The sequence below is a fragment of the Juglans regia genome, chromosome 11 (assembly GCF_001411555.2).
Source record: "Juglans regia cultivar Chandler chromosome 11, Walnut 2.0, whole genome shotgun sequence".
In the NCBI taxonomy this organism is placed as follows: domain Eukaryota; kingdom Viridiplantae; phylum Streptophyta; class Magnoliopsida; order Fagales; family Juglandaceae; genus Juglans; species Juglans regia.
Window position 1 is genome coordinate 6,961,773 of NC_049911.1, and position 72,089 is coordinate 7,033,861.

General features: G+C 34.4%; 4 protein-coding genes and 1 pseudogene across 4 annotated transcripts in view; 3 read left to right on the forward strand and 2 right to left on the reverse strand.

The window, feature by feature from the left end:
- Positions 1–8,769: 8,769 nt before the first annotated feature.
- On the forward strand, positions 8,770–9,459 carry LOC108993540 (heavy metal-associated isoprenylated plant protein 43-like). The gene is made up of 2 exons (XM_018968502.2): positions 8,770–8,946; positions 9,063–9,459. Exons 1-2 carry the CDS (start codon positions 8,862–8,864, stop codon positions 9,404–9,406), a joined length of 429 nt encoding a protein of 142 aa, XP_018824047.1. The 5' UTR covers positions 8,770–8,861; the 3' UTR covers positions 9,407–9,459.
- A 17,960-nt stretch (positions 9,460–27,419) lies between these two features.
- LOC108993542 (toMV susceptible protein tm-1(GCR26)) lies at positions 27,420–35,977 on the forward strand. The gene is made up of 10 exons (XM_018968503.2): positions 27,420–27,622; positions 28,798–29,442; positions 30,065–30,271; positions 30,396–30,611; positions 30,872–31,094; positions 32,768–33,015; positions 33,305–33,483; positions 33,574–33,827; positions 34,310–34,467; positions 35,671–35,977. The coding sequence occupies exons 1-9, from the start codon at positions 27,482–27,484 to the stop codon at positions 34,459–34,461; spliced, it is 2,265 nt and encodes a 754-aa protein (XP_018824048.1). The 5' UTR covers positions 27,420–27,481; the 3' UTR covers positions 34,462–34,467; positions 35,671–35,977.
- A 182-nt stretch (positions 35,978–36,159) lies between these two features.
- On the reverse strand, positions 36,160–39,795 carry LOC108993545 (abscisic acid 8'-hydroxylase 3-like). Its single transcript, XM_018968505.2, has 9 exons — positions 39,457–39,795; positions 38,797–39,118; positions 38,533–38,682; positions 38,178–38,429; positions 37,566–37,652; positions 37,288–37,366; positions 36,844–36,950; positions 36,617–36,735; positions 36,160–36,523 (listed from the first exon to the last, which is right to left on the reverse strand). The coding sequence occupies exons 1-9, from the start codon at positions 39,708–39,710 to the stop codon at positions 36,418–36,420; spliced, it is 1,476 nt and encodes a 491-aa protein (XP_018824050.1). The 5' UTR covers positions 39,711–39,795; the 3' UTR covers positions 36,160–36,417.
- An 8,127-nt stretch (positions 39,796–47,922) lies between these two features.
- On the reverse strand, positions 47,923–52,656 carry LOC108993544 (annotated as a pseudogene).
- A 15,573-nt stretch (positions 52,657–68,229) lies between these two features.
- The window catches only part of LOC108993509 (AAA-ATPase At3g50940-like), a 15,966-nt gene continuing 12,106 nt past the window's right edge, over positions 68,230–72,089 (forward strand). Inside the window, exon 1 of the mRNA XM_018968463.2 lies at positions 68,230–69,417. Within this exon, the coding sequence (XP_018824008.1) occupies positions 68,395–69,417 (1,023 nt within the window). The 5' untranslated portion in view covers positions 68,230–68,394. The remainder of the gene's footprint in view (positions 69,418–72,089) is intronic.

Below are 72,089 nucleotides of genomic sequence, written 5' to 3' on the forward strand. Positions count from 1 at the left end.
TCTTATATTACATGGGTAGATTTAAATTCAGGTGTTAATATAGAGTGTTTAGTCCCACGCCGAATATTTACTATGTAATATGATGTCTCGTTAATTATTCTAGAAAGTAGAAATTAATAGAAATGATAGGTTTACAAAGAAATCTTATAAAAATAAAATTTATAAATTGATGTAATTTAAAATTGTGCAATTTGTAAATTTTGCTCTCATTAATGATATTTCTAGAAAGTTTAAATAAATTTAATTGTAACATTGAGAAGTCGTGGAAAATCAGGTTAAAGAGGAAAAATTAGTCTAGGTCACAGGAACACAAAAATGAAAAGAAACTTTTAGGTGAGGAAAAACTAGGTACGTTTGGTCAACCAAACACAAAAAATGAAAAGAAAGCATAAATCATCTCTCCGTGTAAGACACGTCAAGCATGAAATGTTGAAGAACGAACGGTCCTAATTGACTTGCTGCCCAAATATTCTCATTTCCCACATCACATGCTATTACCTTTTGCTTAGGGGTGTGCTGCGAGGGCTCGCACTCATCCGCCTCACCCCCACATGGGCGATCGGGCTATCCTGCAAGGCACAGGTGAGGGCGAGGGCCCCCGCCTTGCATGAAAAACCTGGGGTCCCGCCCTCCACTCTCCCAAATTTATAATAAAAGTATATTATTATTTATATTTATATAAATATATATTATATATAAATATATACAACTTATTAAAAACTTGAATTCAACTTAATAGATTGCCTTGGTCTTTTTAGGCCAACTTTTGTATAGGAGACTAAGGCAATACAATAATCATTCTTAAGTAAATTAGAGTTGTATTTTGAATTGTCTTGACCTCTTAAATCAACTTTTATATAGGAGACCAAGGCAATACAATAGTCATTCTTAAAGAATTTGGAACTTAACAGTAAGCTTAATATTATAATGTTGGGTGATTTTTGTTTTTATTTTTTTATTCATGCTAAATTAATTGAATTATTCTACTCATCATTCATATTTCACATACTTTTTAAAGAAAAAAAATCATATATATAATATGTGGTGTAGAAATTATGAGTATAATTTTTTTTTCTTCTATTTATTTACAAAAAGAAATAATATTGTGTTCCTCTACGATATTTTCAGTTGTTAATTAGCATAAAATTGGTGCAATATTACCCAAAATCACCATTTAAAAAAAATATTATTTTTTATTTTAAATTTTATCATCTATTTAAGATAATTTCACATGTTTATATTTAAATCGACAATCATTTAAAAAATGCACCACAACCATAAATACAAACTAGGTTGACAACATTAAAATTGATTAACAGTAATATAACTCTTAAAGGAAATCGTAACTTGCACAAAAGGCTTGCAGTTGGCCCAAGCAGCCGCCAGAGAGAAAGAAAAACCCCCTAACTCGTCCAAAACCTCAAGATCTGCTGAAAAGGGGTGGGAGCTTCGGCTCCTCGCCCCCTCCCCTTGCTCTCTCCCTCTTCTCTGTCTAGTTTTAACCTCTGTGTAGTGTTTTTATTTCTTTTTGTGTTCTTAGGCTGAATAAGGGAGGATCGCCATTCGAGCCCTTCCGGCCACCAGTTCTCTACACACGCCCCATCGGTGTGACGCCCAGCCGCCGATCTTCAAAACCTCCAAATTCGGCGTCCATCGGAGTGGCGCGTAAACCGCACGCGCGGGACGAAAATCCGGACAGCGTTGGCGCGTGGCCCTCACGCGCCACCGAGGAACCCTCTACCGACACCACGCTCGGTTGCTGTGGAACCGCTGGCTCCAGGTCTTCCAAGTCTGACCGTCGGCTTTCCTCCCAGCGTGAACAGTTCTGTACGAAATATTGCCGATCAATGTGTACTGTTCATCCGTTTTGTTTTTTTGTACTGTCTTTTGTTTCGTTTCTTTGTTGTTGTCCGTTTCAGTTTTTTGTAGTTTGTCTTGTTTCTTATGTTGGTGTTGCTTTTGTTCGACCCAAGTGAGGTTTGGCCCTTTAGATCGAACGTAATCCGGGGCAAGGCTTTCGAGAGTGTTGGGCGATGCTACGGCCGGTGGTTATACGGCCGGGCTGTTGTGGTCTGTATGTACGCTGGGTGCTCGTTCCACCAGAGCTCGAAATGACGATACTTGCGGTGGGTGTGTCGTCTGAGGTCTCATCAGAGCTTGTGGTCTTGTAGTTGTAAATGTGATTTTTTGATAGTTGTTTGTTAGTTTAGTTATAATAAAATAGGAATAGGCTTTGGATTTGATGTCCATAGCAGTGTCCCGTACTCTTCTTCCCTGGGAGGATAGAGAGGACCTTTAAGTTCTGTTTTTACAGAGCGCTTTCTCTGTTTCGAGAAAGTTTGTTTAGAAGTTAAGACAATGTCCACCGCAAATGTATTTGTGTGAGGGGAAGCTACAGATCTGTTGAGTTAATTGGCTTATAACTGGATTTTCTGTGTATTGAAATTTCTTGTATCGTTAAGTCACATTTGTAAGTTCGTTTATTAATGAGATGAGTATGTTCCATTCAAAAAAAAAAAAAAAGCTTGCAGTTATACTGTAGTGGAGTACGGCTGTACGTGTGGAATAAAAAGACACCAGCAAAGTCAAGTCAAGACGGCCCAAGATCCAATTCTGCAACTAGGTGGTTCCATGGAGATTCTGTTTGTATTTTATTTGAGTAGTATAATTATAAAGAGAGTATATAAAAATAATTTTATAAATTGACATAATTTTATGTGATTTGTTATATTTATTTTATAATAAAAATAATTTTATAAGTTGATAAATTATGATAAATCACATTAATTTATAAGATTACTTTATATAATCATTTTATAATTAAATTATTTCTCATTTTATTTTCTTGAAACCTAGAAAATAAATGATGTATAAAAGACAACCCTAGTAGGACAAGGTCTTGAAAAAATGTATCCAGGAGGTTCAACTACACAATAGGGCTATACAAGAAACTGTAAAATCAGTTGGAACCGACTCAGATTGGCCACTAGAGCTCAGAACTAGCCAAAATTGACGTAGAACTGGTCGGCTGGCAGTTGAATTTGGCCAGAACCAATGTCCAGCGGTTCGGTCCCGATTTGAGCCTAGACCGGACCACTGAACAGACCGATACTTGAAATGTTTTTTTTTTAAAATTATACATATATGAAACGACGTTGTTTCACTTAAGTGAATGAAAATGTGTCGTTTAGAGACTTAGTATTGGAAAAAAAATATAAAGGAAACGGCGCCGTTTAGCTTAAACTAAAGCCAAACGGCGCCGTTTCACTCTGGGTTTAAACACACCCACTCACCCTTCTTCTTCCTCGTTTCTTTCTTCTCCTTTCTAATTTCACACTTCAGTAGTTTAGTTCACAGCGCCGCCCCGCCTTTCTCTCAATCTCTATCTCTCTCTCACGGTGCACAACGCACGCAACCGTCTCTCTCTCTCAGTGTCTCACTACGCACCTAGTCGCAGCCACCTCTGTCGCCATCTCTCTCTCTCTCTCTCTCTCTCTCTCTCTCTCTCTCTCTCTCTCTCTCTCTCTCTCTCTCTCTCTCTCTCTCTTGCTCTCTCTCAATTCGCATATTGCAGCTCGCAGCGTCATCTCTCTCAAATTGCAGCCACCTTTGTCGCCACCGAAGACGCTGACGAATCGACCGGAGTTATGCTGAGACTGATGTAGACGGTTTTCTCTCCATTCATCGGCCAGTTTCGGTCGAGATTCACATCATTTCAAGATATCGGTGCAAGTATTGGTTTTGGACCGAAACTGAACCTTCAGTTTTCACTCCTATTACCCAACACTATTCGTTATGCTAGTACTACTTCTGTTTCTAATCTTTTTTTTTTTATATAGATGAGATTAAATGAAATGAATTGAAATTAAAGTTAAAAATTAAATAAAATATTATTAGAATATATTTTTTAATATTATTTTTATTTTAAATTTTGAAAAAATTAATTTTTTTATTTTATTTTATATGAAAATTAAATAAATTGAAAAGTTGCTTTAAATAAGGGAAGGGTAAATTTGATCAAAGAAGGCGGCGTTTAGCTAGCTAGGTTTTATCGTCTTGGAAAAAGAGGGAGGGAGTTCTTCCATCATGGTGCAGAGAACAGTGCTGAAGGTTGATATTAACTGCCTAAAATGCAAGCAGCAGCTCCTGAAAGCTGTCTGTGCACTGCAAGGTATGATGTCAGAATACTTTTCTCTGGGAGCTAATCAAGATCGAGAGCTTCCATCTATACGTCTGTTCAGGTACAGTTTTTTCTTTGTTTGATCCAAATTTACTTACTTTACTGCGGGTGTTGAAAAAGTAGAAGTCGATGGAGCAAAGGGACTTTTAACAGTTATATGCGACTTATGGCAGAATTGGGATACAAAATAAAATATAAAATTTTATCTTATTGTTATATTTTTTTAAAATTTTTATATAAAATATAATAAATAATTTAATTTTTTTAAATTTTAATACATCTTTATCAAATTTTAAAATAATAATAATATTAAAATATATTATTTTAAACTTCAAAATAAAATATAAAATTCTCATCTAATTCAAACTTACTTTACCCACTTTACCCATATGAAATAATTGTCCGTACAAGAAAAACTGGAAAATTTGCTGAAGTGGTTAGCATCGGACCTCCACCTGCTCCCCCAAAGCCTGCAGATACGAACAAGCCCGACCAGAAGCCTGTAGTTCTGCGTATACCCATACCCTATTTATATATATAATTATATTTTATAAATTATGTATATATAAATAAATACAAATTAATTTTTTAGATTTATTCATAAATTATAAATTATAAAAATTACATAAATTTTAAATTAGAATCATATTTAATTTAAATTTATAATTAATATTAAATGTTGACTTCAAAACATTTAACATTTGTATATAAGTAACCAAAATATTTAAATATATACGTAATGTTCGGACGTAAAAATAAAATATCATTTATCTTTTGTAACGTCACAAAAAATTATGTTGCAGTGAACAATTATAAAAAGAATCCGGACAAAAGGTACAAAGGCATAATTTATTGTACCAATCTGGACATCAGGTACAAAGGGAAAAACTAACAGCTTGATCTACCACAACAGCATTGGATAATCACACGAATTGAGTCATCGATCATATGATTAAATTAATGACCATGATTCGACCAGATACTTAAATAATCTCTTAGTTTAAGAAAAATGTTAAATCTTATATTAGGCTACATTTGAATATTAAATTAAGTTGAATTAAATTAAATTGAGATAATAAAATATTGTTAGAATATTATTTTTTAATATTATTATTATTTTAAAATTTGAAAAAGTTAAATTATTTATTATATTTTATATTAAAATTTGAAAAAGTTGTAATGATAAGTTGAAATATGTTTAATAATCAAACAAAGCTAAGTGGGTGCGTGGATTGTGATGGTAATATCCCAATTAAGTTGTAAAAAATTTAGTAATTGATCTTGAGTAATGCTATATCAAATTGTAGAATGCGTAAGTATCGCACAATCATTTAGAAAAATAGTGAGATTCACTATTAAAAAAAAAATGTATGTGAATCTCATATTTACTAATTTTTTATAAAATGATTGCGTGGCACTTACGCACGCACATGCCATGATGACAAATATCATTTCTCATTAATCTTATATTACATGAGTAGATTGTAAATTAAGGTGTTAATTAATATAGAGTGTTTAGTCCCATGCCGAAAATTTACTACGTAATATGATGTCTCGTTAATGATTCTAAAAAGTTTAAATTGATAAAAATGATACATTCACAAACAAATCATGCAAAAATAAAATTTATAAATTGAAGTAATTTAAAATAGTGCATTGCATTTACTTTGTAATTAAAAGAAATATACAATTCAACGTATTACATTAAATTATAACAATTTTATCTAAATTTTTCTCTCATATATATAATGTCTCATTATGGATTCTAGAAAGTTTAAATTAATTGTAACATTGAGAAGTCGTGGAAAATTAGGTTAAAGAGGAAAAATTAGTCTATGTCGCCGAAACACAAAAATGAAAAGAAACTTTTAGGTGAGGAAAAACGAGGTTTGGTGACTGGTCAACCAAACACAACAAATCAAAAGAAAGGAGAACAGGCCGAGATCATCATCTTCTCCGTGAAAGACCCGGTCAGCACAAAATGTTGAAGAACGATCGAACGGTCCTAATTGACTTGCTGCCCAAATATTCTCACTCCCCACGTCACACTCCATGACGTTTTGCCTACGAACGATGAAGGGCATGAAAAATTAATGTCTCTCGAGGGCTTTTGAACTTCATGGATATATTTCGTACAAATTATACTAATTAAATTAAAATATTTTTGAGAATTATCTTCTGTCAGACCACCTAATCAATTTTTTTTTAAAAATTTATTAAAGTAAAAATAATAATAATAATTTTCGAAACTATAAAGTTTGGATTTTTTACTAATTAAAGATATGATAGTTAATTTTTGTAAAATTTATTAGGAAATTATAAAATGCACATGATTCTTATGATTAATGTACATGTACGAGGGGCTTATTTCACGAGACACGAGTGGATTCTCTCACACGAACAGTATGTGAGAGAGCCCGTACGTGTACTGCACCTTGTGAAATAATCTTATACAAAAAAATAAATAATCTTATACGAAAAAATAAATATTTATGATGGATTATTTATTATGATAATAATTATTTAAAATAAAAATAAATTTATTTTAATAAAAAAATAAATATTTTTATTAAAAATAATTCATCATAAATAAATAATTTTCTTATAACAGTAGATGTAAATCTTTTTGTGATGTTTTGTTACCAAATTTTTCTGCGGCTCTAGTCGCTGAGGGTGTGTACGTAACTGGCCTGAGTCCATGACCCCAAAAACATGTGGGGGAAAAAAATTAAAGCTTAATATTATAACGTTGGGCGATTTTTGTTTTTATTTTTTATTTATATTAAACTAATTGAATTCTTCTATCAATCATCCATATATTACATATTTGTTAAAGAAAAAAAAAACATGTATATAGTATAAGTAGAATATTTCAATCCATTTATTTACAAAAAAAAAATAATATCGTGTTCCTATACGATATTTTCAGTTGTTAATTGGCAAAAAATTGGTGCAATATCCAAAATCACCGTTTTAGAAAAAATATTATTTTTATTTTAAATTGTATCATCTCAAATATCACACATATTTGTACGCCATATTTAAGATAATTTCATATGTCTATATTTAAATGGAGAATCACTTATAAAATGCACCACAACCATAAAATATAAATACAAATTAGGTTGATAACTCTAAAATTGATTAACATTAAGAATATATTTTTTTAATATTATTTTTGTTTTGATATTTAAAATAAATAAATTATTTATTTTATTTTTTGTAAAAATTAAAAAAATTATAGTAATTAAATAAAATGAGTTTATTGAAATTATGAAACGAAGTAGTAAAATCGTAACTTGCACTAAATTAGGACTGCAGTTATAGTACTACTGTAGTGGACGGCTTTACGTGTCGAATTAAAAGACACTAATAAAGTCAAGTCAAGACGGCCTAAGATCCAATTCTGTTAACTAGGTGGTTCCATGGAGATTTTGCTTGTATTTTATTTAGGAAAATGCTACATGCCCCGCTGGGGGCTCCCGCTGGGAGCTCCCGCTGGGGCTGTAGCATTTTTTTATATATATATTTTAAATTTGTTTTTATAGATATTTTTAATAATTTTAAATATTTTAAAAAATAAAATAAAAATTATAATATTATTTAAAAATATTTTCTTAATTATAAAGTAGAATAAAAATTAATATTTAATGATTTATATTTTACTTTCTGATTAAGGAAGTGTTTTTTTTTTTACTTTCTGATTAAGGAAGTATTTTTTAATGATTTGTTTTTTACTTTCTGATTAAGGAAGTGTTTTTTACTTTTTTTTTTACTTTCTGATTAAGGAAGTGTTTTTTAATGATTTTTTTTTTACTTTCTGATTAAGGAAGTGTTTTTTAATATATTTTTTTTTTACTTTCTGATTAAGGAAGTGTTTTTTAATATATTTTTTTTTTACTTTCTGATTAAGGAAGTGTTTTTTAATGATATTTTAAATTTATTTTATTTTTTAAAAATATTTATAAGTGTAAAAAAAATTACATATAAAAAAGTACATGTTAAGCTCAACGGGAGCCCCAACGAGGGCTGTAATATGACTATTTTAAATATTTTTAAAAAAATCATAATATTATTAAAAAATATTTTCTTAATCACGAAGTAAAATAAAAAATTATAAAAAAATATTTTTTTATAATTTTTTATTTTACTTCGTGATTAAGAAAATATTTTTTAATATATATTTTTTACTTTTGAATTAAAAAAACATTTTCTTAATATATTTTTATTTTATTTTATTTTTTTAAAATATTAAAAAATCAATATAAAAATTATTTAAATAAAATATATATTAAATAATACTACATCCCCCAGCGGTAGCTCCCAGCGGGAGCCCCCAGCGGGGGCTGTAGCACTGCCCTTTTATTTAAGTAATGTTGATGTTATAAAGAGATTATATAAAAATAATTTTATAAATTGATATAATTTTATATAATTCGTCATATTTATTTTATAATAAAAATAATTTTATAATTTCGTAAATCACGTTAATTTATAAAAAATAATCATAGTAGGATAAGGTATTGAAAAAATGTACATATGAGGTTCAAAATATTACCTATTATTGTTCGGCACGCCATTACTACTTCTGCTCCTCAAAGTAGTAGTCTTCCTTTAAATAAGGTGTTTAGCTAGAGCTAGATTTTATCATCTTGAGAAAAGAGGGAGGAGTTCTTCCATCATGGTGCAGATAACAAAGCTGAAGGTTATTATTAACTGCCTAAAATGCAAGCAAGAGCTCCTCCAAGCTGTGTCTCCACTGCAAGGTATGATATCAGAATATATATATAACTAATCAAGATCGAGAGCTTCCATTTATGCGTCTGTTCAAGTACTGTTTTTTCTTTGTTTGATCCAAATTTACTTGCTGTACTGTATGCAGGTGTTGACAAAGTAGAAGTTGATGAAGCAAAGGGAACTTTGACAGTTACAGGCAACGCAGACCCATATGAAATAATTCTCCGTACAAAAAAAACAGGGAAATATGTTGACGTGGTTAGCATCGGACCTCCACCTGCTCCCCCAAAGCAGGATAAAGATCAGAAGAAGCCTGCAGCCGATAAAGATCAGAAGAAGCCCGACGACCAGAAGCCTGTAGTTCAGTACATACCCATGATGCCCTATTGCTATACGCCCCACCACAACTGTCCTGTCTGTGACCCAACGTCGACTGTTTTCTATGACGGCCGGTGGGAGGATCCTAATCCATCATGCTCCATACAATGACAAATTCAATGTCATTAATGAGTGAAAATAAAGAAGGGAAATATATATATTTATATTTACGCGAGCAAAAGGATCAGGGAGCCTCGTCGATCTGAATTTTTCGGTCGAGTTGATGGAAGATCTGAATTTCTTTAGTAGTTTTGATAGATTTAGTAAGAGAAATTAATGATATTGACACATATATATATATATATATATATATAGTATCCCGCGCGATGCATGTGTGAAAAATCAGATATGTAATGATGCCTTTAAATATATGATCTCTCTCGTATGATAAGTTTTCAATACGATCGAGTAATCTATCATGCCATTCTACACGAAATTAAAAAGGGTCAATGGAAAAATTGAGAAAATTATATTTTATTCCTTAAATTACATTATTTAATTTCGTCATTATTGTTGATACCGTATTTCGCACACCAATTACCTTGACTCTAACCTGAAGCAAGAAAGAATTAGAAAAACGACTGTGGTGGCGGTGATCAACTGATCCTTCGATGCCTAGGAAATGAATTGTGGTTTGAAAACAAAAAAACTGTATAGAAATTTAAACAACTCTTATTTAATAAATTTAATTACAGGTTAATTTGTGTTTAAACAATACACAACTTGCCCTTGGGTTATATCGGTAAAAAGAGATTTTAAAGCATATTTTTTATTTCTACTAACTGATATGCTAAATTTTCACATCAATGACTGTTTAATGTGTAAATTAAATTAACTTTTACTGCAGAAAATTTTGAATTGCTGATAATTAAAATAAGCTTGGCATGCCAATTCAAACAATATTTTTAGGGTACAAATCATTTTTAAGATTATTTTTTATTCATTCCATATATTAGTAATATTGAAATGAGTATCTCACACTAATGAGAAAAATATAGTGTGAATGGGGAATCTAGCTCATAGGATCGGCTTAATAGATTTTGAGGTCTAAGGCGAGAAGTTAAAATGTAATATTTTTCTTGTATCAAAATATATTTTTATTTAAAGATTATTATTCTTGCATTTTGAGATGTAAAATTGCTAATTAAATTTTATATTTAAGTTCTAATATTTCATTCTCAATTGATAATATGGCTAGAATATTCTTATTATCTTTATGAATATTTTAGAATAAAATAAATATTAACATAAATCAATAAAACTTGGTTTAGCAAATGGGCTTCACTTTTATATAATAGATGAGCACCATTTTTATATAAAATTATTAATCTGTATAATAAAATAAAGTATATTAATATTAATATTCAAAATCAATAAATAAATTATACATTATTGAAGTTGAGAAAAAAACAAAATCTGACAAAAAAGTCAAGGAAAATGTGGCCCATTGGCCATGTGAATTTAATTGTAAAACCTTTCATCAGGCATGGTCGGTTGAAGTCTTGAAGAAGAGACAATAAAGAAGGAATAAAAAGGACGTTCTAGAGACTAGAAGATAAGTCATGTGACTGTTTTATTGATTTATTCTACAAAATTTTACTGTATATGTAACACAAATTTTTCAACTTTACCTTTATCTTCGTCGACCATAGCATAACATGTTGACCGATTCTTGCTCATGAAGACATGAGTGAGTGAGAGTCTATCATCTTAAGAGTATTTTAAGTGGTCAAACACTCCTACATCAATTTAAATTGATCTTATGAAAATAGGATCACGTGGGACACGTAAACCCGAAATTTGATGGGAATTTCGGCTACAAATACATGTGTTTGGTCCCCAAACTCACTCACTCAATTCCCTTCGGTAATACATCATCTAAATAGAGTAGAGAAGAGTTTGGAAGAGCCAAACACAGTGAAAACCGAAACTTTTACAGTGAATTGCATCAATGGCTGGAGGTAAGATTTCTTGACATTAAACCCTTTAATTCTCATTTTAAAGTGTTATTCCGCATTAGAGAATTTTATTTAAATCTAACAGTTGGTATCAGAGCATTAAAATCCTCTGTCTTGATGTTTAAATTCAAAAACTCGAGTTCCTCTGTTTTTGGCCGTGACTTGGAAATTTTTTTTTGGGTTTTGATTTTTGGACGTTTTTTATTTGAAAGAAGTTTAGAAATCATAAAGATATATTTTTTCTAAGCTTTCTGTGATTAAAAACATGTTTTTTGACGTGAAAAACACTGTAAAAATACGAAAATCGCACTGCGTCTGGAAGTTGAAGACGACGCGAACGACATGTCGTTTTCAGGCTTGTTGAAAACGACATGTCGTTTACAGCAGTTTTTGTTTCATTCGGTTCTGCTAAACGACAGGTCGTTTTCAACTTTGATGAAAACGACATGTCGTTTAGCATAAGGTTCTCTATTCCCGTATAATACTAAACGACACGTCGTTTTCAACTTAATGAAAATGACATGTCGTTTTGTTTCGGAGCCCGTTCAGTATGTAATGACAAAAAAGACACGTCGTTTTTCAATTGATGAAAACGACATGTCGTTTTATTCGGTAGTCGTTTATCAAGCCTGAAGGTAAACGACATGTCATTTTGAGTTTCAGTAAAACGACATATCGTTTAGAGGCTGTCTGTGTTTTTAGAAATGGGCAAAACGACACGTCGTTTTTTCTTCTAGAAAAACGACATGTCATTTACATGGTGCAGAAAAAAAAAAAAAAAAAAAAATCCCTTTTTAAATGTCTTGAATAGTGGATTTTTGGGTCTAAGGACCATTGTGCTTATAATTTTTTATTTTTAATTATATGCAATGAGGATATTTGTTTATTATGCTTATATTTAGTTTGCATGAATTGATTAATTTTTTTTTTTGCTTTTTACATGTAATTTTTGATGAGTATATAGTTTAGAGCATGAGATTAAATGTTATGCATAATATTATAATCTAGATTGTGCAATATTTATGCTTATATATTATGAATCTTTTGTGCATAGTTATAACATGTGAGTATTAGTTAAAATTATGTAATTCATAATATTAAGCTAGTCTTATGCAATTTAAATGTCTAGTGATCCATATAGTTTTATGTTAATTAGAGAATAGCCACAGCATCTTTAATTAAGTAAAATTATAATGATTGATTAGGATCACATAAGGAATATTAGACATTAATTGTAATTAATTATACATAAATATAATAAATTTTATCCCACAGGAATTTTTATTATATTTATATTATTAATTAGGATAAAATATCAAGTTATTCATAAATTACCCACAGGAATTATGAATGAAATAAATAATTTGATAGTTTTATCATAAAAGTCTATGATAGAATACATCTCAAATTCATAATATACCCTTTAGAATTATGAATTAAGTAATTATATTGATAAAATTCTATCATATAGATTAATTGGATCTACCGGTATTAAAAATTTAGCCCACAGGCAATTTTATGTCATTAGATTCAATTTTTAGGCATGATTTACATTGGTAAAACATGAATATTTATTTAGGCCTCAATTTTAACATAAACATGTAATCTATATGCAGTTTCACAACCTACAAATTTCTCTGATATTCGTTATGATATCCCTGAACTTAAGGGAGATAACTATAAGGTCTGGAAGGAGATAATTCTTCTTCATTTAGGGTGGATGGACATAGATTATGCTATTAGGAAAGACGAACCACCAGCTGTAACTGATACCAGTAATGCAGCAGACATCGCACTTTATGAGCGATGGGAGCGATCTAATCGCCTAAGCATGATGTTCATTAAGACTAGAATATCAGCTGGTATTCGTGGTTTTGTCGATCAGCATGAAAAGGTCCAAGACTTGCTAAAAGACATTGATGAACAATTTGTCACTTCAGACAAGGTTCTAGCAAGCACCCTAATTATGAAGTTCTCATCCCTGAGTCTCACCAGTGTGAAAGGTGTGCATGAGCACATCATGCAAATGAGGGACAATGTGGCTCAATTGAAGAAACTCGAGATTGAAATGTCGGAGTCCTTCCTAGTGCACTACATCCTGAACACACTCCCGCATCAATATGGACCCTTCAAAATCTCTTACAACACACATAAGGATAAATGGTCAATTAATGAACTCATGACCATGTGTGTTCAAGAGGAAGGGAGACTGATGATGGAACATGGTGAAAGTGCAATGCTGGCAACGCATGGAAAGGGCAAATATTAAGCCAAACTGAAGGGAAAAGGCAAAATACCTCCCCAATGTGGTATTAAGAAAGATTCCAAGTGTTTCTTCTGTAAAAAGAAGGGACACATGAAGAAGGAATGCGCCAAATTCCAGAAATGGCTTGCAGACAAAGGTAATTCGACCTCACTTGTTTGTTATGAATCTAATATGGTTAATGTCAATATTAACACATTGTGGATTGATTCTGGATCAACAATCCACATTTCGAATTACTTGCAGGGTTTGCAAAACCTAAGGAAACCAGTGGGAAGTGAGCGAAGCATCTTATCAGGAAACAAGATGGGCTCGCATGTGGAAGCTGTTGGAACTTGCTATTTAATTTTATCTAGTGGTTTTGTTTTAAAGTTGGAGAAGACCTTTTATGTTCCAAGTTTTTCTAGAAACTTGATTTCAATTTCAAGACTAGTACCTTTTGAATATTCCTTTAATTTTTCAAATTCATCATTCAGTTTATTTTATAAATCTGATTGTGTTGGGAATGGTACTTTGTCTGATGGTCTTTACTGCATTAATTTACAAAACAATATCACTTATGATTCAATGCATGTTCACACTGGCACTAAAAGATGTGTTATTAATGAGAATTCCTCTAAATTATGACATCGGAGATTAGGCCATATCTCCATAGATAGGATTAAAAGATTAGTAAATGAAGGGGTACTTAATACTCTGGATTTTACTGATTTTGAGACTTGTGTGGACTGCATAAAGGGAAAGCAGACCAACAAGTCAAAGAAAGGTGCCAATAGGAGTTTAGACATATTAGAGATCATACATACTGATATATGTAGTCCAGACATGGACTCATATGGTCAGAAATACTTCATCTCTTTTATAGATGATTACTCACGATATATGTATCTCTACATGCTTCATAACAAGAACGAAGCATTAGATGTCTTTAAAATCTTTAAGGCTGAAGTAAAGAAACAATGCGGTAAACAAATTAAGATCGTGAGATCAGATAGAGGTGGAGAATATTATGGTAGATACACTGAGAATGGACAAGCACCTGGGCCATTTGCAAAGTTTCTTCAAGAGCATGGGATTGTTGCCCAATACACCATGCCTAGTTCACCGGACCAGAATGGTGTAGCAGAAAGAAGAAACCGAACATTATTGGACATGATGCGGAGTATGCTTAGCAGCTCCAATCTTCCTAAATCATTGTGGGCTGAAACACTTAAGACGGCAATGTATATATTAAACCGAGTTCCAACCAAGGCTGTTTCTAAAACGCCATTTGAATTATGGAAAGGTTGGAAACCGAGTTTGCGACATATGCGCGTTTGGGGATGCCCGTCTGAGGTGAGAATTTATAATCCACAAGAGAAGAAACTAGACCCAAGGACCATTAGTGGGTATTTCATTGGATATGCTGAAAGGTCTAAAGGTTATAGATTTTATTGTCCATCTCACAGTACTAGGATTGTGGAATCAAGAAATGCAAAGTTTCTTGAGAATGACTTGATCAGTGGGAGCGATCAAACCAGGAACATAGTTTCTGAGAATGATCATTCAGAATCTCAACCTTCCACTTCAAGTGATAGATTGGTTATTGTTTACAACACCCCTCAAGTACCAACTGGTGTTGAACTACCAATCATTGATGTTCCACAAGTTGCTGACGACACTCTAGTAGATCAGGTAGTTCAAGAGTTGCCAACAACTTTTGAACAACAAGTTGAACCACATACTACTTCTCAGGAAGATGATGGTGCAACATTAAGAAGATCTGTTAGAGCAAGAAGATCAGCAATTCCTAGTGATTATGTTGTGTATCTGCAAGAATCTGACTATAACATTGGAGCCGAAAATGATCCCGAGTTATTTTCACAAGCCATGAGTTGCAAAGAATCAGAATTATGGTACAATGCCATGAAGGAAGAGATGAATTCCATGAAGAGTAACGAAGTCTGGGATTTTGTTGAGTTGCCTAATGGTGTAAAAGCCATTGGATGTAAATGGGTCTTTAAAACCAAAAGAGACTCATTAGACAACATTGAGAGATACAAGGCAAGACTCGTTGCTAAGGGATTCACTCAGAAAGAAGGAATCGATTACACGGAGACTTTCTCTCCCGTATCTAAGAAAGATTCCTTGCGTGTTATTTTGGCATTAGTAGCCCATTTTGACTTAGAATTGCAACAAATGGATGTGAAAACAGCATTTCTCAATGGAGATCTAGAGGAGGAGGTTTACATGAAACAGTCTGAAGGATTCCCCTCTAATGATGGTGAGCAATTGGTTTGCAAGCTTAAGAAATCCATATACGGTTTAAAACAAGCATCTCGCCAATGGTATTTGAAATTCCATAATGTAATTTCTTCATTCGGTTTTGTAGAAAACGTTATGGATCAATGTATATACCAGAAGGTCAGTGGGAGTAAAATATGTTTTCTTGTTTTATATGTGGATGACATTTTGCTAGCAACCAATGATAAGGGTTTGCTGCATGAAGTGAAACAATTCCTCTCTAAAAATTTTGATATGAAGGATATGGGTGAGGCATCTTATGTCATTGGCATTAAGATCCATAGAGACAGATTTCGAGGCATCTTGGGTCTGTCTCAGGAAACCTATATTAATAAATTTTTGGAGAGATATCGGATGAAGGATTGTTCACCAAGTGTAGCTCCCATTGTGAAGGGTGATAGGTTCAATTTGAATCAATGCCCAAAGAACGACCTTGAAAGAGAACAAATGAAGAACATTCCATATGCTTCTGCTGTCGGAAGCCTAATGTATGCTCAGGTCTGTACAAGACCTGACATTGCATTTGCTGTGGGAATGTTGGGACAATATCAGAGTAATCCAGGTTTAGACCACTGGAGAGCTGCAAAGAAAGTAATGAGGTACCTTCAAGGGACCAAAGAATACATGCTTATGTATAGACGAACGGACAATCTGGAAGTAATTGGCTACTCAGATTCTGACTTTGCTGGCTGTGTTGATTCACGCAAATCAACATCAGGATACATATTTTTGATGGCCGGTGGAGCTATATCATGGAGGAGTGCCAAGCAGACTTTGACTGCCACTTCTACTATGGAAGCCGAGTTCGTCTCTTGTTTTGAGGCTACTTCACATGGTGTATGGCTTAAGAGTTTCATTTCTGGGCTTAGAATTATGGATTCAATCTCTAGGCCATTGAGAATGTATTGCGACAATTCAGCTGCTGTTTTTATGGCTAAGAACAACAAAAGTGGGAGTCGGAGTAAACACATCGACATTAAATATTTAGCCATAAGGGAACGTGTTAAAGAAAATAAAGTGGTCATTGAGCACGTAAGCACTGAACTAATGATCGCTGATCCTTTGACTAAGGGCATGCCACTGTTGAAATTCAAGGATCATATAGTGAATATGGGACTTGGTTCCATTATGTAGTTTTTCATTGTATGAACAATGTTATTTTTTAATGAAATTCTTAATCATTTTGATATTCTTTTCTCATATTAATGTGCACCTTAATTTATTTTTGAGAAAATTTATCTGTATTGGACTAAGAATAAACATAGGGTTTATTCATTAAGAAATTGTTCCCACATAAATTGTAAAGAATGAATACATAGTAATACATGGAAGGTAATACTCGTCATTAGAGGACCTATCGCCATGATTAATGTATTTATTACTTAAATGAAGATTATTGATGGGTTTAAAATCAGGAGTGTTGACCAAGTGGGAGAATGTTGACCGATTCTTGCTCATGAAGACGTTCGTGAGTGGGAGTCTATCATCTTAAGAGTCCTTTAAGTGGTCAAACACTCCTCCATCAATTTAAATTGATCCCATGAAAATAGGATCACGTGGGACACGTAAACTAGAAATTTGATGGGAATTTCGGCTATAAATACATGTGTTTGGTCCCCAAACTCACTCACTCAATTCCCTTCGGTTATACACCATCTAAATAGAGTAGAGAAGAGTTTGGAAGAGCCAAACATAATGAAAACCAAAACTTTTACAGTGAATTGCATCAATGGCTGGAGGTAAGATTTCTTGATATTAAACCCTTTAATTCTCATTTCTAAAGTGTTATTCCACATTAGAGAATTTTATTTAAATCTAACATAACAAAGATGTCGCTCGATGTTTGTAAGTGCAATGTAATGATGAGTGAGGCTATCAATGCCAAATACGAACAAAATAGATACAAGAGAGTTAGATTAAAAACTGTAGACTAGAGTCAGTACAAGAGAGATGAAATAAAATTTGTAAATTATAAAAGGAGAGTTCTTGAAATGTTTTGAAATTTTTTTTTACAGATAGATTGGAACGTCTTTTTTGAAATTTTATTGTGACCTTTAACTTTTCTAAATGAAGTTGTAGAGTCTATATAAGACCTATTAACGTCTTTCTTTTGCGTGGAGTTAAAAATTGGTTTTTTTCAATTTTCAAGATGAGCTGTGCTATCCATAAGCCTCACACCTTACACACCTACTTAAAAATATGTCATTTTACTTTTTTATCCTATTTTACTTACAAACATGTTTGGAATCATTTTCATTATATGGATAAAAAAATAAAATGATATATTTTTAAATGAGTGTATAGGATATGAGGCTTATGTTTAGAATTTTTCTTTTAAGATTAACATCATTTAGTTTAGATATTTTTTTTATTTTTTTAATAATTAATTTTTAGTATTTTTTTGACCTATTTTCATTGCAAGGACTAGACAACCCCTAACTCGCGTTATCAAATAGCCAGCCTTGCAGCTCATAAAGTCGATGATAAGCAGTGAACTTGTGATGGACATAATTATCTGGAGGATATCTAAAAAATAAAAGTTGGAAAATATGTTTTTTGGAAGTTTATTTTTTATTCACTCAATATATTATTTAAGAGTGTCTGAATAATGAGTGTCTGAATAATGAGAAATACTGTGAATCTCATAATCACGTTTATTTATAAATAAAAAATTCTAGTAAGTAGTCCTACATCAAGCAAGTAATGTTACACAACTTTTTCAACTTACACATATCAAATTTTTTTAAAATTTTTAATATTATTTAAATTTTTTTTAAATTTATTTTTTTAAACTAATTTAATTCTTCTATTCATTATTCATATATTAAATATTTGATAAAAAAAATAATAAAAATTAAAAAATGTGTGGTCTGTAAAGATTATATAAATAGTAAGAGATTGTATAGATTTTTTCATCCTACATCACACGCTTATTAAAAATAAAAACTAAAAATAATAAGTAAATGACTTGTATCAGTAAATATGCAGTGTAGAGCAGTTGAATAAAAAATTCATTATAAATATAATTACATGTCAACGTGATGTAAGAAAAATTTTAACATAGTGAGTATTAAAAAAAATTAATATAGAGAGTATTTAGCATTTTCACTGGTTGCCTTTTCCAACATGTCTTTTTTAATAAATTTTTTTATTTATTTATTTACATATCATACTTTCCTCTCACCTTCAGTTTATTCTATTTCTTAGGCGCGTTAAAATTAAATTTTCATATTATTTTAGTTCCTACTTTGATCATTTTAGACCTTGTTTGAATAGTAAAAACATTTCATCACATTTTATTTCCTCAACTTACTATGTAAACAACACCTTAAAATCAATTATTTAGTGGATAGAATTGAGTTGAAAATAATCAGGGAGAAATTTTTTCAGGTCCTTTTTGGCCTTAATAGCCTTCAATTAGAATTACAACACATCAGCAAGTTTACCAAACCAGCATAAAGCTTATTACACCAGATCGATTAAGCCCTTATCACACCCGAAATACTTCAGCAGCTTCTATAGTTCAAGATGCCACAAGAGGGCACTTCAACAACTTTAACACCGTCGTCCGTCGCCACCATCCCCTCAGCCACTTACATGGTAATTTCCAATTTGGATTTTTCCTATGTGTATTTCTTGGGTAGGAGATGTGTTCATAGATGAATATTCTAGAACAAAATAAATATTAGCACAAAACAATATAACCTTGTTTAGTAAATGAGCTTCGCTTTTATTTAACAGATGAGTACCATTTTTATATAAAATGGTTAATCTGCACAATAAAATTAAATACATTAATATTAATATTACTATTCAAAATCAATAAATAAATTACACATTATAGAAGTTGAAAAAAAAGAATAAAATTTGACAAAAGAGTCAAAGAATATGTGGCCCATTGGCCATGTGAATTCAATTGTAAAACTTCTTGTCGTCGTGATCGTGATCAGTTGAAGTCTTCATGTGGCTATTTTATTACCACAAGCTTTACCCTTACCTTCGTTGTCCATAGCACGACAGAGATGCCGCTCAACGTCTGAAAATGCGATGCAGCGAGAGGAGAGTCTGCTAGTGCAAATACGAACAAGATAGATGCAAGAGAGTTAAATTATAGACTGTAGACTGGAGTCTAGAGTATAAGAGAGATGAAATAAAATTTGTAAATTTCAAACATAAAACGAGAGTTCTTGAGATGTTCTAAAATTTTTTTACAAATAGATTGAAACGTATTTTTTGAAATTTTATTATGACTTTGAGTTTTTCTAAGTGAAGTTGCAGAATCAATATAAAACACGTCTATATTTTTTTACCATGGAATTAAGAATGAGTATTTTTCAATTTTCAAGGTTAATATCGTTTAGTTTAGATATATTTTTTAATTTTTTTAATAATTAACTTTGAATATTTTATTGTCTTTCTTTCGTTGCAGGGCATTAGGCAACAGCTTAACTTGCTTTACAGAACATCCGATCGTTAAGCTCATAAAGTTGTTGATGAACAGTATACTTGCGATGGACATAATTATCTGGAGAATATCCAGAAATAAAAGTTGGAAATTTTTTTTTTTAGAAGTTTATTTTTTATCCACTCAATATATTATTTAAGAGTATCAGAATAATAAAAAATACTGTGAATCTCATAATCACATTTATCTATAAATAAAAAAAAATTCTAGTTAATAGTCCTTCGTCACACACATATTAAAAATTAAATGACTCGTATCACCAAGTATATAGTGTAGAGCAGCTGTGTAAAAAAATTCATTATAAATATAATTACATGTCAAATCGATGCAAGAAAAATTTTAACATAGTGAGTATTAAAAAAAAAATATAGTGAGTATTTAGTATTATCACCGGTTGCCTTTCCAAAATGTCTTTTTAAATATATATATATATATATCACTATAAGAAATTTAACTTTTAGGAACGAAATTTGTTAGGGACCTAAAAGTCAATTTTGGAGACAAAATTACCAAAAATGCCTGAGCTACATTCAGGACTACCGTGGAGAATGCGGCCGGTGTGTCGAAATCAGATGGTGCAGCCGCTGGTCCCCGTGTAGCCGCTACAGGATATGCGTCGGCCACTAGCGGGATGTTAGGGAACTCAGCAATAATATGGAGAGATAAATTAATACTCACTCTCTGGACCGATAGGGTGTAGAACAAAGTATCAGTGCTAAGTTCTCACATGGTACGGTAAAACTCACTGACGATCTCTGGATATGCAGTCCCCTGCTGCTCACAGATCGGTATCCACCTCCACTTAGTGAATATGGACTGTATGCTCCGTCCCTCCCATGAAAGATCGGAAAAGTCAGACAAAATGACTAGATGCTCGACAAGTATAGGCCTCGTCTCCTGAGCATGAGCTGCTCCACTAATTTGGCTTGGCTGATCTCTCGCACATTTTCTTCTGCTGGATGTCATTGATATATTGCTTAACTATAAGGAAAGTAAAAATATAATTAACCATAATATTTAAATTATATTATTGAAGAATTATAGTATATTGAACTGAATTGAAATAATTCGTTCGAATGGAACATATTCTGTTCGAACTAGTCAAATCTATTCGAATTGACTGTTTTGTTCATTCGAATCGGAAATCTTTGTTCATTCGAAAGAATTTATTTTGTTCGAATATAAATAATGTTGTTTGGCAACTGAGCGTTCAAATGGATTAGAATTAGTTTGAACGAGAAGAAGCCAAACAGTCATGGCTGAGTCGACTCAGCCCCGAACTGAAAAACTTCATATCTAGATGTTATCCTTTGTTTTAATCGATAGAAATGATTAACGAGTGAAACCCAATCATTTCTACCGATTATTTTGATGTTGTTTCTATAGAATACACCAAAATTTGTGGATTTCGGATTCGAAATCCATAGCCCCCAAACACAACCCATTCGTTCAAAAAACTAAACAATAAAGGTAGAGAGTTGACCCATACCTCTTAGAAGTTCAAATGTGAGGTTGCTATGGCGGTTGAGTGGCGGTTTTGGCCGCGGAGATAAGGGGCAAACTCGGAGGCTCTCGACAGTTGCTGGTTTGAATGAGAGAGTTTTGTCGAATTGTATTCGAACTACGTCTACAATGACCGTGGCGTCTCGTTCGAACGGTTATTATATTAATATATTTATAATTATATTACTAATAGTAATATATAATAATACTAATATTACAAAATATAAAAATATAAAAATAAAACTATTTTTTAGGATGTAAAATTGGTAATTAAATTTTTATATTCAAGTTCTAATATTTCATTCTCAATTGGTAATAGGCTAGAATATTCTTACTATGCTTATAAATATTTTAAAATAAAATCAATATTAACATAAATCAATAGAACCTGATTTAGCAAATGGGCTTCACTTTTATATAGTAGATGAGCACCACTTTTATATAAAATTATTAATCTGCATAATAAAATAAAATATTTTAATATTAATATTCAAAATCAATAAATAAATTATACATTATTGAAGTTGAGAAAAAAATAAAATTTGACAAAAAAGTCAAGGAATATGTGACCCATTGGCCATGTGAATTTAATTGTAAAACCTTTAGTCATCATGCATGGTCGGTTGAAGCCTTGAAGAAGAAGGCAATAAAAAAATAATACAAAGGATGTTCTAGAGACCAGAAGATAAGTCACGTGACTGTTTTATTCTACAAAATTTTATTGTATATGTAACAGAGATTTTTCAGCTTTACCTTTACCTTCGTCGGCCATAGCACAACAAAGATGTCGCTCAACGTTTGTAAGTGCAATGCAACGATGAGTGAGGCTGTCAGTACCAGATACGTGCAAGATGGATGTAAGAGAGTTAGATTAGAGACTGTAGACTAGAGTCTAGAGTACAAGAGAGATGAAATAAAATTTGTAAATTTCAGGTATAAAAAGAGAGTTTTTGAAATGTTATGAATTTTTTTTTCAAAGATAGATTAAAACGTCATTTTTGAGATTTTATTGTGATTTTTGGCTTTTCTAAGTGAAGTTGCATAGTCTATATAAAACATGTTAATGTCTTTTTTTTATCGTGGAGTTAAGAATTGTTGTTTTTTCAATTTTCAAGGTTAACATCGTTTAGTTTAGATATTTTTTTAAAATTTTTTAATAATTAACTTTTAGTATTTTTTGGGCCTTCTTTCATTGCAAGGACTTAGACAACCGTCTAACTCGCCTTATCAAATAGCCAGCCCTGCAGCTCATAAAGTTGATGATAAACAATAAACTTGTGATGGGCATAATTATCTGGAGAATATCTAAAAAATAAAAGTTGAAAAATATTTTTTTAGAAGTTTATTTTTTATTCACTCAATAGATTATTTAAGAGTGTCAGAATAATGAGAAATAATGTGAATCTCATAATCACAATTATTTATAAATAAAAATTCTAGTAAGTAGTCCTACATCACACACTTATTAAAAATAAAAAATAATAAGTAAATGACTCATATCAATAAGTATGTAGTGTAGAGCAATTGAATAAAAAAATCATTATAAATATAATTACATGTCAACGTGAGTATTAAAAAAAAATTAATATAGTGAGTTTTTAGTATTTTCACCGGTTGCCTTTTCCAACATGTATTTTTTAATAAATAAATATATTTACATATCACACTTTCCTCTCACCTTCAGTTTATTCTATTTCTTAGGCTCGTTAAAATTAAATTTACATATTATTTTAGTTCCTACTTTGATCATTTTAGGCCTTGTTTGAATAGTAAAAATGTTTCATCACATCTCATTTCCTCAACTTACTATTTAAACAACACCTTAAAATCAATTATTTAGTGAATAGAATTGAGTTGAAAATAATCAGAGAAATTTTAGGCTCGTTAAAATTAAATTTACATATTATTTTAGTTCCTACTTTGATCATTTTAGGCCTTGTTTGAATAGTAAAAATGTTTCATCACATCTCATTTCCTCAACTTACTATTTAAACAACACCTTAAAATCAATTATTTAGTGGAATAAAATTGAGTTGAAAATAATCAGAGAAATTTTTTCAGGTCCACTTTGGACCGATCGGGCTGCCTTTTTGGCCTTAATAGCCTTCAATTAGAATTACGACACATCAGCAAGTTTACCAAACCAGCATGAAGCTTATTACACTAGATCAATTGAAGCCCTTATCACACCCGAAATACTTTAACAGCTTCTATTGTTCAAGCCGCCGCAGGAGTGCACTTCAACAACCTTAACACTATTGTTCGTCGCTGCCATCCCCTCGGCCACTTACATGGTAATTTCTAATTTAGGTTTTTTCCTATGGGTACTTATTGGGTAGGAGATGTGTTCGTAGATGAATATTCTAAAATAAAATAAATATTAGCACAAAACAATAGAACCTAGTTTAGTAAATGAGCTTCACATTTATATAACAGACGAGCATCACTTGTATATAAAATTGTTAATCTATACAATAAAATAAAATATATTAATATTAATATTCAAAATCAATAAATAAATTATACATTATAGAAGTTAAAAAAAAAAAAAGACAAAATTTGACAAAAGAGTCAAGGAATACGTGGCCCATTGGCCATGTGAATTCAATTGTAAAACCTCTGGTCGTCGTGGTTGGTTGAAGTCTTCAAGAAGAAGACAATAAAAAAAGAAAACAAAGGATGTTCTAGAGACTAAAAAACAAGTCACGTGGCTATTTTATTGCCACAAAATTTTACTCTATATATAACACAAATTTTTCAGCTTTACCTTTACCTTCATCGTCCATAGCACAACAAAGATGCCGCTCAACGTCTGTAAGTGCGATGCAGCGATGAGAGAGTCTGTCAGTGCCAAATACGAGCAAGATGGATGCAAGAGAGTTAGATTAGAGACTGTAGACTAGAGTCTAGAGCATAAGAGAGATGAAATAAAATTTATAAATTTTAAGTATAAAAGGAGAGTTCTTGAGATGTTCTGAAATTTTTTTACAGATAGATTGAAACGTCTTTTTTGAGATTTTATTATGACTTTGAGCTTTTCTATGTGAAGTTGTAGAATTAATATAAAGCCTGTTAACGTCTGTTTTTTTTTTTTAACCATGGAGTTAAGAATTGGTTTTTATCAATTTTCAAGGTTAACATAGTTTAGTTTAGATATTCTTTTTAATTTTTTTAATAATTAACTTTTAATATTTTTTTGTCCTTCTTTCATTGCAGGGCCTTAGGCAACCGCCTAACTCGCCTTATGGAACAACCGACCATTAAGCTCATAAAGTTGTTGATGAACAATATACTTGTGATGGACATAATTATCCGGAGAATATATTCCAGAAAATAAAAGTTGGAAAATATTTTTTTTGTTTATTTTTTATTCACTCAATATATTATTTAAGAGTGTCAGAATAATGAGAAATATTGTGAATCTCATAATCACGTTTAACTATAACTAAAAAAAAAAAATTCTAGCTAGTAGTCGTACATCACACACATTAAAATAAAAAATAAAAAATAATAATTAAATGACTCATATCAATAAATATATAGTGTAGAGCAGCTATGTAAAAAAATTCATTATAAATACAATTACATGTCAACGCGATGTAAGAAAATTTTTAACATAGTGAGTATTAAAAAAAAAAATATAGTGAGTATTTATTATTTTCACCGGTTGCCTTTTCCAAAATGTCTTTTTTAACATATATATATATATATATATATATATCTCCTTACACTTAAAAGCGGCTATAAACGGATGAACATGAATGAACAGTGATACGTTTTGACACTATTTCTTCCGTCTGTGCCATGTGTGGTTGGGTCTTATTATGGTTTTGTTATTGTTTTTGTGGTTTACTTTCCACGTAACACCATCTCTGCATCTTCTTCTTCTTTTGGTCTTCTCTTGGTGGTGTAGGGGACAGAGGAAGTAGTTAAGGGAGGTGGGCTTGAACATGGGCTATGGTGGTCTAAGGCAGTTGGTGGAGGCACAGGGAGGGTTGGAGGCCGCGGGTTGAGAGATAGAAAATGGGAGAGGGACGTTGGGCTAGGTTGGAGCAGTGGTGGATCGGGGTGGCTCAACTGGGAGGAGGCCCACGGTGCCTTGTGGTGGCACTGTCAGCGGCTGTGGGTGGCGGGGCTAGGCATGGGTACACGGATTTGTCTAGATCGGGAGAGAGATCCAAGAGGAGGGAAAGGGCTTACCACCTTACGTTGGTGGTTGGCATGGGGAGATCGAGGCTGGGCCTAGTGGGAGGCGCATGGCGGCAATACAAGGATTTAACAAGATCCAAGAGATAGAGAGAGGGCTTTGGGAAGGGAGAGAGAGAAGGACCTAAGGTGGGGAAGTCACTAGTGACAACGTGCTCGTGGTATCGTTGACGTGTGACGGCGACTGGCTGACGAGAGGTGGCATGAGGGAGAAATGGTGTTGCTGATCTTGGGTTTTGATGAATTTTAGTTGTTTATTGTTTGAGCCACTTTGATTTTTATTTTTTTACTTGATCTATTTGCTTGCTTGGAAATGTGAGAAAAGAGAAAAAATGATTTTCTAACTTTAAGATATTTCTTTTAGGTTTTCTTTGTTTGGTTGCTGGGTAAGAGAATGTAGGAGATGAAAGAAAGTATAAAATTTCTCAATTTCCTTTTTTTTTTTTAGTCTTTGTAGCTCACTGATAATGGATTAAAGCATCAATTATGCATCGTCCAAAGTAAATGATAATTCAATAATTTTATCCTATAACAAATTATAATATAAGTAATGTTGATCTATATAATTTAATTAAAGAAATATTAATAATAAAAAATAATAATATTTTATTATTATAGAGTATGTGATAGCTAATTTAATGTAGATTTCAATTAATGAGTGATTGGCTAAAAGGAAAAAAAAATTACATTTTAGTCAAATTTGTAACTTTTTTATCTACTTGTGAAAATTTTGTGAATTAAAGAGGTATCTTATTAATGAGATAAAAACATAGAAATCATTCAATTTGGCATAAAGAGGTGTCTTTTTTATCTACATTTTAGGCTCGTTAAAATTAAAATTTTATATTATTTTAATTCATACTTTGATCTTTTAGGTCCTGTTTGGATAGTAAAAACATTTCATCATATCTCATTTTCTCAACTCACTATCTAAACAACACCTTAAAAATCAATTATTTAGTAGATATAATTGAGTTAAAAATAATCAGAGAGAAATTTTTTTGTATGAAAGTCGTAAAAGTTAATATATAAAATTAAAATAATATTTTTATTAATTTATAAAAAATTAAATTAATATTTATATTTGAAAGATGTTTGTATAAAAAGTTGAAATAATTTATTTAATTTTATAGATTTGAAGAAGTTTTGTTTGATTAAAAAAATTACAAGTTTTTCACTCTAACCAACCAATGCCAATGCCGGTAGTTTTGCTTTAACGTTACGAAATTTTGGCACGCCTTTATTTTTGAAAAATTCGAGACATAAATTAAATGTATATTCACTTAAAAATATATTATTTTATTCTTTTACTTATATAATATAATAAAAATGATTTAAGATATATTTATAAATAAAATAAAATATAAAAATAAAATGATATATTTTTAAATAAGTATGTACGGATGCGAAGTTATGGATAGTACGGCTATTTATTTTTTTTCTTAGCAGAAAAATCGTTTCCTCTTAACTACGAAAATCAGACTCTCTAACTCCTTCTGGAACTCGGAATGTTTGAAATGACGGACGCCGGTAAAACCCTCCGAGTTTTCTGCGTCGGAACGGCGGACTCGAAGCTCGAGGAGCTCCGATTCTTGTCCGAGTCGATCCAATCCAATCTGAACAGCTTCTCCAAGAATTCTTCTCGAAAGGTATACAAATCCACTACTCTCTTTCACAACCTGGCTTGCGTTATTTATGCATGTATACATATAGATATGTTTCTGTTATGTTTGATTGCTGATGATTTGTTTATGTGTAATCGTCTAGCCTCAGTAAGAAAAATGCTAGTTTTTATGCAAAATAGAATTGCGATACAGAGCTTCATTCTGTAAATTGTTTCGAAACATTTTCTGGCTAGTGCTAATCAATAATGAATTCAGAAATAAAATAAATAGCTTCGAGATTGGTTATGTATTTAGTTGATTTAGTCTAGAAGTTGTCAATGTAATATCGCCATAATTGGTATGTATAAAAACCTATAAGTTGGAGATCAAATTCAAATATGTACAGTAAATGAACGTCCGAGTGTAAATAGCAAAACTTTGTATACCTCAAGAAGTGAAGGTTCACTACATATGCTCATTTTCAATGTCTAGTACATTGTTGGGATCTTATAAGAAGGGTGTCTCAGTTTTCCTCATACCATTCACTTTATTTTGTTGGTAAAGTCATTGGGGGAATTTTTTATTTTTTATTTATAACCATGGGTGTCCGGGCCAGCTTGCACGCACCTCGACTAATCCCATGGGGCCCTGAAGTTAACGACTAGGTAAACCTCCAGTAGCCCTAAGGGGACTCGAACCGGTGACCATTGGGGAGCAAACCCAAGGCCGGACCAGCTGAGCTACCCCTCAGGGTTAAGTCATTGGGGGAAAGTACCACCAGAACAGTGGTTTGGGTCATGTTTCATTCACTAAATGGGGTTCAAAAAGTTGCACTTTGCCGAGCATAAGTCTGATTGTAATTGTTTTTGGTTCATGAGTTTAATGTGTTCAGATTGTATTGCGATTGTTATTATAGATTTAAGCATTGCTAATTTTAATGGTTTATAGTTGAAAAAATACTGAAGGAAGTGAGATCTAGTAGTTAAAGTGTAATATTTAAACCCAAATGTTGGTAACTTGAACTCAACCCAAACCATAGATGATTAAAATGTACTGAACTCAATAGTTTCTAAGTGGGAACTTCAGTTGTTAGTGCATCATTTCTAGTTTTTCAGTACTCTATCAACATGGTTCAAGTTGAGATCTAGGATATTTAACTATAGTTTTTGTTGGAATAAACGAATTAGATGTTATTTGTTAAATGTTCATGGAAATGACAGGTACAAGTGGCAATTGTAGATGTTTCTTGCAGTCAGAAGGAGACTCAGAGTTTGGGGGATTTTATGTATGTGTCGAGAAAGGATGTTCTCTCTTGCTATTCTGAAGCCCCAACAGTGCTTCCGGATGACAGAGGTGAAGCTATTGCCATAATGAGTAAAGCACTTGAACATTTCCTTGAGAAAGCTCATGAGGATCATGTTGTTGCTGGAGCCATTGGTATTGGAGGCAGTGGAGGGACGTCTCTTATATCAACTGCCATAAGACTTCTTCCAATTGGAATTCCTAAGGCAATTGTGTCAACAGTAGCTAGTGGTCAAACTGAACCTTATGTTGGGACATCGGACTTGATATTGTTTCCATCTATAGTGGATATCTGTGGGATTAATAGTTTAAGTAGGGTTGTGTTATCAAATGCTGGAGCTGCATTTGCTGGAATGGTGATTGGAATGCTTGAGAGATCCAGAGATTTTTCTAGTATCAATCAAAAGCCTACAGTTGGTATGACCATGTTTGGGGTTACAACTCCATGTGTAACTGCTGCCAAAGAACGATTGCATAAAGAAGGTTATGACACCTTGGTTTTTCATGCCACTGGAGTAGGGGGCAGGGCTATGGAGTCTCTGGTTAGAGAGGGATTTATTCAGGTACCTTCATCTACAATCCGGTTGCTTTTAAAATTACTCTCAAGCTATAGCAGGATACATACTTTGTCCAAAAAAATTGGAATTTTTTATATATTTGGAACCTTGCCAGTGAAAATTTGAGCCTTTGTTCGTGTTTAAGAGTTGGTCAAACAATAACCAAAAGCTTTTTCTTGGATAAATTTGAACATTAAGTTGAACTGATGAAAGTGCAAGTTGATCAAGTTTATGTGATTTAATTTGTCTTAGACTGGTTAAAAAGTTCAATTGCTTAAGCTAGAGAGATGTAGCTGTGTTTGTTTTGTTCTTTTTTTTTTTCTTCTATGTACTTTCTTGAATTAATGTAGGTACTTAAGAGCTAATGATAAATTTGCAAATGTAAATTTATGTCCTATTGTGTTTCAATGACAGCAAATGGTAAAAATCTGCAAATTTACATATATGTCCTATTGTGTTATAATGGCTTGCAACAAGAAATCCAAATCCTTTTAAGCACTGGCATTGACTAGTAGTGTTGAATACCTTATGACACTGACAGTTGAAATAAAAATAAATCCTTTCTTGTTACTTGATGATGGTTTCTTCCTTGTACAGTTAGATCTTCTTTTCTTTTTATTTTCCTTAGGGTGTTCTGGACATCACAACAACAGAGGTTGCCGATTATGTAGTTGGAGGTGTAATGGCTTGTGACAGTTTCCGCTTTGATGCCATCTTAGAGAAGAGGATCCCTCTAGTCCTCAGCGTGGGAGCCTTAGACATGGTTAACTTTGGAGCTAAAGATACCATACCATCTAATTTTCAGGAGAGAAAGATTTATGAGCACAATAAGCAGGTGAGTAAGTCTAAAAGCTTTTTTTTCTCTTTGATCTTTCTCAGGTTGTCATTCTGGCATATTATTAGGCATTTGAGTGCTTCCATTCTCCGGATGCTATTAAAAATTGTAGTCTCATTGTCAGGTTTCACTCATGCGAACCACTGCAGATGAAAACAAAAAGTTTGCTGAATTTATAGCAAATAAACTCAACAAGTCATCCTCAAAAGTCTGTGTTTGCCTACCACAAAAAGGTGTATCTGCTTTGGATGCACCGGGGAAGCCCTTTTGTGATCTTGAGGCAACTGCTACTCTTTTGAATGAACTACAGAGACTTATTCAGACAAATGAAGATCGGCAGGTAATGTCATTGGAGTAAAATAGATACAGGCCTAGGGTGTACGAGCCCAGCACATCATGGTGGGTCCTATTTTTTTTCAAAGGGCCTGCTCGGGGCTTGAACACCCTAGGCCTGTACAAATCATTTTCCATGTTAGTTATTGTTCATTAACTTTGCATCACATTCCAATCTTCTCATTTTACTTTGGTTCTATGGAGATAATCTAATATATTTTCCATCTTGATTTACCTTTACAAATGAAAGTTGTGCATGTGTTATAGGTGAAGGTGTATCCTTGCCATATCAATGACTCTGAGTTCGCAAATGCATTGGTTGACTCATTCTTAGAGATTAGTCGGGATTTTTTTAAAGATTCCTGTTCTCTGCAAGTTCCTGTTCCTGAGGCCAATCGAGACCTTCACGAGGATACTATTTCCAAGATGGAATCATCATGGTTGGGGGAAATTCCTTACAGCCCAAATTACTTCCCAGATGCAAGACCAGGTGTAGTTTTAATATTTGATTTCATATATAATTGTGGAAAGTACAGCTTAATTAACTGAAGCCTTGGTGGTATTGATGGAAAATGTAAATTGTCTTTTCTTTTTCTTTTTCTTTTTCTTTTTTGTGATGGCACTTTTGGAAATCATTAATTGGGTATTCCTGATCCAATTGATTGGTAGCTTTCATTCAATGGGAGTGGTGTCATTTGACTTTACATTGGCATTGTTTCCATGAATAGATTCTAATTTGCAATTAAGATTTTATCACGAAAAGAACATGTCAATGACTATGCTTTTTATCTTTGCCATGGTTACAAAAGAACTGCCTGAGCAATTATCAAAACAAGACCAATTCTTGTCTCTAGATATGACATGCACAGTTCAAGTGTCTGGTTGTTTGGAAATAGAGTTATGGGCTTGTAACAAGGCACTTTATAGGTGACACTTATTTGTTTGTTGTTCTTGTTGCTTTTTTCTTTTTCTTTGATCTCTCCATCATCTCCACAATAATCCTATCAGTCACTTTACTATTCTCGTTTTTAGATTATGCCCAGCTGCATCGACATCTGGTTACTTTAAGATATTGATGAAATGAATTCCATTTGTTTAAGTCTTCACTTATATATAAGTTGAGCACACATAAGAAATATAGGCATGGCAGTTTGCTGCGTGTGGTACATGTCTTCACTTCTTCACCTATAGGCGCAAAATTTTTGAGTGTTCAATTGACCAATGAGTTGAGTTCATTAAAAATTTAAAGACAAAAAATGGCAAAAGGGAAAGCATTCACTCCCCTCCTATATCTTGCATCTCTAGAGTTTTTTTCTCTGGAGCATCTCTCTCTCATTTACTAAAAGTCGCAATCTTGGGTTACTAATTGGTGGAATACTATGGAACCCAAAATTTTCTGGAATAATATTCAGAAAAAAGGGTTAATTGCAAATCAGTACTTAACTATTAACATTTTTGCAATTCAAGGCCCCCGTTTTCAACTTTTAAAAAATTGATACTTGATTTTCAAGAAATTCCCAATTATCTTCGTTAATCTGCCATTAGAAAATTAAAGGCAGGATTGACACTTGGCATTAGTATGCCATGCATCATTTGATTGGCTGACATGGATATTGATGCCACTTGCCAGCCAATTAGAGTTGACACATGGCCTCCCGTTAGTTTTCTAACAGAAAATTGACGGAGATACGTAATTGCGAGTTTCTTGAAGAAGTATTACTTTTGCAAAAATTGAAAACAGAGGCCTCAAATTGGAAAAATGTGAAAACTCAGGTACTGATTTTTCAATTAACCCAAAGTTTTTAATAAAGAACTTATACAGTTTGAGGAACCCTTACTCTTGGACAAGATGTTAAAGGAAAAACCGGAAACCCATCTAGAAAGGCTTTGTATTGGAATCTAGAAAGTAATGATCCAGTTGATCAAGATACAAAATGGGATTATATCTAGACGATTTTGAACTTTTCGACATATATATTTTGTTTCGTTATTGTAAGTGGTTATTCTATTTTAGGTGATGAAGAACTTGTCATTCTTAACTCTTGGTTTCAAGAACTCCTATATAACTTAAGAGAAAAAATGAGGACTTACCAGCCCCTAAAATAGTTAATATCTGGCTATGTTAATGTGGTTAAGACCTAACCCATTTATTTACTGTAACAGAGACTTTACAAAGAACGCAGGCAATATTGCAGCAGCTGAAAGATCAAATAAGCAAAGGAATTCCAATAGTAGGAGCTGGTGCAGGAATAGGAATTTCTGCAAAGTTTGAGGAAGCTGGTGGTGTTGATCTCATAGTGATTTATAATTCAGGCCGCTTTCGCATGGCTGGAAGGGGTTCCTTAGCTGGCTTGTTGCCTTTTGCAGACGCAAATGCTGTGGTACTTGACATGGCCAATGAAGTTTTACCAGTAAGTTTGAACTGCACACTCGTCATGAAAGTTACCTAGAAAGGAGACTGACAAATTGAGGTATTTTGTTGATTGGGATGCAAAGTGAAAAAACATGCGGAAGTTTGTGGCTGAAAAGTGTAATTTTCCCATATATTATGGTATTATTCTTATTGAGTAACATCAGATATTTTGTGGAATGATGAATTTAACATGAAATGAACATGGAATGACCTGATCGTTATGTTACTCAAATTCCCTCCACTAATGCACATTTCTTACTGGTTTAGAGCTTATGAACATGCTGTAGGTGGTGAAGAAGGTACCAGTTCTTGCTGGAGTATGTGCTACAGATCCTTTTCGCCGAATGGATTACTTCCTAAAGCAGGTGGAGTCAATTGGATTCTCTGGGGTGCAAAATTTTCCAACTGTTGGGCTCTATGATGGTAACTTCAGACAAAATCTTGAAGAAACTGGAATGGGATATGGGTATGCCTTCATAGAAACCATTACCCTCTCATATTCCATTTTAATTTAAATTATTATTTATGCCTCTTGTAAAAAAATTTCAATAATCAGATTAGAAGTGGAGATGATTGGAAAAGCACACAAACTGGGACTCTTGACAACCCCTTATGCTTTCAATCGAGATGAAGCTATGGAGATGGCAAAAGCTGGGGCTGATATCATAGTGGCCCATATGGGGCTCACTACATCAGGATCTATAGGCGCAAAAACAGCTGTATCATTGGAGGAAAGTGTAGTCCGTGTTCAGGCTATAGCTGATGTCGCTCATAGAATCAATCCCAATGTTATTGTTCTCTGTCATGGAGGTAATCATGTAGAAAAGTTTTGTTAGTCTGGAAATTTGCAGGTAACTTTATTATATGCTGGCATGGAATATTTTTACCAGATTTGGATCTCTCTCTCTCTCTCTCTCCCTTTTTTGCACACTAGCATAAAACAAATCTTCTGTATTCTCGTTGAAGCAAATCACTGTTATTTCGGCTGTTGACTTTAATTTCGAGCTGCATATTTGTAGATTTAAAGTGGTTGGGATTTTAATTACATAATCCCACCCTGGCTTTCTTCCTTGTTTTGCCTTGTGCCCAGGCTAACATTCTCATTTCAGCTATTACTCTTGTTTCGACAATAAAGTTACTAAACTGTCAACTCTCTTATCATTCTTGCATTCTTTCTTTTGCCTTGAGTTTTCGCCAGTTTTCTCGATAACAATTTATGTATTCATATATTTGACATGCTCCTGGTTCCCTAATCAATATAACCTGGAAACCGTTATCTGGACGTTTTGCAGGTCCTATATCTGGTCCTAGTGAGGCTGAATTCATACTGAAGAGAACCAAAGGAGTCCATGGATTTTATGGTGCATCAAGCATGGAGAGACTACCGGTTGAACAAGCTATAACAAGCACAGTCCATCTATACAAATCGATTTCCATTGACTAAAGCTTGGTATGTGTTCTTGGTCATGTTCTATGCGTTATATTCACCTTCTATCTATTGTATTTTCTTGCAACCTGAAAATGTGAAGAAACATGGATGTAAGGTTTGATACCAGATGCACTAGCACCTTGAAATTCGTGAACATGCACTGATGGTAAAACATGCATGTTTGGTTCTGCAGCTGCTTCAGGGGTCGGGTTCGGATAAATCAAACTCCTCTATGCTCTGAGATTGATGCTAGTGATCCTGGAACTTTCTTTATTTTTCCCTTTTGTCCATTTTCCCGTCCTAAGAATAGATAGTTAGCTTGTTGGAATTAGAGGTCTAAGAATTCGGTCTGGACCAACCGGTCAGTCTTGGTTCAAGAAAGTAGGAACATTTAGTTTTTCAGTCTAGTCTTGGGGTGGGGTTTTATCACCCCAGACCGACCGAATTAACTATATAAATTTTTAAATAATATTTTATATCATATTTTATAATTTTTTAAGTAGTTATAAAAATTGAAAGCAAGTAATTATGTAATTTTCTTCTAACCTAATTATTTATGCTTAGATTATATAAACCATTGAAGGTTAAGAATTTTAAGATAGGGTATTAACTATTAATTATTGATAATACGCATACTATTAACATTGATAATTTATTATTAGTTAAGTATATGCTTAGTTAGACGACTTTGATTAAATCATTCACTTAATTACTTTTTTTTTTATCATTTTATACAACTCTTTGTCAAAAACTTGAAAAAAAAGGGGGGGGGGGGGGAGAAAAGACCTGGACCAAAATACCCCGATAAGACCGACCGGATGGAACCAGATCAGTCCAGTCCAGTCCAAAGGCCTAATGGTTCGGTCCAGTCCAGTGTTTTGCTGTGCCGAAAGAATCAGTCTGGCCCAAAATTCTCCTAAGACTGACTGGACCGGATTGATTGCACCCCTATTTGGAATCTCTGTAGTTACAAAAACAATCGTGTCCCAAGAATATGCATGATTTCCTATTTTTGTATTTTCGGATGTGGTTGGTTATCGCTCTGTTTGCTCTTGGGTTCTTTCGGATTTTTGGGGTCAGCTGCTTTGGTTGTACTGTTCTTGTGGAAGTTGAGGATTCCACTGCTTTTGGACCTTTCTCAATGTATCGTTGATGCACTTATCTTGAGGACTGGTGTTGAGGATTTATGCTGATCAACTCTACTTGGTTTGGTGTATGTTTCAGCTCGGTTCGGTGCATGGTTGTATTGGCTTCTTTCGGTGCTACTGTTCACGAGGAACTTGAGGATTCCACTGCTTTTGTTGATGCCACTGCTCTCGAGGACTAGTTTTGCTGCCTTGCCTTGAGGTCGAGTAGGCTTGTCTTGTTTCTGCGCCGTATGCTTTACTGATTTGTATACAGTTGAGTTCCTTTGGAGTATAATACCACCTCAAATATACGTGACTGATCTCTTGTATGTCCTTATGTAAGGGATCCCTATGAGACTTTGTAAGGCTTTTAAAATAAATTTCACTCACTTAACCTCCCCCTACTCAAAAAGAAAAGGTTGCAAAATCCGAAGTTACCGTTCGTGTATTTTTTTTAGTAGTTAAGGAAGTGACTATTAGTGAAGTCATATATTTTTTATTTGTAAAACATATTTAAAGATGTTTAAAAAAATATTTAAAAGAAAAAAAAAAGGTGCAATTACACTAATAGTAAGTTTGAGGAGGGCAAACTCATGGGGCTCATGAGTAAGTTGAGTTAAAATCAGAATGCCTCTGTAGTTGGAATCACTCATGCACAGTTTTCCCATGTTGTGCAGTTCATCTGAGAAACAGATCAACTCATAAGTGGGAAGCATTACAATCACACACTTCATCATCCAGAAAAGGTTGTACACATTTCTGAGCCAGGCCTTCGAGTCTTTCAACCATTCCGGTTGCTTTTTACACCGTAAGATATAAAGAAGACTGAATTCATACATACTTACTAATTCCCACTTTTCAAGGGTTCCAAAGTTATGGGATATCCACTTCTAAGCCTAGGAATATGTGCCTTCTTTTCTAGGCAAGTATCTGGATCATCAACTTTCCACCTACACAAAAAAAAATGTGGTAATAATTATATGATAATGTCAACAGAAGTGAATGCATATTGAAATCTTGCAGGTAAGTTGCAGAAAACCCACGAATATCCACTAGTCAGTCGGTGTAAAAATATCAACATTGTCACTTTTGCCATATTCATTCCTAAGCATGTCCTTGGTCCTGATCCAAAAGGTATATAACTGTATGGCTTTTGCATTTCCTGGATGGTATAAACAAGGATTTGTTATATCATTACTGTAGTTTATACCCCCAAAAAAAAAAAAAAAAAAAAAGGGAAAAATCATGAGCTGGGTTTAGAGCTGATTACATCAAATCTTGAAGGATTGAAATGCATTGGGTCCTTGAACAAATCCGGGTCATAGTGTATACAAGTTGCGTCAATGTTTGCATGCCATCCTTTCTTTATCTCAATACCTGAAAGGGCATTTTCATTGAGAAGAAGAGTACCGACTTAAGGCTTTAGGCATTCTCAATACCGGTCTAGTTTGTTTTCACAATTTCTCTCAACTCATCTAATCATTATAACTTTCTCAAATTTTCATGCAAAATAAAAATAATATTAAAAAAGTATATTCTAACAATTTTTTTTTTCTACTTTTCACTTTAATATCATCTGCAAAAACAAACGAGGCTAGAAAAAGCTTTTTAGAACTCAAAAATGAGCTTTTTCAGCAGTTTACTCGGAAAAAAATTAGTGTTAATCCTTAATGAGGGTATCATTTAAGTATAATTAGCAAAAGGAGAAACTTACCTTCTATTGTGCAGTCATTAAGTGCAATACGAGGAAACCACAACAAGACATTTGACATTCTTAATGTTTCTTTGACAACCTGGAAAATGCATGAAGTGTATATCAGGCCATTGATCTACGCATTATACATATGTCACTATCACTTTTGCAATCATATTCAGATTGAAAGATCAAAACATTGCATTTATACCTGCATGTTCTCTGCATAATCAAAATGGAAACAGCACAGCGGGCATGATTTTTCATTTATATAGAACAGTTTTAATTAAAATATTAACCTTTGAACCATAGGACATGCTGTTCAGATCTTCAAGAGTGAGTAAGGCTCCTTCAGGCTTATTTCTTGATATTGACAATTGTTCTTCCTGAAAGAACACAAGAATCTTAGTCATATTCCTAAGTGAATATTCATTCAAGAAAGAATGTGATATCAAGGGCATGTCTGCAAGCATTGCCTTCCCTATCTGGCATGGCCTCCCTTTCCATTGTGATAACATCCATTTAATATCAGAATTATGTGGCAGAATATATTATAGGAAAAAACTCTAGCTACATAGTGAAACGTAATTTGATGTGATTCGTCAGATTGTAAAGTTACTTTTATTATAAAGTAGATCTAACGGATTATATAAAGTCACGTTAGTTTGTAGAATTGTTTTTATGTAATTACTTTGTGGATGTGTGTTTACTCAATCCTTAAAATGATTTGAGCATCCCTTTCCAACACCTTTTGAGTAGGTGTTAACATAGGAATCGTACTTCAGAGAGCCGGTTTAACTGGAAAGCTGAAGAACTTTACAGCCTAAAGCACACATGTGAGAGAGTACTTTAAAGCAAACCCAGAAAGTACTCTAGGTTCTGCAGCACATGTTAATGCAGAAAACACAAACCCTGAGCCTGTCCTGGGCTTCTCTGTTATCATCCAGAAACTTGACACTCCACATCATTGCTGCTGCAGTAGTGGTCTGCCCTGCAACTATCAATGTCAAAAGGTTATCCATAATCTCTGTATCGCTGAGCTTTTCATTAGGAGGGTATGAGTCTCTCTGTAACATGGACTGCAGGAAGTCTTCATGAGATTCCCTTCCACTCCTTCGTCTCATAATCATCTCTCCAAAGGTTTTCATCAGCCTTTTACGTGCCTGCTTTAATGATTTCTGTTAGTGTAACAAATTATATATGAAGGTGTCTATATAAGTTGGATCTTTGGGAGACTTTGTTATGTTATTTTTTTCTCAGTCTTACCTTGATACCTTTGTAGTATCTGGTGCCAGGAATCATGAAGGGAAATGACAACATGGCATTGGATACAGAGGTACAGTCTCTTTCAATATCTCGTAGCAAAGACAACTCTGTGATGCTCATCAGCATGTTACACATTGCATCAAATGTTAACTGTGCATCAGACAACATTTTCAAAAGACCATTAATATATATTTTTTCGAATCCAAGATGTCTAGTTTAAGGTTGTACTCACAGTTTTAAGTGAAAGAATGGAGTTCTAATTACCCTCATACTGAAGTCAAGCACCACAAAGCTTTTCCGAGCAGCTAAATTATGCAGCCTTTCACACAGCATTTTGTCAAATTTCTTGACAAACATGGACAAAGAAGTCATGGAGAAAGGATCAGCCAGAAGACGCCTAATTCTCTTGTGGCTCTCATGCGGCACACAAAGCAAGCTCTTTTCTCCAACCGCATCCGCCATTGATTTCACATACCCCTTGTTGAACTGCACAAAATCATTAGCAAATATTGTTTTTGCACCCACAGTAGTTGGGACAAACACGTGGATCTTGCCAAATAACCTTGTCTTGAACCATTTCCCATACCTACATTCACCACAAGTTTTCGATTCTTTCAAGGATGTCAAATAAACTAATAAAAGGGCCACTAAATGAGCATCCTAAACTTCATATGCAACTAATAAAAAACATAAAAAATAAAAAACTTTCATTCTCACTCAGAAGTGTGGAACTTAAACATGTCAAATCTTAACAAAATAAGGTCAAAAGGCTGAATATTTTAGGCAGTGCCAAGTTTCAAACGTATTAGAAACAGATATGAATGCAAACAAACACTCTTTTTATGTTGATGTTGTTCAAGGCATGATGACAATAAAAATTGAATCTTATTGATATATAAAACGTTAATGTAGAAAATCACTGACCACTGTCTTCGGAGACGAACAAAATCATAGCATCCTCTTGTACTGTTAGTAGATGAAAGAAAAGAAAAGGTTTCACCCAGAAAAGGCAACCCCAGCCGGCCAGGGATGCCACCTTTCTCTGTTATCACTACTCTTCTTCTCAAACTTTTGGAGACAAACAAAGCTATTCCTATAGAAAACACTGCAACGATGATAATATCATAATAGTTCCATGCTTGGAGAAGCAGCTCTTCCTTTGACAGATTCAGCATCATTACCAAGTTTCTGAAATATGGTTGATGATCATGTCATCATGTGTGTTTGTCTATATATTGAGAATACCTATGTGTGTATGTCATGTGTGCCTATATATATTTAATAAGATAGAAAACAACGTTTGAATGAGACAGGAACAGGATGCTTTATGTACAACGTTATGAAAATTATAAGGAGCATCTTAGGCGGGGAAGATGCTCAGACACAGGTTTAGCAAGATCCAAGTTGCTGAAAGACAAGCTAAGTCACATTATCACACCCTACATGACAACTTAATACGAGAAATATATTAAAGTACAACAATTCTCACGTCATATATATAAATAATTAATGATCTGAGCTGATCATGTTTCAGTTTTTTTTTTTAATTTTAATTAATTTTATTGTTTTCTTCTTGTGCTAACTTGTCAATTCAGATTGAGACTCGTAGTTAAAGCCAAGTACTTTGGTGACGTTGAAATGCCATTGCCGGCTCTTGAATTTGTCCGAAACCTCCACTACATAAGTCTAAATTGTTCCTGTAGTGCCATTTTGTTTTTCAATTTCAACTGTCATTCATATATATATATATATATATATATATATATATATATAATTGTCGAAAGATTTTTATAGTTTAATTTATAATTTTGGGTTGAATAAAAAAAAAGTTGATTATTCTTGTTTGGCTTCATGTAGTTTTAATTTAGTCAAATTGATCGTTCTGTCGCAATTCAAAATTGCTATGAGTTAATAAAGAGTTAAAAACAAACAAGTACATATTAATGGTAAGACATAAATTAAATAATAAAATTTATTTATTTTATTAAATTAAGTAATAATTTTACGTAATACTGTAACAGAAATTTTGAAAAAGAGTGTTAATAATGTAATACAAACTAATCATTTAATGATGATCTATCTCTTTCCATCAACTTAAAATTTTGAAATAATTGATAATTTCATAATTAATGCCGTAAAAATTTTAATAAAAAATAATCTGTGTTTACATGACTTCAATTTGACTGATCAAAGTGTCAAGAATAAAAACATAAAAATAAAATGGCATAAAAAATTGAAAAAATCATTCTAAAAAGCCAACGAAATTAGTTTTAGATTAAAGAAGAAAACGTGCAAACGAGAAATAAATGTTAAAATTAACTTAAATTCGAAACATAAAAACCAACAAATTTTCTTTTTTTTTAAAAAAAAAAAAAAAAAAAAGGTGCAAAACCTGGAGGGCCAACTAGCTAGGGGTGGGTATTGAGGCGGCCACCACTATGGTGGCATATTGCAGGCCACTATTAGGTGGTCCAAATGTCTCACAGAGGTGGTCCATCAGAACATGACCATATATATATGCATCTTCAATGGCTCCGACAAGGAGCATTTTTTGGAGGTAGGCTTTGTATTTTATTTTATTTTATTTTTTGTTTAAATTTTTTACACTTTGTTTTCTTATTTTAAGTTTTTATTTTTATTTTTATGCTTTATGTGCCTTTTTTTTTAACTTTTTTTAATTAAGTGATAGAAAAGTAACATGATGCCTATCGATGATTGATCAAACTTAAAGTCATTATATAGAGCGAATATTCAATTAAATTAAAAAGCACATGAATAAGCAACTTGACTTTAAGACAAACCATATATATCGACCAATTTTGTATTAAATCATATTTATTTTTCCATGTCGCGTGTTGTATTTTATGTGTTCATTAACAAATTAAGATACATGATGATAAGATGATACAAGCTATCCGAGGAGGATGGAGCAAGCTAGATGGACTATATGGAGTATAAAATATAATAAATAATTTAATTTTTTTAAATCTTAAAATAATAATAATATTAAAAAATAATATTTTGTTCGACTTTCAACTTTTATCTTAACTTAACTTTCAAATCTTATAATATATGGATGCACTCCAATTTGTAAGATTGTTCGATGAGAGATTTACCCTTGAATGAATCTTATAATAAGGCTCATATGATTTCATCACATCTCATCTCAACATCCACACACCATTCAAAAATAAGTATTTTTCAATTTTAAATTTTAAATTTTAAATTTTTTAAACTTTTTCATCTAATCGTTACAAATTTTTTAAACTTCCAAACAAAGCACATAAAATAATTTAACTTTTTCAAATCTCAAAACAAAAATAATATTAAAAATTTATATTCTAACTATATTTTATTCTAATTATTTTTATTCTACTTTTTCTTTTTTATTTATCAAAATCTCATAAAGTACCTTAATTCAAATCATTTTATTATTATTCATAAACTATTTTACTACTATTGATAGGTTTCTCATCTGATCTATATAACTAAACGAGGCCTAAATCTTATAAGTACTCGCTACGACCTTAATTAATTAAATAATTATGATGTGATATTCAAGTAATTATGTGCCAAAATAGAATATGCTATTTCTAAATAGTTATTTTATTTTTAAATGTGTGTAGATTGAAATTTTAAAACTTTTTATTTAAATTAAATTATACAATTCAAATAAGTTACTAGATATATTGAGAGCATAAAAAAAACTATTTTGCCTTATAAATAAATATATTTGCATTGAAAATATATAAGAGAAAAACCTAAAAAAAAAAAATATTTTTTATGCAAAAGAAGGGAGGGAAGGTGTGAGTGGGAATGTTCATTTTGGATCAAATTCGCATCAAAACGAAAGGACCCATTTATGGATTCTGAAATGAGTAGTTTGTGATACTTTGTCATTCGAAAATGGGACAATTTATAGTACAAGAGTGTTATTGTCACACATAATTCGAAATTGAGAGACGAAACGACCCTTCAAAGTGCTGTTGCCTTTTATCATTTTGCCAGATATTGTGCTCCAATGTACTATTTTTAAAAAAAAGAGCTCAAGGAGATGGTCCCTGCTTTAACTTCATGCCACGTGTCCCCTTGCTGATAAACCCCTATCCACCTATTCTTTTCTTTTTAAACACCCTATTCACCTATTCTATTTTTAAACCATCAGACATTATTGGATATAAAAAGAGAAAAAAAATATTTATAACAGTAAGTTGTGTAATTATTGCATAATCATTTTTAAAAAAATAAATATAATATATGATTCATATAAAAAAATTAATTTTTTAATAGTGAATCTCATTCTTTTTTAAAGCGTTTACGCAGTTCACCATTATATATAGAATTACTCATATAAAAATATGCATTCATGACTCTAGTCGGATATAAATTTAAAAAAGTAATGTAGTCGTGAATCGGCATTATCGTTTTGAAAAAAATAGAATTTATTATTAGAAAATTAATTTTTTTTATATACATCTTGTATTTACATATTTTTTTTAAAGAATTATGTAGCGCTTGCATACTCACAACTGTAAATATCATTTTTCCATTTAAAAAAATTATAGCTAATCTAATTGATATCCACCAAAGAAAAAAAAAATTATTTGAAGAACTTTTCAAATACTAACCATTTCAAAGATTAGCTAATATAAAAGATATCCACTATAGAAAAAGTATGTTATTATTAGGATCTTTTAGGTTAAAAGATTGGAAACTGCTAGTTGTTGATGGGTCCTGATACATTTGGTTTTAACTTAGTAATTAAGGAAATACTTTTTAATAATGTTATGATTTTTTTAAAATAAAATATTTAAAGGTATAAAAAAATAAAAATAAAAAAGGGTCAAATGACCTTATCGAAACACATCCTCGAGCTACACTCTTGATGTGTATATCATGACTCAAAAAAATTAGTCCAAGAAAAATGATCAACTTACAATTTTTTTACAATATAATATTAAATAGAGTTGTAAGTATATCATTACCCTCCAAAGTCCAAAAAATAGTAATAATTATAAACTAGTCATAGAGTTTGAAAATATGTTATTACCCTGCAGGAAATAATAATACAAAAACCGTCGCCCAAGTTGCAACAAAGTGGGAGGGAATCAATTTTCACACCTGCTGGAGAATCAGTAGACTGCCATGCTAGCTGATTCTGCCATAGTGATCCAGTTATGTTGAGGAAATTGATCACTCACAGCAGCACTCCACTACACAAGCACGAATTGCAGCAAAATAGAGTAAGGACAGCAAGGGAGCACTGCAACACGACGACCATGGCAGATACGGGTGGACACAGAATACTAAACAATAAAGAATATTCTTGTAAAGGGACAAGTGTCATAAATCCATAAGATAAGTTGATGTAAAGTTTGTCTATATATATTGATTGTAAATGCAGTCAGAATCAATGAGAAAAGATATGATTACGACATTGAGGTTTCCTTTAGAACTTTTGTCAAACATTCTGTGGGCATGATTCTCCATAACTCAATATGGTAATCAGAGCTTCTTGACTCGCGTCTATGTTTTTCTTTTTTTTTTTTCTTCTCATTCTTCTATGGTTTATGAAAATTGTTAATCCCTCACCCATCTTCTCTATGGCTAGTTCCGATTATTCTAATGTCTCTTCCACCACCATGCAACCCACCACCATTAATCCAAACATTCTTAACTCAGCAAACCATTTTATCAACATAAACTTGTCTATTGATAATTACCTCTTGTGGAAGGCTCAAATGGTGCCTTTCCTCAAAGGTCATCAACTCTATCATCATGTGGAAGACTCGTGTGATATGCCTCCTCCTATTGTTGATGGAGTTGAAAATCCAGATTATGTCAAATGGGCTTTGACTGAACAGATCATACTCTCTGCATTAAACTCTTCCCTAACCGAGCAAGTACTAGCCCAGGTATCGGATTGCTCTACTTCACGTGAAGTCTGGTCGCTTCTTCATAGTTTGTTTGCAGCATAGTCTAGTGCCCATATTATGCAAACACAATACTAACTTGCAATGTTAAAAAAAGGTTCGGAGTCTATCTCCTCCTATTTTCACAAATCAAAAACATTAGTAGCCTCCATGGAAGCTGTTGGTCAGCCCCTTTCAGATTCTGAGTTCTTAGTGTATTTACTTGCTGGACTTGGCACTGATTATGACTCTCTAGTGACATCTTTGACCACCCGAGCTGATCCTCTTTCTCCTCATTAGATATACAGCTACCTCCTTAACCATGAGTCACGTTTAGCTCACCAAACAACTACTATTCTTAGTGCAAATCATCTCACAGCTCATGTTACCACAACTAAATCTTTTGTCCCATCTTCATCTACTTATTCTCCTTCACATCATGGCAGAGGAGGTCGTAATTTTCGAGAGAGACGAGGTCATGGTCGTGGTTTCTCATCCTTTTCTCAGGGACATGGTCCCTTGTGTCAAGTCTGTCACAAACCAGGGCACTCAGCTCTCAGTTGTTATCTTCATTTTGATCAGAGTTATCAAGCAGCTCCTCCCTCTTTCTCAACAAATATAACTACAACTACCCCACCATCAGCTCATATTCATTCATGGTTTCCAGACACTACTGCTACATCTCATTTTACACTAGATCTCACAAATCTGAATATGGATTCTATATCATATCAGGGCTCCGATCAAGTTAGCATTGGAGATGGCTCTACCATGCCCATTCAGCACATTGGATCTGCCAACCTCCACACTAATTCTGGCAACTTCTTACTCTCTCAACTTTTACATGTTCCCTCTCTTACTAAAAATTTACTTTCAGTCCGTCAGTTTTGTGAAGATAACAATGTATATTTTGAATTTCATTCAACTTCTTTTCTTGTGAAGGATTCTCACACCAAGGTGGTTCTACTTTGGGGCATCGTTAAAGACGGCTTGTATGTCCTTGATGCAGACGCCATGTCTACTTCCATTCCTTTTCAAGCAAATATTGGTGAGCGCACATCCACTGATCACTGACATACTCGTCTTGGTTATCCTTCCTCTCGCATCACCAATCTCACACTTAGGCCTTTTCAACTTCCTGTCAATTCCAACAAAAAAATGCAGCCATGCACGGCATGCTTCCAGTCCAAGTCTCACTCTTTTCCTCACCCTTTGTCTTCTTCAAAGTCAAAGCAACCTTTTGATTTAATGTTTCTAGATGTATGGGGTCCAGCTCCAATGTTATCCTCAAATGGTTGTAAGTTTTATTTTGCTAACATAGATAACAATACCAAATATGTGGTTGTTTTCCATTCAGTCCAAATCGGATGTGTCGGCTATTTTTCTTGCTTTTATGCAATTTGTTAACAATTATTTTTCAACTAAAATCAAAGCTGTTCAATCTGATTTTGGAGGTGAATTTAGACCTCTTAAAAAAATTCTTTATAATCATGGAATTATACATCGCCTCACTTGCCCATACTCTCATGCTCAGAATGGGACAATTGAGCGATGTCATAGGCACATAGTTGAAACGAGACTTTCTCTTCTAGCTCAAGCTTAAATGCCTTTTAAATACTGGTCCGAGGCCTTCCAAACCTCCGTTTATTTAATTAATCGGATGCCTACTCCAGTTTTACAAAATAAGTCACCGTTTCAAGTCTTATTTAATAAAATTCCTAATTATAAATTTCTTCGTGTCTTTGGGTCTGCATGTTGAACCAACTTACTTCCATTTAATAGACATAAAATGGATCTTTGATCCAAACTTTGTGTCTTTATGGGTTATAGTCCTGATCACAAGGGCTAATTCTGTCTTGATCCTTTGACAGGCCGGACCTATATTTCTAGGGATGTTTTATTCAATGAAAGTCAATTCCCTTTTGCAAATCAATCTAGCTTGGGCTCCATGAAGGCTACAGATTCCCCAAAATTTCATCTCCCAACTATGCCTCTTTTTCCTCCCGTTAGTCCAACAAGTCCTCTGTCACCTAGCCCATCTTCAGTTGATCAGTCCATAAACTCAAACACTACTCGATTCGACTTACACCTCAGAGACCATGGCCCATCTCACTCCAGCCCAATAATCTCATCTAACCCGAGCCCTTCTCAATCTCCTCTATCGTCTAGGGCACACGAATCTTTAGCCTCAACTCACAAATCATGTGATTCGGCACCGCCCGCTGTTTCTGCAATTCCAGTAGCCTCAACTAAGTCTCCAGCTATCATTTAGTCATCTTCTCACTCATATCATCCCATGATCACTCGGAGCAAGGTAAATATTCATAAGCCTCTCCTTCGTATGGATGGCACGGTACCGTGGCCTCCTAGAAATCAGTCTATGTCTCTCGCCACCTCTACACACACATCTGTTCCTGAGGAACCCACATCTTACACTGAAGCTATCAAATTTTCTAAGTGGCGTTTGGCTATACAAACTGAATTTCATGCATTATTACATAACCACACGTGGAACTTGGTTCCTCCATCTGCCTCCTACAATGTCTTGGGTCCAATCCAATGTCTGTCACCACTAAACTTTCATCCTTTGACAGTTCCTCATTTGAAGATCATCTCACTTATAGGAGTATAGTAGGAAGTCTTTAATATTTATCTCTTACTCGCCCGGACATATCCTTCACTGTCAACAAAGTTTGTCAATACATGCATAATTCAAAAAATTCACATTGGCAAGCAGTCAAAAGGATACTTAGATATCTTAGGCTCACTTCTCATCTTGGTTTGTTTTTCTCTAAATCTTCTCCTTGCAATATCTATGCCTTCTCTGATGTTGATTGGGCGGGATGCCCAGATGATAAAATATCCACTAGAAGATTTTGTATGTTTCTTGATTCTAATTTGGTGTCTTGGGGCTCCAAAAAGCAGCCTACTATTGCTTGTTCTTCAACTGAGGCTGAATATAAAGCCGTTGCTAATACCACTTGTAAAGTATTATGGATTCAATCACTTTTATGGGAACTAAGAATTTTTTTGAAAGATCCACCAAAACTATGGTGTGACAATTTGGGGGCAATTTATTTAATTGTAAATCCAATTCTATATGCTCGTACTAAACATGTAAAATTAGATTATCATTTTGTAAGGGATAAAGTTGCAGCCAAGACTATTACAGCCTCATTTCTGTCTAGCAAAGATCAACTATCAGATAATTTTTGCGTTCAAGCCTCACTCTCCACCAAGTGCCGCTTGAAGCGCGGGGGACTGTTGAGGAAATTGATCACTCATAACAGCACTCCACTACACAAGCACATATTGTAGCAGAACAGAGCAAGGACAGTAAGGACAGCAGGGGAGCACTGCCGCAGGACCATCAAGGCAGATACAGGTGGACACAGAATACTGAGCAATAAAGAATATACTTGTAAAGGGACAGGTGTCATAAATCCATAGGATAAGTTGATGTAAAGTTTGTCTATATAGATTGATTGTAAATGCACTCAGAATCAATGAGAAAAGAGAGGCATACAACATTGAGGTTTCCTTTAGAACTTTTGTCAAACATTCTGTAGGCATGATTCTCCATAACTCAATAAGTCATAATGAACATATTTACAATAGCCTATAACAACCTTATTTAGGATTGTTCCAACATCCTTTGCGTTTTCCAAGCATGCTAGGTCCAAGATGGAACACATCTATGCTTGATTCCCAATACCCCTCAAGGGCTCCAATGTTATCGGACACCCACTTCTCAGTCTAGGAATAGGTGATTTCTTTTCTAGGCAAGTATCTTGATCATCAACAGTCCACCTGCACAAATAATGTAAAAAGACAGGATGAAATCTTGCTTCTTTTTTTGCTAAATCTGATGAAATCTTGGATAAGTTAAAGACAAACTCACTTGTATCCACTAGTCAACCTGTGTAGAAAGACCAACATTGTCACCTTTGCCATGTTCATTCCTATGCAGGTTGTTGGTCCTGATCCAAAAGGTACAAAACTGTATGGTTTTTGCATTTCCTACATGGATAAATAAGGCTTGGTTACTTAATTAAATCTTACACCTAAAAGTCATTAATCTAATGTTTATACTAGAAAGAAGTTGAGGAATGATCAGGAACTGGGTATAGAGCTAATTACATCAAATCTAGAAGGATTGAATTGCATGGGATCCTTGAACAGATCTGGGTCAGAGTGTATACAAGTTGCATCAATGTTCACATGCCATCCTTTCTTTATCTCAAAACCTGCAATAATTCACGTATAATCGATAAGAAGGCGTTTTTCATTGAGGCAAAAATTACGACTTAGAAGAAGCTTTTTATGAACCCAAAATGAGTTTTTCAGTAGTTTTAAGGCAAGAAGAGTAAATAAATATTGATCCAGATCAATATCTGTGTAGGCCCTTTAGCATAATCAAAACAAAGGAGAAACTTGCCTTCTATTGTGCAGTCATCAAGTGCCACACGAGGAAACCACAACAAGACATTTGACATTCTTAATGTTTCTTTGACAACCTGGAAAGTGCATGAACTAAACATCAAGACCTTTCCACGAATGAAGTACATTTTAGTATCACTTTTTCAATTACATAAAGAATGAAAAGTAAAAAACATTTCATCTGTATTTATATGTTCTTGGCATAATCAAAACGAAAGCAGCATAACTTGCAAGACTTTTCATCAACAAAGAACAGAGTCAATTAGATATAATAACCTTTGAACCATAGGAAATGCTGTTGAGATCTTCAAGACTGAGTAAGGCTCCTTCAGGCCTATTTCTAGATATTGACAATTGTTCTTCCTGCAAGTTCACATGAATATTAATTATATTCCTAAAATGAATATCGATCTTAGAATTAAGGCGCAAAAGAGAACCCTTCTTTGAACCACACCCTGAACTCTTGAGATTTTGTAGAACATTTTGGTTCAAAAATCAGTAATTCTCACTCACCCTGAGCCTGTCCTGCACTGCTCCGTTCTCATCCAGAAACTTGACAGCCCACATCATTGCAGCTGCAGTGCTCCTCTGCCCTCCAAGTAGCAAAGACAAGAGGTTGTCCATGATTTCTTGGTCGTCCAGCTTTTCATCGGGAGGGTATGAGTCTCTGTGTAACATTGACTGCAGGAAGTCTTCAGAAGACTCACTCCCACTCCGTCGCCTTTTAATTAGCTCTCTAAAGATTTCCATGAGCCTTTTACGTGCCTGCTTTGTTAATGTCTGTTAGTGTAACATATTAAAAAAGTTATGAAAATTAAGATCTATCATCTATGGCATCAGTTCACTCTTACATCATTTGCCTACCAAAGGTTTTTTTCTGGATAAGTACACTTCATACTCTCAAACTACCAAGGGTTTTACATTTTTCACCACAACCTACCATAACTAACGCATTTCATCCCTAAACTACCAAACGATACTTTGTCCTCTTCATTAAAAATCTGACTGTCAAGATTACGCAACGTCACCAATTTCATTCATCTCAATAGTCGTAATTGAATTAGGGTGCAAAATGTCAGTTGTTAGTAGTTTGAGCATATAATATGCCAGTTTTGATTGTTTTAGATGTGAAGTGCAGAATTCCTAATAGTTTGAGGATGCAAATAAATGATTTACATTTACTTCTGCCATTATCTGGACTTCAGACCAAGATGCAGGGCCTGCATGTCCAAAAACCAGGCAACTGTACCCTTGTAACCAGCTCTAAGGCTGCCAATCTTACCTTGATGCCTTTGTAGTATGGGGTGCCAGGTATCATCATAGGAAAGGATAACATGGCGTTGGAGACAGAGGTGCAGTCTCTCTCCATATCTCGCAGCAATGAATCATCTGTAATACTCATTAGCATGTTGCACATTGCATCAAATGTCAACTGTAAATCAGAAACTGTCAAAAGATTAGCCATTAGAGTACATGCAACTGCAATTTTATCTGGCCGTACTTCAATCATTACAAGTTGAAGCATCTACCATGCTATTAATGGTATTAATGAAGAAACAAAATTAATTCAACATAAAGAATTGTAACCTTACCTTCATGGTGAAGTCAAGCACCACAAAACTTTTCTGAGCTTCTAAATTCTTCAGCCTTTCACACAGCATTTTGTCAAATTTCTTGACAAACTTGGACATGGAATTCATTGAGAAAGGATCGGCTAGAAGACGCCTCATCCTTTTGTGGCTCTCAAATGGCACACATAGCAAGCTCTTTTCTCCTACCGCATCTGCCATTGATTTCACAAACCCCCTCTTAAACTGCACAAAATCACTAGTAAATATCGTTTTTGCACCCTCAGTACTTGGAACATACACATGGATCTTCCCAAATATCCTTGTCTTGAACCACTTCCCATACCTACATTCAGTACCACATTGTCAACTCTATGCAGCATGTAATAATAATATGATCAAGATTCTCTCAAGTTGTTGCCCGAACTTGAAGGCCTCAAATGGGATCGAGATAGACACGTCGAGTGGGCTCTACTACATTTATTGCATGTTTAATGTCGAACTTAATCACATTTTATGTTCAAGTGGTGGTTTAGATCATTACAAAGCCAGTTCTACATAGTAAGAAGTCAATGTCGTACTAGATCACATTTTATCATATTTGTTTGTCTCTATTATAACTAGTTAGTAAGTGGGGCATCATAATCTATTACGTAGAAAACTAATTTAAACAACACACACACACACACACACACACACACATATATTTATTTTGTTTTTGCTCTAATTTTTCAAGCTTCAATTTGAGTAAAGTAATCATGCATTTTTACCATTATTTTTTAATCTTATCATACATTTTTATTTTCACTCTGAATTGTAAAGTTTAAAAGGATTTTGAATCTTATCAAACAAGGTCAAAGTCTGGTTTTAATCGAGTTTGCTTCAAAAGTGAATTTATGACCCAGATATAAACGCAAACTTAGAAATATTGACCATAAGTGCAAACAATTCTAAGGCCCCGTTTGGTTGACAAAGTCAGTTGAGATAAACTCAGTTCAATCTAATTTTAAGCTGAGTCTAACATCCAAACATCCAACTGTCAAATTATTAAATTCATCTCAACTCAAAACATCTTTACACGTAATACTCACAATCTTTTTCAATTCAACACTTCTTTACATGTGGGACCCACAACCTTTTTCAAACTTCCCATAAATACATCTAAATTCACCTTAACATCCAAACACATTTAAACTCATCTTAGGTAAATCCCACAAAATTCACTCCACCATCTCAACTCGTTACTATTTATAAAGAATTAAACTCAACTCAACATCCAAATACAGCCTAAACAGATCTTCTCAAGTTACTATTCGAAGTTGAGGGCCTCAAATATATGAGAGATATATAGAAGCATGAAATTGACATTTAATTCTATCCAATAATTAAAGTGATCTCTTTTTTCATAATTTTTTAACCAGTTTCAAAATTGAAAAGAAGACAAGGTTGATACTGATATATGCTACAGTCACATGGCATTGGAGAGAGATTAGATTCTCTCATTGTGATTGGGAACACACAGAGTGATGAAATTCATGGACCTAACTCATCTCATAAAACCGGTTGTATAAGAGAGGATTGCTCATTGCTTGTAAACATGCCCAAGACCTTGTCCACAGTCAATGTGGGATTATTCCTCAACACCCTCCCTCACGTGCAGGCCAGTATTTTTTCTGGTCCTTATCACGGGGTAAGTAGTGTAGGCCCACATTCGTCCTGTGGCAGGCTCTGATACCATGATGAAATTCATGGACCTAACTCATCTCATAAAACCGGTTGTATAAGAGAGGATTGCTCATTGCTTGTAAACATGCCCAAGACCTTGTCCACAGTCAATGTGGGATTATTCCTCAACACAGAGAATGAATCGTTGCTCTATCTTGAACTACTAATACCGATCATAAACACGGAGGAGAATCACTGACCTCTGTCGTCGGAGTCTAACAAAATCATAGCATCCTCTGGTGCTGTTAGTGGCTGAAAGAAAAGAAATGGTTTCACCCAGAAAAGGCAGCCCCAGGCGGCCAGGGATGCCACCTTTCTCAGTAAAGACTTTTCTCCAAGCTTTCGAGACAAAACAAAGTTATTCCTACAGAAACCAGTGCAGCAATGATAACACCATAAGAGTTCCATACTCGAAAAATTAGCTCTTTCTTAGACAGATCCAGCATTTTTAGCTTTCTCGAACCAATCTCCCACTACTGAAGAAAAATATGCCCAGGTTGTGACATCTGGTCCAAGTGGTGCACTTATTTATACCTGGAATGAGACAGGTTTGGTTTGTTTAAGACATTTAAAATAATTAGGCTGGATGCTTGAACACAAGTCTTAGCAAGATTCCCGTCGGTAATAGACAATCCCGGGTGCCAGTATTGATATTGTCACTCTGGATGTCGTTATTTGAAAGGAAAACTTGAGGTAGCTCTCAGGTCCTATCAGCAATGACTAAGCTGATATTTCAATTTAGGTATATTAACAGCAGAACAGAACAAGGCCCTTAGTCAGAGCACACGTACAATGGCCATTTAAGGATTTTTTTTTATCCTAATGTTGTCATTTGCGTCATTCATATGCCACAATTAATACTTAATTTTTCTGGCCAAGCATACAAAGGACCTACGACTCCTCCGGGCTCCATTTACTTCTATTTTACTCCTTCCATCGAACATCGGCCTTGTTTAAGCACATTATGTGCAAGAAAAATTCTTATCATCAATCACTATTTACTATTCTACATTTTATAAAAAATACTCTCATATCTATAAAAAAAAAACTATATATACAAAGTGAAAAAATGAATAATAACTGATGTATAAAATGTCTCTATTCTCGAAATTACTTATTAAAAACATTGCAATGACGTATCTATCTCCTCTCCCCAACTCCTTAATTTGCTAAGGTAAGCTCTTGCTCAATCACTATTGCATTTATTACTCATTGTAAAATCACTTCTTGTCTCAAAGATTAAGTTGATGGCAGGATAACGGTCTTTCTAATGTGTGTGCTAGACTCTCTTAATTAGTATGTTTAATATGTAAAATATTTAATTAAATATAATAAGATGTAGAGTTAAATTCGAATTCAGGATTTCTACTATGATATTATGTGAAATCACCGGTGCTTATCCCAAAAATTTAAAGTGATGGAAAGAGGGTCCATGCCTTTTTATTTTCATGTATTCTTATTTTATTTTCACGAATTCTTTGATCGGAAAAATAAATAAATAAGGGCGGTGCACACCAAATTTGCAATCTAAATATGCACACCAGTACAAATGGTTTTTATTTTTTTTAAGCATTTTTTAAACATCTTTGACCATTAAAAAAATAAAAAATATAAATACGGTCATTTTCTTAACTATTAAAAAAATAAAAAAATAAATAAGATATAAAAATGGACAGATTTAGTGATGGTCATCTTAACGTTTTCCAATAAAAAAAGTCAGTAGGCCATGGCCCATCCGAGTATCCGACTACCTACCTTTTGATGATTTTCATTTAAAGAAAACGAAAATAACATAGAAATCAAATTTTTAAAATATATGATAACTAATTTCTCGTACTAATAAAATGTTTTGCTTTCCAAATACTGATGGTGATTTCTTTCTCTGAAATAAATAATCTCTAAATAACTATTTGCATAATAGACGTGAATATAAGTTTTTTTTTTTTAAAAAAAAGAAAGTGAAAACTCCTCTGTATTCCATTTATAAAATCAAACATTACACAAATGATCCCTCTCCAGACTACTAGAAATGAAGTCTGGAATTTCCTGATCTATCCACACTTTCTCATTAGCCACTGTATTGCCTTCTCTATATGCAAACTGTCCTTTCCATTCAATTGCATGAGCATCCCCTTCTCGGAGATCACCTTTCTGAAATGTAAATGCCTGCATATCTCCATATATAGCTTTCCAGAGAGCAAAGCATTCAGCTAATTCATTGACAAACATGGCTTCAAACTTGTACAAAATATTATTTAGACAACTTCTACGCTGTTCCAATATGCCAGTATTAACAAAAGTACTCTTTACTCTGTTCCTCACGCTTCCTGTTTGTCCTTCCTATGGACGTTCTTCTATGCCTTTTGCCGAAAAACTAGTAGTTCTTCTAAGAGAGCGTCGGTTTTGACTGTGAGTATGACCAGCTTTGCAGGCGTCATTTTCGTGCTCGGTTGAGTTGAAGAGACATGGAGGCTGTTTAATTTAAAGGCCCAAGGGCTTCTCTCTCTACCCCCGAGGATGTGGCTGCATTGCTATAGGAAGACGTACAACTTTTGTAATCTCATCAGCTTTGAACTCCTGTGTAAGGCTTTCATTCAGCAAGGCCATCCAGGAAATCCAATTCACCAGCTTGATCAGATGTTTTAAAGAGACTCTTAAAGAAATTTAAGATGACTCTTATCTCTACCTGCCTCCACCTGGGAGAGCTCAGCACCATCTTTAACACCTTTTATTAGATTTCTCTTTTTTCTTTGAGTGGCGTTATTATGAAAAAATCTGGTATTCTTATCACCCTCTTTTAACCATAGGGCTTTTGATTTTTAACGCCACATAATCTCATCTATTTCCAACCATTTTCTGCATGTCTTCTTCCCTCTGTTCCACTGATTTGAGCCCTTGAGGATCAGAAATTGTATACGCACTTCAGCTTGTGCCTTGCCTTCTCGATATTTTTCTTAACATTGCCAAAACTGCTCTTGTTCCATAGCATTAATTTCTCTCCACATCTCTGAATCTTTTTCATCACACTACTTAAATCTTGTGGGCCCATCACCCCTTTCCAAGCTGTATCAATTACTTGTTTACAAGCAGCAGATTCCACCCATATAGCCTCAAATCTAAACAGTTTTTGGCCCTTTACTTGGTAATTATCATCTAGCCTTTTCATGATGATAGCTAAATGGTCAGAGTGAGCCACTGGGACATGTTCCACACCCATCATAGGAAAAGAAGCACATCATTTCATATTAGCCACGAACCTATCAAGTCTCGCATTGGTTATTCTCCCTTCCATTACTCCAGGTAAACTTAGGCCCTTTGAAACCCAGATTAGTTAAAACAAAATCTTGTATCACTGCTCTAAACTCAGCCATTTGTCTTTCTGATCTTACTCACCCACCTTTTTCTCATTGTTTTTAAGTATCTTATTGAAGTCACCCACGAGGAGCCATGACTTATCTTGGGGAACATTAATGGATCTAATTAAAGACCAAGTTTCATGTCTCTTTGCAGCATCTGGTTGTCCATATATACTAGTCAAAAACTACGGCTCTTCCATATCATCATCTACCTTGACTTTTGCATGAACATGGAATTTAGAGAAATGAACCATAAGTAATGGAACATGATTATTCCAAGGTAAGGCTAAACCCCCTCCCCTTCCTTCATTGCTTACAGCAAAACAATTGGTAAAACCTATACCATATTTTATTCTTTCCATTCTCTTTGTACTTAAACGAGTTTCTTGCAAAAATAAAATATTGGGATCTTCTCTTCTAACCAAGTCACAAAGGACTTGAATTTTCCATGGGTTTCCAAGCCCACGAAAATTCCAACTTAACACGATCATTGCCCCCAGCAGGGCTGGGAAACAGCCACTGCCGATATCATATTATCACTTGAGTCACCTCTTTGATCTTCAACTCCAATTATCCCACCCTCACCTCATACACCACCATATATCACCCAATTTGTATCTTTTATTCTACTTTTGTGCCTCCAACCAGTTACCATTAGCTTCTAGTGTCATCTTTTTGCCAGCAATATCATTAACCGAGATAGAAGAGTTGCCAAAAGCTCTTGCTCTAGACTTCCACTTCCCACCCTTATTCCTCATTTGTCTTTGCTGAGGAGTATTTTGAACCTTAGTTGTACATAATTCCATAATAAGGGTTGGATCCTTTGAAACAAAACTGAAGCGTGGCCCATCATCCCCTCGATCCATTATCTCCACATCACTAGCTAAGTCAACCCTGGTATCCTTGACTATATCCACATTAACTGCCACAGATTCTTTAAATCCTTGCATATCCTCCCCCTGCCTTATCTCCAAATTAAACGTGTTCATATCAGAGTTGGCAACTTCCTTTTCTGAAACCCCCATCAGCGCAAGGCCTTCATTATGATCCTCCTCTCCCTTATCCTCGCCTAGAATCACGCACTTCCCATTCGCCTCAAAAGTTCCCTTTTAGTATGCATCATCGGTGCCGGTGCTGACAACTCACTACTACCACCCGTTGTTTTGCTATGGTAAGGTTCCCAACGGCTATTCTTCCCCATCGTACTGAATCTTTCCCCATCATTCATAAGTCCCATTCGAATGACAGATTTCGCTCGTAACCTGAAACAAGAGACAAAATGAGAATAATTCTGGACCATGTTTCCAGAGTCGTGTATCACCTTTTTATATATAACAGACTGTATACAAGGAAAGTATAAAGAAGTAAACTATAAATCAATAGCCTAAAATTATGGACAAGAAACAAGGATGACCGTTGCACTGATTGCTCCTAAATATAATGGTCAAAGTTTCCAAAACTAGCAGAACATTATCCCTTAGAATTAGGGACAGTTGTATCAGTGGAGATTTCCTTAACACGCCCTGCAAACTCAACGGGGAGAGGACCACATTGAGTTTGTCTCGCATCATTGAGAATTTGGCTGAGACTAAAGGCTTCATAAGACCATCAGCAAGTTGATCACGGCTGGATATGAAACGAACTTCAAGTGACTTTTGTTGGACTTTCTCTGGGATGAAGTGGTAATCAATTTCTACATGTTTTGTGCGGGCATGGAAAACTAGGTTCACTGACAAATAAGTTGCCCTGATGTTATCACACCAAACAACCGGTCTTGAGGAAATAAAAACACCAAGCTCACGCAATAGAGACTGAAGCCAAAGTGACTCAGCCGTGGCATGAGCAACAGCTCTATACTCTGCTTCTGTGCTGGAGCGGGCGACTGTTGGCTGCTTCTTGGAGCTCCAAGAAATCAAATTGGAACCAAAGTAGATGCAGTAACCAGATGTTGAGCGGCGGTCATCAGGGCAACCGGCCCAATCAGCGTCACAATAAATGGAGAGTTGGGTGGAGGAGTCAGGCCGAATCTGTAAACCAAAGTCGATGGAAAATTTCAGATAGTGGAGAATTCGCTTCACAGCCTACCAATGAGTCTCAGTGGGTTTATGCATGAACTAACAAACTTTGTTAACTGCATAAGAGATGTCTGGACGAGTTAGTGATAAGTACTGTAAAGCACCAACCACACTGGGATAATGTGAAGGGTCTGCACAGGGAGCACCATCAAACAGAGAAAGTTGTTGCGAGGATGACATTGGTGATGACACGGACTTTGCTTCTACCATATTTTTCTGTTGGAGAATGTTATAAATATATTGCCTTTGGGAGAGAAAAAGACCAGAAGAGGTCCTGGAGGCTTCAATACCCAAGAAGAAGCTTAGGGGACCTAAGTCTTTTACGGCAAACTCACTACTCAGATTTTGGATAAGTTGAGAGATGGCCTGTGAACTGGAGCCTGTGATCACAATATCGTCGACATAGACAAGAAAAAACAAACGAACCGATTCTAAGGTATAGATGAAGAGCGACGTGTCTGAGGCTGAAGTGAGAAAACCCAAGGAAAGAAGATAGTCACTGAGTCTGGAATACCAGGCACCTGCTTCAAACCGTAAAGGGCTTTATGAAGCTTGGAGACATGAGTCGGGAAGTTGGTATCCACGTAGCCAATCGGTTGGTGCATGTAAACGTCCTCAGCAAGCAAACCGTGAAGAAATTCATTTTGGATGTCAATTTGATGGATTTCCCAGTTGTGAGACACGGCAATGCTGAGAACTAGTCGAATTGTTGGAGGCTTGACAACAAGGCTGAAGGTGTCATCGAAGTCAATACCTTGTTGTTGATGATATCCCTTAGCCACTAATCGGGCCTTGCGTCTGTCAAGAGTGCCATCTGATTTCTTTTTAGTTTTAAGAACCCACATAGAGCCAACAATATTCATGTCGGGACGAGCAGGGACCAGCTACCATGTGCCATTTTTCATTAGAGCAGAAAACTCATCGTCCATGGCAGACCTCCATTCGACATATTTGCTAGCCTCAGCGTAACTAGAAGGGGCTTTAGGCACATAACACACAGTGAGTAAAGCTTTTGGAAGAGGGTAACGAACTGTACCATCGGTGAAGGATTTAGGCTTGACAATTTGACTCTATGAATGAGTCCTCATTTGATGGGGGCGAGCCGTGGGAGCTTCAACTGCAACAGCAAGAGGAGAATTATGAGCTGTAGGTGGAGAGGAGCATTCGGTTGGAGAAGAGGGAGGATTAGTCGCAGAGGGCAAGTCAGAGAAAGCAGGTTGAGAGGATATCGTGGCATGATCTGGGATGAGAGGTGAAGAAGTGTTTGTGTGAAGTCCCGATTGGTGGTTAATAGGAAAAGGCAGGTAAGTCGTGTCGGCATGGGATGAAGCAGACTGAAGGGAAGCTGGTGATGGTTGAGAAAAAGGGAACGCGTGTTCATCAAACACCACGTGTCGAGACACTATGATTTTGCCTGTGGATGGATCAAGACATTTATATCCTCTATGCATATTGCTGAGGCCTAGAAACACACATTGTTTGGAGCGGAAGTCGAGCTTATGACGATTAAAGGGGCGAAGAAAAGGGTAGCATGCACAGCCGAAAACATGCATAAGTGAAAAATCAGGGTCACGGCCAAATAGTTATTGTAAAGGTGTCATATTCAGTGGAGTAGTGGGTAGTCGATTAATGAGATAAGTGGCCATTAAAAAGGCATGATCCCAGAAGGAAAGAGGGACCGAACTGTGAGATAGAAGAGACAAACCAATTTCGACAATTTGAAGGTGTTTTTGTTCGATAGAACCGTTTTGTTGAGATGTGTGAGGACAAGAGACATGATGTTGGATACCATTGTCTTCAAAATATTTATGAAGAGAACGATATTCACCTCCCCAATCTGTTTGGACAGACTTGATTTTACAGTTAAGTTGTCTTTCAACAAGTTTTTGAAATGAACAAAATACTTTGTAAACATCAGATTTTTGTGGGATAGGATAAAGCCAAGTGTATTTGCTGTAATGATCAAAGAAAGACACATAAAATTTATTTCCACTAGTTGACATAACAGGGGAAGGTCCCCAAACATCTGAGAAAATAAGTTCAAGAGGAGAGGTGGAAGAGGAAGTAGAAACTGGAAAGGGAAGGCAGTGGCTTTTTCCTTGTTGACAGCTGGAGCAAATGCTAGGAGCTTTATTTGTTGACACTAGAAGAGAGAACTGAGAAACAAGACGACGAACAGTTTGGTATGACGGATGTCCCATTCAAGAGTGCCACATTTCAAGAGGAACATGTTGACAAGTGAAGGATTGTCGGTGAGTTGAAGATGAGACATCGGAGGGGAAGGGATAAAGACCATCCTTAGTCATGCCGTGCAGTAGAATTTTTCCGTTGGTTTCGTCCTTCGCCAAAAAATAAAAGGAGTGAAATTCAATAAAGACATCATTGTCATTAGCAAATTGACTAACAGAAATGAGGTTTTTTTTGGATGTGAGGCACATGTAAGAGATGTGGTAAATTAAATGAGTGTGAAGAAGTATGCAATTTGCATGAACCAATGTTTTTTATTTTTAAACCTGCCCCATCGCCAACTTGTATCTGGTCACCACCTGTGTAAGGCTCAGAGTGAATATTGAGATGTTGAAATTCATTTGTGAGATGATTGGTAGACCCAGTGTCGAGATACCAATTTGCATCAGAAGTGGATTGTTGATTAGTTAAGTACGCCACCACGGTGGGAGGGGCTCCTTGATATGCCTGATCAAAGCGATGGTAATACTGGATAGCAGTATGGCCTGTTTTACCGCAGACTTGGCATAGTGGTCGAGAGGAGGTTTGTTAGCTAGAGCTTCCTTTGGTACGCCCAGTGCGTCCACGACCTCGAAAATTATTTCGCTGATAAGATTGTTGCTGTGGAGAAAACTGTTTGCCCCCTCGAGGTCGAAAACCTTCAGAGCGTGTAGCAACGTTAACTAAACCAATAGTTGCTTCAGGAGCTGAGTTGTGGTTTTCCAACCGCAACTCAAAATTAAGAAGATGACTGAAGAGATCTTCTTTACTCATCGGGTCTGACCGAGTGATGATAGCAGTGACAATAGCATCATAGGTGGAGTCAAGTCCGCCTAGTAGTTAAGATTGAAATTCATGAGGTAGCAAGGACTCACCAATAGCAGCTCTAAGTGTTGGCATGAGTCTTGATTTTCTGAAAATAATAAGAGATTGATTGATTTCCTTTTTTTGATGACAGAGAGAATTTGTCTGGTTTGCATTGCACGGGCGCGAGAATGAGAGGAGAAAATAGTCTCCAAGGCAGTGTGCTTAGCACTACTTGATCTTGATCAAACCAGATAGTGTAGTTGGGGTTGGGAATTATGGAAAGTGCAGCTTCAGACGTTGCTGCCGCAGGGTTGGTTATATGAGTGGGTGGCTTGGTTATGGAACCATCAACGTAGCCGAAAAGCCTTTGCCCACGTAGGTACGGTTCAATTTGAGCTTTCCACAATAGATAATTGTCTTTGGTAAGTTTAATGGTAACAAGGCTGTGAATACTGACAGGAGTGACTGGAGTGGAAGCCATTTGAAAAAAAAAAAAAAGAAAGAAAGAAAAAAGGGACAGAGGTCACGATAGAGCTCAGATACCATGAAACAAGAGACAAAATGTGAATAATTCTGGACCATGTTTCCAGAGTCGTGTATCACCTTTTTATATATAACAGACTGTATACAAGGAAAGTATAAAGAAGTAAACTACAAATCAATAGCTTAAAATTATGGACAAGAAACAAGGATGACCGTTGCACTGATTGCTCCTAAATATAATGGTCAAAGTTTCCAAAACTAGGCAAAACATTATCCCTTAGAATTAGGGACAGTTGTATCAGTGGAGATTTCCTTAACATAACCAAGAACCAAATTGTTCTGTTTCCTCACTTTCATGTCCATATGCTTCATGAATGATCCTACCACATTTGAAACATAGTTGTGGAAGATTCTTACACTGAATAGGAATCTAGTATTTTACTCCAGCAATAGTAACAGTTCTGCCCCTTGCCAATGATTTTTTCAAGTCCAGTAGAATTTTCATTTGAAGGAAGCTTCCCCACCATACATCATCATCATTAACTTCTACCTCTTACACCACTCTTACCAACCTGTCTATCCTTTCTCCACACTCTATGTTCTTCCCCACAAGAGGCATGTTATGGCATTGAACCCAAAGAGATGCAGTGTCAAACTTCATTTTACTTGGCTGGACGAAACCATCAAAAGGGTTAATAACAAACATGTTGCTATCAAAGAACCATGGTCTACCATCCTCAACTCTTTTGTTATCCACATGGGTGGCAAACGTGATAGTAAACATATTCGGCCCCACTTATTGAAACACTGCATGCTTGCTTAGTTTCCAAACTTTTGCTATTGTTGCTTCAACTACACTCCTACTGATAATGCGATCAGCCCATATTTTTCCTTCTAGATCAATAGCCAAATCTTCCTCCTCTGTCAGATTAAGTTGCCCCCATAAGTTTTCTAGCCCTTCCATAGCACTCCAATACCAAACCAGAAATTGGTTCCAAACTGAATGAACCTCGACTACCTTCGCCTGTCAAAAACTATTTCCACTATCTCTATTTTCTCTAGAGAGAAAAAGATAGGAGACTCTCACACACACTAAAGCACCTGGCCGAGATGGTATGGCTCATATCTTTTTTTAAAAATATTGGGATGTGGTAGGGAAATATATGACTGCAGCTGCCCTTAATGCTCTTAACAATGGTCTTTTGCCTCGAGATATAAATCATACTTTTATAACTCTCGTTCCAAAGAAGAATAAGGTTGAAACTGTGGCAGATTATAGATCTATAAGTATGTGTAATGTAGTTTATAAGTTGATCTCCAAAGTTCTTGCAAATTGACTTAGGACTATATTACCAGATGTTATTTCAATATCTCAAAGTGCATTTTTCCTAGGTATACTCATTACTGACAATGTCATTGTGGCCTTTGAGTTATTACATTATCTGAGGCAGCAAAGGTATGGGAAAAAATGGTATATATATGTCATTGAAGTTTGGCATGAGCAAAGCCTATGATAGGGTGGAGTGTGGCTTTCTTGATTTTGTGATAGCAAAGATGGGTTTCAATGGCAAGTGGAGGCAGTTAATTGTGGTATATGTGAAGACTTTCTCAGTTTTGGTTAATGGAGAACCTAAGGGACCAATATTATCAACTCATGGGTGGAGGCAAGGGGGGCCCTTCTACCTTTACCTATTCTTACTATGAACTGAAGGACTTATTACATTACTTCAACAAGCCGACCAGCATATGATGGTGGAGGGTACTAGAATTTGCAAAGGAGCACCAAAAATTAATCACTTATTATTTGCAGATGACAGTTTGTTATTTTGCAAGGCAACAATGCAAGTAAATCTCACTATTCAACGTCTTTTTGAGACCTGTGAAAGAGCTTTAGGTCAAAAGGTGAATAGAGAAAAAGACCTCAATGGTATTCAACAAGAATGTAGAAGCTGGCCAGCAAGAGCAGCTCTTGGCTTTCAAGGGAGTGCAGAAGTTTCAACAATATGAAAAGTATCTGGTACTACCACCTATGGTAGGAAGAGCAAAATATAAAACATTTTCTCAATTGAAGCATAAGGTGTGGAAGAAACTTCAGAGTTGGAAGGAAATGCTGCTATCTCAAGGTGGAAAAGAAATTTTGATTAAACCAGTGGCCTTATCTATACCCACTTATACAATGAGCTACTTTAAAATCCCTGGCAATTTGTGTGCAGAGTTAAAAAATATGATGGTTAAGTTTTGGTGGGGACAAAAGAAAGAGGAGAACAAAATTAGATGGGTAAACTGGGAAAAGATGTGTGAAACAAAGTCAAATGAGGGCATGGGTTTTAAAGATTTACAAACATTTAATCAGGCCCTACTTGCTAAGCAGGAATGGAGAGTCTTGCAGGAAGAATCATCATTGCTACACAAAGTTTACAAGGCCAGATATTTTTCCAATTCAAGCTTCAAAGATTCACAGTTGGGATATGCCCCTTCATATGCTTGGAGAGGAATTTGAGAATCAAATAAATATTTGTTGAAGGGGTGTAGATGGAGAGTTGGTAATTGGAAGTCATTTAACATTTGTTCTGACTTATGGCTACCAGATCATAGACTTATCCCTCAGCCTCAGAACCAATCCAATTCTCAGGAGTATGAAAAGGTGGCTAGCCTTATTGATGAAAACACTAATTGGTGGAATGTGGAACAAGTGAGAAGAGTCTTACCACCTAGAGAAGTAGCTGAGGTTCTAAAACTCACAATTGGCCCTGGAAACAGAGAAGATAAACTGGTGTGGGAATGTGAAGAGAATGGGATTTTTAGTGTAAAGAGTGCCTATCGACTCTTTTATGCTTTAAAGAAGAACATAAAGGCAAGAGAAAGCTCAAATTAAAAGACTATAAAGGTGTTGTGGAGGAAACAATGGAAGCTAAATATACCAAATCAAGTGAAAGTCTTTGCTTGGAGGGCTTGCAGAAATGGATTGCCAACTCTGAAGAATCTAAAGCACAGAAATATTATTTTAGATGATTGTTGTAAGTTATGTCTGAACAAAGTGGAGGATGTGGCTCATGCTCTCTATTTCTACCCTTTAATAAGATCCTGCTGGAAACAACAGTTCAATTATCTGCCAGATGATGAGCATACAAAATATTTAGTGAGTCTAGCACAGAGAGTTCAAGCCAAAGGAAAAAAAGGTGAATTGGAGAATTTCTTCTTAATAGCTTGGAGCATGTGGTATAGAAGAAATCAAAACATATATGAGGGCATTACACCATGGCTAGAACAGGTGATTGAGAAGGCATTATCCCTCTATAAGGAACACAATGAAACAAAGGCCCTCGAAACAACACTCAAAACCAGGCTTTGGATGGCAACCACCTCCTGCAAGACCTACGAAGTTGAATACTAATGGAGCAATTTTCATTGAGCAATGCAGATCAGGGGTAGGGATCATTTTGAGGGATGAGAAGAGAAGAGTTCTTATGTCAACTAGTAACAAAAAAAAAAGAAGGAAGAGGTATGTACAAGAGCTTATAGTCAAGGTACAATGCTCCCTTCTAATAAACATTTTCATTGCCATCGATCCAAAATGTGCATCTTTTGATTGGTTGTCTTGTATTCTAGAATATTCAAAGATGAAAGGGTTTCTAGAAGGTAATTGATGTATTGATTACAACGAGTTCAATCATCATCATGTGTTTTGATAATGGAAAATATTGTGTTCTTTTTAGACGTTGGTTCTTTATTGTTAAAAAAAGCGTGAGAGAAATGCTTTATTGAGTGTATTTCTTTGCAATTTGGGGTTATGTGAAATTTAACACGCTCTCAATTTTGTGCTTAAAAGTGCTTAATTCTAGCTAGATTTCATTTTTATTCTCAAACGTGCATGTAAAATTGAGATTTAATTTTTCACAATCTTAGAGGAAATAATTTGTTTAACCCTTCTCCGTTGATTGCAAGAGAATATGATGAGAAGAGATGAAACGCATTTTATGAGTTTTATTTTTAAATTCAAATTAGGCAGTGTTTAGTTGTAAGACTCAACCGAGCTCAGTCTAATTTTAAGCTGAGTCTAACATCCAAACACTCAACTCTCAAATTATTAAACTCATCTCATCTCAAAACTTCCTTACACGTGGGACCCACAACCTTTTTCAACTTTCTTTAAAAGTACTAAACTCATCTTAACATCCAAACACACTTTAAACTCAGTTTAAATGGCGCCACATAACTCAATCTACTGATCAATTCACTACTATTTATAAAGAACTTAACTCAGCTCAACATTCAAACGCAGTCTAAATTTCAAATTTCATAATGTTCAGCATATCAATAACTGGCATGTCAGTATGTTTGATTATGTAAATAAAAATTAGAAGTATAAATAGTATTTTCCATAAAAAAATTATTTGTACAATTTGTATAAATTCTGCACAATTTCTTTAAAAAAATTGGTCATATTTGAGATTCACATTAAAAAAAAATTATTTTTAATAATAAATTCTACTATTTTTTAAAGAAAAGGAACTTCAAAATTATATATACCATTACATGCACCTAAAAACAAATAATGTGCGAGCTGTTTAAGGCCGGTAAGCGAGGCAAGCATCCCATTGGCGTTGGCCTAAAGTCGCTCGCCATTGCCAATGGTCCACAAAAAGTTTGAAAAATAGTCCAACTCGTAATCTCCACGCCAAGGAAATGGCCAAGGTCTAAAAGTCTTTGATCTTTCGACGGTTTTTCCACATAATCCAATAAATTGGAAAGAATGCTGTTGTACCTTATAGCAAAGTATTGAATTTTGTATTGTATTGGTCGGTACAGTCAAAATATACCCTTTTTCTGGCATAGCTTGTATAGAAAAAGGCCGAGTTTCATATTGGTCAGAATTTCGACTATACCACAAGTACTAGTCGATAGTTCGGATTACAGTTTTTGTTTCTTCTTTTTTCATTTCTTCCTTATTTTTAGATCATCAATTCAGACCAGAATATTTATAATTTATACACATATTTGTATATAATTTATTCATATATAGACTATTATTTTGAAATATATATAATTTATTTATATATAAATTATTCCGAAATGATATCAGTACTGAAATATCTTATTTCAATGCATTGACCGAAACAGTCACTAATACGGTATTTAAAACATTGTCTTATAGTCAAAAGAAGAAATCCGTCTTAAATCATGCAAATTATTCACTACTATTTATTATTGTTGGACCTTAAAGTTCCATTTGAGTAGTGGAATATTTAAAATACTTCATTATTATTTATTATTTTATATCTATTTTTTATTACTTTTTACTATTATTTACAACTATTCAATATTTTATTATTAATTTTTCATTACTATTTATAAAATATCTAAGATCACTTCATTATCCAAACGCAACCTTAGCATTGTTTGGACGTTCGGATGGATGCAGAATTTATGAATAGTAATAAAATATTTTGTGAATAAAAATGAAAAAGTTTGAGTTAAAATATTTGATGAATTTTTTAGAAAAGAGAGATAAAAAAATTCAATAAAAATATTATAAAGTTAAAATATTGTTAGAATATAATTTTTTAAAATTATTTTTGTTTTTGAATTTGAAAAAGTTGAATTATTTTTTGTGTTTTATCTAGAAGTTTAGGAAAATTATAATAATTAAATAATAATTAGATAAAAAAATTAAAGATTTAAAATTAAAAAGTATTTATACTTTTGTAGTATTTAAATGTTAAAATGAAATGAGATGAAACCATCATACAATCCAAGCGGAGCCCTAATTAATACTCACATGACTTATCGTGTAAAAAGATTTTTCAAATTCTTAACTTTTTTTTTAAAGGAATTCTTAACTGTTTAGCAAGAAAAGATACACACATGAAATGATATTTATAGCATTTATTAATAATAATCTTATAAATTTCTAGAAACATTAGATAATATATAAATATTAGATATTTAAGTTGATGTGTCTATGTTTCTTCTGAGTGGTGAAACTAGCTAGCTAATATTTTAGGTGCGTCAATTTTAAAAGAGTAAGGCTATTATATTTCTTAATTTATATCATTCACTTTATCCCCATGACATAGCACTACATTGTGGTGCTACCATATGGCGTATTAAAAAATTAAAAAATATATATTCAAAATAAAATGATGCTAAGAAATAAATAATTAAAAAAAATGAAGGCTAAAATCTTAAATTTTCTCTACCCTTTACCACCTACCATTTTCTATTTGTGTTTTTAAATTTTTTAATAAGTCTCATGGCACCCCACATAAATGGGATAAAAAAAAAAGGGTATAAATTAAGAAATATAATACCATTTCTCTTTGCAAAATTCTCAAAGTAGCAAACTCTGATAAAATAACACCCCCTCACGCCCAAAAAAAAAAAAAAAAAAACTCCCATTTTAATTATTACCCGGTTGTTATTCAATTAGTAGGATAAATAAACCTGTCCTCCTGTTTGACTTACAAGTCTTTTTGAAAGAATTTATTTACAATTCATTTATAATTATTTTACAATTTATTTTAAATCAATCAATGTAAGAAATTATTCTCCTCAGCGCAAGCTAGGAGACCCCCCACCCAATCGTATGCTTTCTTCAATTAATTTGATTGTTTGTGAGCATAGTCAATAAACATAAGTTTGTTTGTCTATAAATAATAAAGAAAATGATTTATACAGTCTTAAAATATATAAATTACACTTATTTTTTTATAAAAGTGACCAAATCTAAAATTCATATAAAAAAATATAATAATAAATTTTATTTTTTTTAAAAAATGACTGTAGAATATTTAAATACTCTCGAATTGTATTTAGTATTACCTTTAAATAAATACATGTCAGGACAAACTCAGAAACATATACATTTCATAAAGCTTGGTCACTAAGCATTATCATGATTAGTTGTAATATTAGTTATTAGCATGCTTTAGTTAGTATCTACTCAGACTTTTAATGGTAAAAATATAATTTAATCATACATGTTAATCCAAATCCTCATTCACTGAACCTTAACCAGGCCAATAATATAGTGCCAGGAGTCGGGGAGTGAAAACCGAGGATGGTCCTATTTGGAGTTTGCATTAAATCATAGGTCCTTTATTGGCCCCAAAACACTTTCTGAGATCGGCCTTATCTTCTTCCTCCATTTGTCCTTGACAAAATACAGACTATATTCGCATAAATCCAGAGCACGATCTCATCTTCATACACCACCATAGACAAGGCGAATATCCCATTGGAAAGCTTGCTGTTTCCAAGGCTTAGAATAATGGCAGAATCTTCGCCGGCTGACAGCAAGATGGCAGCAGCAAAGACTGTTCTCTCCGCGGCAGGCTCCCTCGCCGCCACTGCGATGGTCGTTCGGTCGATTGCTCGAGATTTCTTGCCCCATGAAATCCGAGCCTACTTCTTCTCTGGCATCCGAAGCTTCTTCAACCGCTTCTCGTCCCAGCTCACCATGGTTATTGACGAGTTTGACGGCCTTGTCTACAACCAAATATACCTTGCCGCTGAGATTTACTTGGGAAGCAAAGTCTCTCCCAACACGCAGACCCTAAAGCTCAGCAAGTCAGGTAAAGAACGCAACTTTACGGTCACCATGGGAAGCAACGAAGAAACCTCGGACGTCTTTAATGGGGTCCGTTTCGATTGGATTTTGGTCTGTCGCCACGTCGAGTCCAGGAACTTCAACAACCCTCGCGACCTCACCTCCACGCTGCGCTCTGAGTTACGATCCTTCCAGCTTAGTTTTCACAAGAAGCACAAGGATATGGTGCTGAACGCTTACTTGCCCTACATTGTGAGGGAAGCCAAGTCGATGATGCAAGAGAGCAAGACCTTGAAGATCTTCACCGTCAGTGACGACAGAATTTACGGAAATCTTGTGAACATGTGGACCGGCACGATCCTTGACCATCCCGCGACGTTTGACACGCTCGCCATGGACACAGACGTCAAGAACTTCATTCTCAAAGATCTCAAGAGGTTCGTGAGAAGAAAAGAGTATTACAAGAAGGTTGGGAAGGCTTGGAAGAGAGGGTACCTGCTGTATGGTCCTCCGGGTACCGGGAAATCGAGCTTGATCGCTGCAATGGCGAATTATTTGAAATTTGATATCTATGATTTGGAGCTCACGGAGCTTCAGTGCAACTCGGAGCTGAGGAGATTGCTCATTACGATGGCGAATCGGTCGATTCTAGTGGTGGAGGATATCGATTGTTCCATTGAGTTTCGGGACCGAATGGCTGATCAATCATCAAAACAATCGCTCCGTGAAACTGATGAAAGACAGGTTCGTTTTTCCACCCTTCTTGCTTTGTTTTCCACGTTGTTGTTTAATTTATAATTTGTAAGAGAAATAATACTTGCAGTGTATAATTTCTGCGTAATTATTTTAAAAAATATGAATAAATATGAGATTTATCTAAAAAAAATAATGTTTTAATAATAAATTCTACTCTTTTTTAAAATAATTGTACGATACTTGCATACTTTACAACTGCATGATGCATTACTCATATTTATGTCTACCACTATTTTGCAATTAACACGTGCAATCATAACAAAGGGTTTTAGATTTTGTTGACTTTAATCATATTAAATTCACTAAAAATAAATCAAATTAGTCATCTTAAGGCCTTGTTTGGGTAATGATATATTGTCAATATTCTAAAAAAATTATCATAATCTTTTTGTTTTCAAAATACCACTCAAACATAAAATACTTTTTAATTTCAAACTTTTAATTTTTTTATTTAACCGTTATCCAAACACAAAACTCAATATAATTTTTTTAAACTTTCAAACAAAATACAAAAAACAATACAATTTTCAAAATAAAATTATATTCAAATAATTTTTTAACTTTATAATATTTTTATTCAATTTATTTTTTCTCTCATTTTTTAAAATCTAATAAAATATTTTAATTCAAATTATTTCACTTCTATTCACACAGAATTCTAACATATACTAATGTCCAAACGAGCACTAAATTATGTTTGGTTAATTTGTTTTTTACATGGAGGAGCCTCCTCCATAGTTACAATGAAATCTGAAATGGAAATAGTAATTTTTGCTAACAAATGTGTTTTATTATTACCATTTCTCCTGACATGAGAAATTTCACACTTAGCAAAACAACTAGATAACACTCTAGCCTCACTCACAAACATGCTTGCACTGGACGAAGCCTCTGCAGTGGCCTTGAGATCATTAATAACCTACAATGAGTCTCCTTCGATGATTACTTGTCCAAGACCTAAATCAATGCCAAACTTAAAAGCCTGCAATGCACCATGAGACTCAGCCAGCAATGGATCAAGATACGTACATTTGTTTATTAATCCTCAAGATAGCAACAATCTGTCCCTCACAGTCCCTGACACATATGCCAATGCCTATCAACCCTTTAAGCTTATCAATAGTCCCATCCTAGTTGATTTTATACCAGTTGGAAGGAGGAAGAAACCAGACCTCTGTTGATGGGCATTCTGGTTTGATTCTGCAAACAGCTTTCTGCTCATCCTCTTTAATCATATCTAAAATATGGTTGGCCTCTCTAACCAAAAAATTAGGATGAGAAAATTCTTTGTTAAAGATAAAATTGTTCCTTCTCCACCAGATTCTTTTAACTACAATCATAAACTCTTGTAAAACACCAGATCCATAGAGACTATAATGGCTTCAACGAGCTACAGCATTGAAATTTGAGGCAAACATCTTTTGGAGCTTTTTAATTGGTACGACTAATTAAGGATAATGTTCAAATTAGTTTAGGTTGAATAAAAGGTTTTCCCATTTTACGGAAAGACAACTGAAAAACCACGAGAAGTACGCATTAGGGGTGATACCCGCCCCCTACGGGGCGGGGCCACTTATGCCATACCCATCAAGCCTCGCCGGACTGGGGGGTGGACCCCCCCCCCCCCCCCGCACATGGTACTGGGGGCTTTTTTTTTCTTGGCCCTAAATGGCCCAGAATCAATTTTTGGGCCCAGAATTCGTTTTGAGCCACTTTGGGCCCATTATTTATATTTAAAAAAATATAAATTTAAAAACAGAAAAGAAATATTTTTTTTTATAAGTAGATATTAAGTATTTTACAATAAATACTTAAATAGTTTACAATTATACAAATTAAGAGAACTAATAAACTATTACACTATTACAAACTCTTCTAAAAAAAATAAATATTACAAATTGTATAATTAACTATTGTAGCAACATTACAATAATTGTAAATTAAGAAAATTAAATTTGGGGGTGGAGCCGTAGTTGTGAGTTCACTGAGTTGTGTCGAATGTCGATTGCTGTGAGACTGAAAATCAATAAGTTAAAAATAAAAGTTAATAAGTCAAAAAACTTGAAATATTAATAAGTTAAAAATAAAACAAATTAGAATTAAAAAGTTATAAAAATGAAACAAAGTTTTAAATGCAAAAAACAATTAGGGAAGAAATTATGCAAACCATGGCAATGGTGAGTCCAATACAAAAGTCATACTGCATCGGAGGTAGCCGTAGACGCCGTCTCATGTATCACTATAAGTATTAAATTTGAAATGAAATTAATGAATACCAATTAAATGAAAATAAATAAATGAAAATAAGAAATTAGAATAAATACCAGATCCAGACTGATCATCACCCTCCTCCTCGACGTCGGCCTCCTCATACTCAAGAACATCCGGAACATGAATTGGAGTTCCCTTGATCCAATTCTGCGTGCAAATCAAAGCCTCCACAGTGGCAGGAGCTAATGAACTCCGAAATGAATCTAATACACGTCCTCCGGTGCTAAAGGCCGACTCTGAGGCTACTGTGCTAACAGGGATGGCCAAAAGTGTGCGGGCTATCTCTCCAAGGATGGGATACTTCACAGCATTCACCTTCCACCAACTTAATATATCGAAATCTCGTGAAAATGGTAGAATCTCTGCTGCTAAGTATCTGTCTATCTCTG

Excerpts from the sequence above, each read along its gene's own strand:
- LOC108993542 (XM_018968503.2), top strand. The coding sequence starts at position 27,482 with ATGTTTGAAATGACGGACGCCGGTAAAACCCTCCGAGTTTTCTGCGTC. Across the intron at positions 27,623-28,797 it reads CCAAGAATTCTTCTCGAAAG|GTACAAGTGGCAATTGTAGA; the intron begins GTATACAAATCC and ends TGGAAATGACAG. Across the intron at positions 31,095-32,767 it reads CTTCCCAGATGCAAGACCAG|AGACTTTACAAAGAACGCAG; the intron begins GTGTAGTTTTAA and ends TTACTGTAACAG.
- LOC108993545 (XM_018968505.2), bottom strand. The coding sequence starts at position 39,710 with ATGATGCTGAATCTGTCAAAGGAAGAGCTGCTTCTCCAAGCATGGAAC. Across the intron at positions 39,119-39,456 it reads GTTCGTCTCCGAAGACAGTG|GTATGGGAAATGGTTCAAGA; the intron begins GTCAGTGATTTT and ends TGGTGAATGTAG. Across the intron at positions 36,951-37,287 it reads TAATGACTGCACAATAGAAG|GTATTGAGATAAAGAAAGGA; the intron begins GTAAGTTTCTCC and ends ATGCCCTTTCAG.
- LOC108993540 (XM_018968502.2), top strand. The coding sequence starts at position 8,862 with ATGGTGCAGATAACAAAGCTGAAGGTTATTATTAACTGCCTAAAATGC. Across the intron at positions 8,947-9,062 it reads AGCTGTGTCTCCACTGCAAG|GTGTTGACAAAGTAGAAGTT; the intron begins GTATGATATCAG and ends TACTGTATGCAG.